This window comes from Pholcus phalangioides, unplaced genomic scaffold (genome assembly GCF_987345545.1).
Source record: "Pholcus phalangioides strain wild (caught in Gottingen) unplaced genomic scaffold, Ppha-v1.0 ptg000040l_1, whole genome shotgun sequence".
Taxonomy (NCBI): Eukaryota; Metazoa; Arthropoda; class Arachnida; order Araneae; family Pholcidae; genus Pholcus; species Pholcus phalangioides.
Genome location: NW_028301626.1, coordinates 4,287,115 through 4,348,062, shown reverse-complemented (window position 1 = coordinate 4,348,062; position 60,948 = coordinate 4,287,115). Strand labels below are relative to the sequence as shown.

Below are 60,948 nucleotides of genomic sequence, written 5' to 3'. Positions count from 1 at the left end.
ATAACTGTTTCTTATTAAAAATAGTTTTTGGCATTCAAAAAAAAATATATACACATATATATATATATATATATATATATATATAATAATATTCATCAATTCCGAAATTCTTTCATTAGTTCTGAACTTTCATCGATTCCGAAATTCTGAATTTTCATCAAACTCTGAAAATACTTATTTCATTAATAATTAAAATTTCCATAAATTTCATAATTTGTTCAGGGATTTCGAATTTTTATCAATTCTGAAATTCTTTTATTAATTCTAAAATTCCTTATAACACTGAATTATTTTCGATTTTGAAAATGTTTCATTTATTCTGAGAAAATGTTTCATTTATTCTGAGAAAATGTTTCATTAATTTTAAAACAGTTCTTTCATCAATCCTGAAATCGTTCTATTAATTCGGAATTTTCATCATCGTTGAAATAATTTTGTTTAAAAAAAAGTTGAAAACTATTTGGAACTACATCGAAATTATTTCCTCCATCGATTCTAAATTTTAAAAAAGTCTGAATTGTTATCAATTACTGATGACAATTCAGACTTTTTCAAGTTAAATTTCATTTTTTTTTTCCAGCGTCCTCACATTTCTCATCATTCTGTAAATTCTATAACTATATTTGTCTCTTCGGATGGTGACACCCCCCCCCCCACCCCACGACAACAATTTTTTATTAGGGCTGAAAAAAAAAGGGGTGCCGAAAAATGATGTGTTCGCTAAAATACATGTATTAATTAATACTTCTCAGTGAAGGAGACAAAAACGATTCTCAAATCCAAGAAAGTACAAATAAACGCTGAAAGCAGTGTTTAAGGCCACGTTTTATTTAGCTGTTCAGAACCTTTGCGACAGATGCCGCTCGGTGACAATTTCAACTTCACTGTAGCATGGGCAGGGAATCGAGCACGACTTTTTATGTTTGCTGACTTGGAACGACCAAAGTTTCACATGTGAGTTGAATGGCAAAATCATTTTTGAACGTAATTAGACTTAATGATTTAGTAATTATCGTTGATGAGCTGCTGAAATTCTTTGAGGTAGTCAAAAATGGCAACGATCATGTCGTTATATCCGAGTTTTAGTGTATTAAAGTGTCCGATTTCCACATAGATAAGTGAGGAAATTCACCCAGGGTCGCAATTCAAACGGCAAATACTCATCCGCTCGACATAATAATATATTTGAACCAGTCTTGAAAAAAACATTTTAGCGTACTTGGCATGGACCCCTCAAAGCGACGGCTGACAGGGTTCTCATCTGAAGAGGTCCGCGATGAAAACCATAATACTGTATTATATTTCATTTCTTACAATATAAATTTATCAGAAAATCAATGTATAAGAGAGGACGGACTGGAAGCCCGCCAGGAAATCCTGACCTTGTAGCCCAAGGATTGTGAGGGTTTGTGAAGCCTGACCTTGGGGATCGACTATGAGCGTGTCCTATTTAGCATTATTGAAGGTACGTGTTTATGGATTTTCGAGATTTTTCTCATTATAATTTCTTAAAGGCAATAGTTAGGCCCTCTAGCGAGAGAATCACCGAATCGAATAAATTTTTCAAATGATTTCACGGACCACAGTTATGAGGAACATTTTTCCTTAATGAAAAAGCATAATTTAAAAATTTCTTACCCACATTGTGCATTTAAATTTTTGTGAAGACCTATTCATAAAGCTGAACTTTGACTTGAGGGGACCACGGGTAAAGAGGCCATTAGGCATCACGGCTAAGTTTAAAAGATGCTTAGTTAGTCAAGCGAAGTAGGCTCCGTAGTTTATGGGGGGCCCCCTTCGCGAACGCTCCCCATGCCCATGCGAAAATCAACCCCATCCTATCCACTGGAATGAAATATTTACGTGTACGCAATTATTACTAAAATAGTAATAATTTTTTAGATATCGTAAAATTCGTCAGTAAAGAAAACAAAAACGAAACCAATGCCAGGGGGCAGTGGAACGAGAGCGAAAGCATTATTAGCATTATAACAACATAAAAGAGAGAGAGAGAGAGAGAGCGCTGTCCTGTTTGAAATGTCGCCAAAATAACTAGTTACAACCCTCCAGTTCAAAAAATGAGACAAAAAAAAATCTGCTCGATGCCCTATTGGGAACCCTGTTTCTCATAATAACAACTAACCAGGCGGATTTTCCGCCATCAACTTTACCGCATTTCACGAGAGGAAAGAAAAAAAAATGTAATGGGTCCCAAAAAAAAATTTATTCGACACGAATCCGCGCCAAAATCGGTCCATATAAAAGAAATGGTCTCTCCACGTGCGAAAGTTATTTCGACTATCACATCCAGAACCCTTTGTTGAACCAGGTAAGCTCCATCTTTATGTACAGTGTGAAAATAATTCCGACAAACATGCATAGATTAATTTACATTCAATCATGAATTCATGAATCAATTATATTCAGCATTTGCTGTATTAATCGGAAATTTTTGGGATTTTCGCGCACACCTTGTTTCATAAATTTTTTTGTGATTTTAGTGTGAAAAAGTTCCCCCCCTTTTTTCGATATAGGTCCGGTATCTACAATCTATTATTTCATTTGGGAGTGTAATGTTAATTAGTGCTATAATGCTGTGCCGTCTTAACGCATGGCCACCACCCAGGCTCGGCCCGGTAGCTTCACAAAAGTTATATCCGATTGAAATTTTCTAGATTAGGCATGTACATTTGTGGGCACACATTTTCAGCCTGATAGGGCATCAAAAACTGACTTGGCCCGGGGTTTCCATGATGCTCTTAAAGGGGTTGGTGCACGTAAATTTTCCAAAAAATACATTCTCGAATTTTTCAATTTTCAAATACTATGAAACTTTCTGCGTCTGTGTTCAAGTTTTTGTTCTGTCTGTACTGGAAATATTTTACAAATATTTTAATATAAACTGCTGGCAGGCATTATATATATATATGTGCTAATGTTTTCCATTAAAATGCTCTTTTCTCAAAACTGAGTTTTTGGTTGGTGAAGAACATTTTTTCGAACACCACTCCGCCAGATGTCTCGAAACTTTGTGTGTCTCAACACTATGGTGTTACATACTTTAAAGCTAGGATATCTTTTAAAAATTATTTAAAAAAAATTTATGGTACAAAATATATGGTGGGTAAATTTCGATTTTTTAGAAAAGTTGCATGTAGTTGAAGTCGAAATTCGAGAGAAAAAACCCAACAATTAAAATCCTAAATGCTCTTGTTCAATTGTATAAAAATACCCATAGTATTTGAAAAAAAAAAAAATTCAGTGCCTAAAGAAGGAGTTCGTGCTCCAACCCCCTTAAGACGGCTCTACTCAATGGGGAATTTTCTTATTGGATAGGCGTCACTGAATGGGCAAATGGAAGGAGAATGACTTTCGGCGTTGTGTATGGATTTTCAAGTGTCTGGTCACTCACATTTTGTCGAACAACCTACGTTTTAAGGAAACGTTTATTCTCTGGATATTTTGCTGAGGTGAACTCGGAAAGAGAAAAGTCATCTTGTCTCCGTCGGGACTCGAACCCAGGCCCTCTTACATACCGGGCAAGCATGCTACCAAGTACACCACTGGAGACACGACCCTACCTTCCTTATTTCACGCACTGTGGTGTGAGGCACTGAAGTAGAGACATTAGTAGCCTATCTTAACTTCAGGAAATGGCCCCCAGGTGGGACGGTTTAGAGAGAGATAGATGGCTTTTTCTCAGCCCAAGATATCAAGGAAACATTTATTTTGAACTCGTACCTACTCTAAAATTGTAGATTTGTATAGAGAACACACACAGAAAATCAGTTTTATATTATATATTATTATAACTAGTTACGAGTTCAATATCAATATTATTCCGTATGGACTAAGCTCACTGATTTGGGATTTCTCATTGGCAAGTGGTTGATATATTCCGAATAGTTTCTGAGGTGCTCAAAAAACAAGTACAATGCTCGGTTTCACGACAAAAAAGCCATCCTTTTGCTTTCCGTGACTTAATAATTAGTTTGTTTGTTCAACGATGTTCTTCAAGCAACGTTACATTGAGACCTCTGCTGCCATCTCTCAACTAAAAACAAAACTAACTGATATTCTTTCAATAAAATTGGTTTTTGCTTTTTTCAGTCGGCTTTCTCCACTAAAATGAATAATTCATGGTGTGATATAATATTTTATTTTCATTCTGCACACCAATGTAAATTTTATATGTACCATACTACCAGTTATTATGCTATCCATATGTTGCTCTATAATTGTAACATATGGTATGAAAGCAGATATTAGTTTTCATGCTGCACACGGGTATAAATTTTATACGCCATAATACCGGTAGATATGTCCAAGTTTTCTGTTTAATTTCAGCAAATTACTCTTTGGTATGTCGAATATGAATGTAATTGAACTTTCGGGCAATATGGATACACTGCGATAGGCAATTCGTTACGATGTGCATAAAATTGATTTTATATGTATAAAATTAATTTTCTGTGTATGTTCTCTATACAAATCTACAATTTTAGATCGATCGTCACCAAATTTTTCATAAATACCAAACAGGGGCGTAAAACTGTCGGGCAACAATGGTTTCTGGGCCTCAAAAATCTCTTTCGGAATGTTTACTTTGGTTACTGTGCTTCCCTAGCAATACGTTTCAGACAGGCATATGCCTTTACAATGGTTTGTCACTTCTTTAATGCTGCAAAGTATTATGTATAATAGTTTATTCCTTTATAATGATTTGTCGCTTTTTAATCCTCTCAGTAATTTAATCCCGGGTAGCGCCGGGTATTATAGCTAGTCTTATATATATAAATGTGAAAATATTTATGTTTGTACTTTATAAAAATCTACAATTTTAGACTACAATCGTAGCCAAATTTTGCATATATACCAAACAGGACCGGAATTGAACGATAGGCTACTTTAAAAGTTCGTCGGAGGTGGCAAATGCTCGAAATGGGCAAAAAAGTCGTTGGGCAACAATGATTTCTGGGTCCAACAATGACTTTCGGAATGTTTAGTTTGGTTACCATGGTTCCCTAACAATGCGTTTCAGCCATGTATATTCCTTTTCCCAATGGTTTGTCACTTTTTGAATTATTTCCCCAGTATATGGAGATAACCCGGAACACAAGCACCGGATATTTTTGCTATAGTTACTCTATAATTGTAAGTGCAAAAAACAACGTTGCACTGCCACATCTGCTGCCACCTATCAAATAAAAAAAACGAATCTCTTTACAAGTAAATTCTTTGAGTAAGTTTGGGTTTTTGGTTTTTAACTGGTTTTGAGCATGAATATGAACAACATATGGTATGATACCAGCATAAGTTTTATGCTCCATAATACCGGTTATCATGTTTTTGTTTGTGCCGCGGAATTTCAACGATTATTTTTCGTGTACTCGATATAAATATAGGTGAAACTAGTGGGCAATATATATATAGGAGGATATTTTGCGGCAGACCATTGACTATGGTGACTACTTTTTCTTAAATTTTTGTAGATTCAAAAATGTGTATCGATATGTGACACGATAATTATATAACCTGAAAATTCAGGCATCTGCCGTTTTTTTATTCGTTTATTTATTTGTATATTACTCATAGTTCTGGTTACCAGTACGTAGTTAGAAATGATTGACATCGATATTCGGCTCCTTTTTTATCCACCTCGATGGACAATTTCCCATTTGAATTTTTATTGACCCTTTAAGTTGTTTTTTTTAAATCCACTGTCCGCATTATATAATTGCCATAGTGGAAATCTCTAAATCCTCTATAAATGGTCACAGCTTTCTTCAAGAAGAATACTTTTTTCTGATTGTGTGCAGCAGATAGGGCTCACCCCACATACTCCGAGAATAATAAAAAAAATCCGAGGAAAAGAAATACTCTGGATTTTTCTATTATTTATATGTACGTATATATGCCTATACTACCCTGAAGGGAAAGAAACCGCCTCTCCCTTCTGTTATCAAAGTTTAAACAAAAACTTACTCCTCCCACTGGTAGACTGGTAGTTGATCTAGTAAGATGGGGGGGGGGGGAGATGGGAGGGTGTGGAAGACCTGTTTGGCTGCAAAAAAAAAACCCCACAACTCAGTATCTGGGCTCGTCATTGTCGAAATAAAAGGATTTAAGGAGCCAAGATATCTCATAACTGCTAAAAGAAAAGGCATCAATTTAGGTGAGAAATTTCGTCTATGTACCACTGTGAGGGTTTAAAAAAACTTATTATTCAGTATGTTAGGTTTAAGAATACACCTCTCTACTCACCGATAGTAGAACACTGATGCCTTTCTACAGTTTGACCATTCACCTGATTTTTTCTTTTTCCAAGAGTATATCACAAGCTTGTTTTCTCCTCCTTTTCCAGGCGAAATGATACCCTTAACGACATTACTCGTGCTGTCAGCGACATTACTAGTGGCTTTAGCAGCTCCAGAGAAAGTACTATTCGGTGAACCGTCGTCATCTGCCGAGGGCCGTGCTGTAACCCAGGAAACCAAGAGCCATAACAGCTCCAGGAAAGCCAGGGTCTTCGCTTTTCCCAGTTCCCACCAGGATTCCAGGACTCGGACTTCGTACGTCGTGGCGTCGCCGTCCAACTATGAGGTGACTGGGAACGAGTACGACACTTCGGGAAGCCAGTCGCTCTCTGACGAGAGCAGGTTGCTGTCCCTGTTGCCGACCTTCGGAGATAATGGCATGCAGGTAAGATTTTCGAGGTTAAATATCTAATAATCACTAATTACGATAGGCTCAAATGATTGATGGGAATATGAATCTTACTTTGCTTAAATAAATGACCTATCTTTGCAGGTCGGCCTCGACTTCAAGCTGCCGTTCTTCAGTATCCCTTACACGAAGATATTTTCGGGATTAGCTGCACCCATAGTCAGTGGTGGGGCTTCGAGTTTCTTTGGCGGTAGCCCATACGGAAGCGCTTCGTCGGCTTCGTCCAGCATCAGCAGTCTCTTCAGCGGTTCCGACAGCAACAGTCTGTTGTCATCCAGCATGGCCACGGTCGCCGCCATGGCAGTCACAGCTGCGTTGTTGTATCCAAAGATCACGGGGATATTCAGTCCAACCAGCGGGAAGAATATGTTCAGGGATGGTAAGTGACTTTGATTTCTGGTAATTACAAAATTCAGAGAAAAAGTGGAGGTGGGGGGGGGGGGGCAAAAGTCCGAGAAAGATAGGAAAGCAGGAATTCACTAATGACATAAAACACGTGTAAATCTCAAGACGGAACGAACTCATTGGATAGGTGTCAGTTGGTCAAAATCACAAGAGCAACTGAACCTTTGCCCCCCCCCCACGCCCTTTTAGGAAACGGGAGGGTGGCGATCGGCCCTATGGATAACGTCCCTGCAAAAGAAACTTAAAAAAATTGAATACCCCTCTCTCTCCTGAAATAACAATTTTCTTATTATTTGAATCAGACTCTTATTTAAGCTCGGAGATATGTCTTATTTTATATAATTAATAATATTCTATGCAAAGTACCCAGGGTCGCAACTAGATGCTTAGCCAGCACACATATTTTGACGTCTCTTCTATACATATAGAAATGTCCTCTCCACTTGTCAATACAAGATTCATTGAAAGACTGGTTATTTGTGGAGATGAAGATTACAAGGAAGAAAATTCAGCACTGCCCCCACGGGTACTCGAACCCCGGTCTCTCGCTTGCCGGACGAGTGCTCTACCATCTAAGCTATGGAAGCAGAGAGAATATTTCAACCTTGGAGCGTATATATATATGTTGAAAGTCACCGTACATCGTTCAATCAATGAAACTTGTATTGACAAGTGGAGAGGACATTTCTATATGCATGTGGTCATCTGGTGGCCTGTCATTCACGAGCTATTAGTTGATTGTTGCCGCCGTCCATGTACGGTGCCTTTCAACATATATATATATATACGCTCCAAGGTTGAAATTTTCTTTCTGCTTCTATAGCTTAGATGATAGAGAACTCGTCCGGCAGGCGTGAGACCGGGGTTCGAGTCCCCGTAGGGACAGTGATGAATTTTCTTCCTTGTAATCTTCATCTCCACAAATAACCAGTCTTTCAATGAATCTTCTAGTCCGGGGCGCACAATTCCATTATGTACATAGGTTTTAACCTGGGATACGCTCATTTAAGATCGAGGGAAATTCTAACTGCGAAACTTTCTCGTGACGTACTAGCCGAAGAGCCGAACATTACCGATTCGGAGCTATGGCTGTTACGTTTGGCAACTTATCGCCAAACACCAGTATTCATTAAAGATCACGAAATATTACAAAGATGTAAAATTTTATAGCAACATAATATGATTATCATAATAATGATATACAATATAATATCACAACTCAAAAAAAACATGCTTCCGACTACTTTATTAATAAATGTAGCGGCCCGCAAACGGCTTCGCCACCCGCTATTAGGTTTATTCCTCGCTGCGCTCGGACGTCGCTTCGCTCCTCTCCTTCGGCCGTTACAGGAGGGCCCTGCCCTCGGACTGAAACAATCAACTATGTTGTCACCACAACCGGAAATATGGCAAAACTTGTAAGTTGAAACAAGATATTCCAAAAACAGACCGCGGGTAACACTATTAAAAAAAGAATTCGAGGGGGTTTATCTTGTAATTCGAACCCACAACCTTTGATACACAAACCCTGTACTCTAACCATAAAACGACTGGCACACGCCGATTGCAGCTAACATTAGGTATATGTATTATTAAACGTTGCCAGGAAGTATATTGGCGCCAACCAACAGTCGCCAGTCGGAACCAACAGTCGGAAAAACGCGCGCCAATAACTATGTCGTGCATGCGCATTACATCGAGTTCCGAAGTCACGATCGGGTGTGACGATTTAGTGACGTAATAGTGGTCTTAGCCAATGAGGCACATCCCATGTTAAAAATCCTATGTACGGTATGGAATCACGCGTCCGGGGCACCAAACCCGCCTGTAACCCCCTAGTTGCGGCAATCAAAGTACCCGTCATTCCCTGTGAATTTGCCCCCCACGGACTTCATATTTTCATCGTAGTCCGCGCGATGCCCGAAAGGTTGAAGACACCTGTTTCGGTGTAGACGCTGCGAACGAGATCTTTGCTTCCTTGAACGCACCGCCGAGAATAATAACATGGTTTCACGTACATTTCAGGAAGTGGTGCCGACGACTTCTTCCAGAACGTAAACAGCGTCTTGAACCAGTTCAACATCGACGGCGAATCGTGCATGAAGGTAGCTCTGTGTTCGGTGGCCAGCGCCAAGAGGAAATACCACACGGAGGGTCGAGGCGCCAAATCTGGTACCACTTCTGCGGCTGATTTGGTTGAAGACATCCTCAAGTAAGTTCGCATATTGATCATGTTATTTTATCAAATCGAGATTTGCTACATCAAAAAGAAAGAACTTTGTTTTAAGATTCAAGCATCGACTGTTTTATGCTTACAAGTTTTGCATGTAGATGCAGCACATGAAACACATTGCTGCTCGTCTGCAAATACATTTCTGGTTAATGTATTGAATTTTGTTGGCGGGGGGGGGGGGTTTAAATCTCGAGATGAATCAAATCTGATTTAAAATTTATTTAAATCCAGTCCAGATTTAAATTTTTTTAAATCTGGTTTCTTGAGAAAACAAATTCTGAAATACAAGTTATTTAAACTTCATAAACTGCCAATTAGAAAAATAGAATCTCCCCGTGAGATGAATCACCCGATCACCCCCCCCCCCCCATTGACCCGCCCCTCGTTTAGAAGTAGTAGTATCAAATAGATGGGTAGCATATTCAGAACTTATATATGCGACGATGGAATAGGGTGACCATGTGACCCGTATTTTCAGCTGTTTCATATTTTCAACGAAGATTATTTGAAATTGCTATCTTTACTGAAATCATGGATAAAGATGATTCTAATTTTTTTTCATGATAATAATTTATGACTATAAAATTTATACAAATTTTCATTTCTCTTATTCTTTACGCGTTCAATTTTTTTTTTTTTCGTGAAATACATTACTCACTGCCATGGTCCCCCACATGTTCGTGCTGGGCCCCTAGGTTTTAGTGGTCGTCTATGGTATATCCCGGAAGGGATAGAGCCTGGGTCGTGTCTGGTCTGTCGGGGCCCCACAGGTTGGATCTTTTGCGGGTGGGCTCCCGGTCAGCTTTTTCACGGGCCCTTTCTATAGTTGATTTAGAGCGTAAAAGAGCAAAAAAATGATGAGATTTGCCCCGGGCCTCACGGCTAGAGGCCTGTCAGTCCGCCCTTGTGGGGGGCCATGCTCACTGCACTTTATTTTCCTGCCATTGGCAATATTTCAGTGATTTTATTACAGCACTCGGATCAACTTAATCGGAGTTCTTGGGTACATAAGGACTCTTGATAATGAGATGTATGCTTTTCGCTAGTGTAAGAGCGTATATTGGGGTACTAGTATTTAGCTATATGATTGAAGACATCAAAAAACATCATTTTGCATGGAGCCCAATGGTGCTATTGAGACGGCTCGACTTGAGGCCCATTTATGATAAATATTTGTATTCTACAAACTTATTGGAAAGAGACCCGCTAAAGATCCTGGACAAGGGTACCCGTTGCAGGGAAGAGGAGCTGACATTCCTCTTAAACTGTTTCCGACGTCAACATGACCACAGAAAAAGATTGCTACCGCAGGGAGTCCTACATCGAGGGGTTAGCGCACAAACCCTTCGATGAGTATAAAAACAATCCTGCCGTTCGGAATCAGCAATAGATTGTAGGTCCCGGTCAAATTAGTCCTCTTGTGTGCAGGAAATGACCGTGGTGCGACAAAAATGATCAAATGCGAATGAAATTCCAGGTATAGGTGTTTCTGAGTATATGCGCTCGAGAATAAAAAGAAAAGCCAAGCTCTAGCTCTCGCGGTTACGGTTATAGCAACATACGGAATTTCATTTGCATTACGGTAGTTTATTTTTGCGGCCGCTAGAGGCTCGCGTATCGGCAAAGTTCTTTTTTTGATCATCCTGTACTTGCCTTTACTTGACGATTTAGAACTACTATATCACCTGACGCGTGTAAACGGGCCTGAAGATTAAGAAGGGCGAGTAAAAATTGTGTAACATTCCTGAATCGAAAGTTTTCTTCCTGTTTCGGAGCGAAACAATGTTGTTGTATATGCATGCCCGTGGTTTATACCAGCACCTCCAAGAGATAGAAGGCCTATGCAGTGTTTGCCATAAACGCCCTTCAGACTACCTAGGAAGTTTGCCACATTTTGAAACACAGCATCCTATTTCGTTTCTTCTTATTTTGGCGTATAATCTTCCTGATTGGCTCACAAGTACCGCATAGTGATTGGATGGGCATAGAATGTCCATTCTGGGCATAGAAATCGCCAATTCTGAGCCCGATCAATTCTTTTCCTCACAACGATGATACTGGCACGGGCAGGGCTTTCTATCTCTTAGAGGTGCTGTTTATACCCAGAAAATCTCAGTAAAGCCTATCCGGTATTTTCTAAATTCCGAAACAAGAAAAAAAATTGTGCTCATTCCTTCAATTTTGAGCACCAGTATGCATTTGCTCATGCTAATACGGTGTATGTTTTGTGTTCTTACCAGTCTTCCAGTGGTCAAGAAGAGCTTGAATGGCGTCACGATGGTCCAAGCCAGAGATTTCGGAGGCAGTGGCGGCGACTGCGATTACTTCAATAACGAGAAGAAATGCCCGTTTTCGGCGAATTCACTGCAGAAAATGTTGATGAGTTTTGGTTGAAAATATCATAGGAAAAAAAAATTACAACGCACTGTAAATAATTATGTTGAATATGTTTTGTGCCCTTTTACGGGAGAGTTGAAATCATCTTCTACCCAAATTGTGTAAAATTTGGATAACACTTTGAAACAAAACAGAAAATAGTTCAATAGTTAGTTTCACACACATTTAAAGCCGTTAATTTCTTTTCCAACACAAAAAAAAAAGATCCATTCTCACTAGCATTTTTGCAGCTGGTCTGATAACTGAAAAATCTAGTACCTACACACTTTTTCCTGTTGTATATAAATAACAATGAATTCTGTTGTATTTTATATGTTATTTGTTTGTCTGCAAATGTGATCGATATTTGTTTGAAAAAAAGATTGGAAAAATAAAAATATTTGTTTACATCTTGCTGTTTTTTTTGTTTCATACTGTATTAGTTGTGTCTGTGGTTAAAAGATATATCGTCTTCTATTTTGTGTGTGATACGTGCAAAAGCGCTATAATGGGGGTAAAAAAAAATTAGTAAACATAAGGGTGATTCTCTGTTAAACTGCTTGCTCTGGGGAGCCACGGGTAAGCAATGATTTGGGTGAGGGACGTCGCGAGTAGAAAAAATTTGAGAACCAATAGCATGTGTAAACGTGTAAATGATCAAAAGAGTGATCTATAAAGCAAGGAACCAAGTCACTGAGCGACCAAAAGTGACCTAGGCTAGCATGTGCAAGTATGTAAGCGACCAAAACAGTGTGCAAGCATGCGAATAACTAAAAGGGAGTCGTAGAGAGTTAAGAGACACAGGTGGACTTGCAGGAGTTTGAGAGGGCCAAGCGAGTTATAGCACAGGGTGGTGAATTTGAGGAAAGTGTTCTCAATAAAATCAGACTAGACTGGGAGAAGAGCGACAAAATTTGTGTAGCGCCCACAAGCGGCAAAACCATAAATGCACGTCTGCATTTGAATGCTGAGCTCAATGTCATTAGAGCGATATTATTGAATAGGGGATTTAATGACCTTGCGACAATATTTTTTGAAAAGTTAAAAGACAAAAAAACTTGTTCGCGAGTGTATATTATACATCATTCCTGTGATAAAGAATTTTTACTTTCTTCTTTCGGTTACGACGTTTCTTTCATACCTAGCGAGAATTTTTCATCGGCATTCCCCCCCCCCCAAAGATCTCGTACCAGTGGGCAAACAATGGGCATTTGTTTTATTCCGTGTGTTGAATGCTCCTACGTATACCTGTACGTAGTTCCAGGGCCGCAATTAAGGGGGAGGGATCCTTGTGTTACGGACACTGAACTAGAGGGTGAGGGAGGTTGGCCTCGAATTCATCCTTTAACTGATTCTTCTACATTACACGGGGAAGCCAAAATGAGTGCTTACCTCAGGTAATAAAGTATCTAGTTGCAGCCCTGCGTAGAGCAGACAAAAAGGTCATTGAAAATATGATTAAAGAGTAGTAGGTCGGCAATATCGCCCCCCCTGGTGGGCGATGGAATGATCCAGGGGGACGGCAGAAGCTACACGGATTAACATAGGATCCTATGGATTCACTTGAGTTGGGGGGCGATGGAATGAAAAGTTTGGGAAACTATGAATTATAAAGGAACGTGTTCCTCAAGGAAGTGTCCTTGGCCCCCATACTTTTTTCACTTTTTATCGACAAACTCGATCAGGGTATCGATGGGATTGCTAGCAAATTCGCCGATGACGTGAAGCTAATGGGGGATAATCGGGAATCAAAGCGATAGGGAGTTGCTGCAGACCAACTTAAACAGGATTGCAGCATGGGCAAATGAATGGAGCATGACGTTTAGCGTTGGCAAGTGCATGGTCGCTCATTTTGGTTCGAACAACCCACGTTTCTCTTACGAGTGGAATGGTGTCACTACCCCGGATGCAACAACGGTGACCGATTTGGGAATTCTCATTGTTGAGCGGCTTAGGTTTTTTGAACATAGTTCAGCGGGGGTAAAAAAAAGCGAATAGAATGCTTTGTCTCATTTTCAAAAAGGTGTCTCCGCGTTCTCCTAAAGTCATTCGTCCACTTTTCGGACGCTTGGCTCGTCCTGGACTGGAGTATGCTGTAAGGTTTTGGAGACCATACCTACAGAGGGACATAGACTTCGTTGAAGGGGTGCAGAGAAGAGCTACGTGTGTCCTTATTGACACACGGGGCTTGAGTTATGAAGGGGGACTACATTTATTGAATTTTATCACATTGGATAAACGCTGATGTTGGGAGATATTATCAGTGTTCAAATTTTCTACGGTATGGATAGGATGGACCATGATTTATTAATTCGCCGTCAATCAACTGCTTTTACAAGGAGGACACCAGTATCAATTCGTAAGGGACAATTCTAGGTTATGATGTTGCGCGGAATTTTTTCTCTAATAGGTTAGGTTGTTAATAAATGGAATAGCTTACTCCCGGAGGTAGTAAATTGTAACACAATTGACACGTTTAAAAAGAGATACGATAAACATGTTGAGGTAAATCCATACTTAGAATAAGACAACCATAAGTATTCTTTATGGGCGTTGTATAATATTTTATCATTATTAATTTGTTTATAATTTTTGTAATTGCATTTTTTATTGGGTTCCTGCATTTTAGAAATATATGACATCCATACTTGTTACGGGAATTTTCTTTTCAGCCTCCTCGTTGGGCATTTTACCTGTTGTGGCCTTGTATTTATATCTATTTATATAGGCTAATCAAAACAAAAATTAGGAAAAAGAAATCCACAAATAAATCATTTTAAGAAAATCCTATGATGTGTGTGTATGCATCTGATGCACGGTTTTGAACTTGCCGCGTTAGCAGAAATGCAACTCGTATTGCCATCTATCCGCATCAGGGGTTCTTAAACTTTTTCAGACACGACCCAAAATCAACAACAAGATCAACTTCGCGACTCGGGGGGACTTTGTTTTTCGAAATTAGTACTATATAAGTGAATTTTTAGCAGAACTGTCAATGAATTTGTACAACTCATTTAGGAAATTCCTGCGAATCAAGTTTGGGTCGTGACCCATAGCTCAAGAACTCCTGGTGGTTAGTAGATTTGAACGACCCATCTCGGAAGCCTCTGCGACCCAAGTTTGGGACGCGACCCTTGATCTACATGTCCTTCAATCGACTGACGGTTTTCAAAATGGGGTAGCAAGAAAACAACGACAGATATTAAAGTGATTCTTGCGGAATGTAAATGTGCGAAGTCATTAATTTCAGACAACGTCATTCATGTTGCAAGGGGTTGCATAGTTATCAAAATAAAAAAAAAATCAACTTTTTAATTAACTTTGCCCTTAGAAACATGTAATTTTTTTTGTTTTCATCAAAAAGGGACTGGGCAACAACTTTCTAATTAGGTTTTTGACATGGAGGAATATAGGAAAAGTTAATTTTTTATTTTATTTTAATAACTATACAACCCCTTGCAGCATGAATGATATTATTCTGAAATGCCTGACTTCGCACATTTATGATCCGCAAGAATGAGTTTAATATTTGTCATAGTTTTCTTGGTATTCCATTTTGGTAACCGTCAGTTTATTGTGGGACACTATGTATCTACTTATTAAAAGGTGAAGAAGCTCTAACGCTCTAATACGTTACTAGAGGGCAGCACGAGTTTAATGTTTCGATCTTGATACTGTGTTTAGAGTAGGGTTACTAGTTCACATCTTTAGTAACGTCACTTATCCAAATTTTCACTATAGATGGCGCCACTACTGCAACCAACAAAACTAGCCACAACAATAATTTCTCCCAACTCTAAAACAGAACCGCTGAAAAGAAGCAAAAACAGAAAAAAATTCTGGGAATTTCGACGGCTATTCGTGAATGCGTGTGGGAAAAAAAAACCACAAAAACGCTCGTATCAGTGAAGAAATATATGTTTCAAAATGGAGAAAAAAAATTAAAATGATTCCGGAAACCTGAAAAGGAGGACAAAAAGGCGAGTTTTCCGAAACGTAAGAGGACGCTTGAAATGACATGGAAAAGGAGGACATGTCCTCATAAAGGAGGACAATTGTAGTAACCCTTTACTGGATTCGAAAACTGAGAAAGGAGGACATGGCCCCCACATCCTGAAGCAGGGCCTCTAGGCTGGGATCTTTTACGGGCCCCCGGACCAGACTTTTATGAGCCCCCCCCCTCTTTATGATGAATTTATAGCGTGAAAAAACAAAAATATGATTAAAATCCTCCCGGGCCCCAGGGCTGGAGCCTTGTCAGCCCACCCCTTGTGGGGGCCATGAAGGAGGACGCCTCCGCGTGCCCCCTTAATGATGCCACTTATCCGAATTTTCACAATAGATGGTGCCACTATTCCGACCGCCAACACCGGTCACAACAATAATTTTCCCCAACTCTAAAACAGAACCGCTAAAAAAAGCAGAAACACAAAAAAATGCTGGGAATTTCGACGGCTATTGGTGAATGCGTGTGGTGGGGGGGGGGGGGACACAAAGAACATCAATAAAGAAATATATGTTTCAAAGAGAGAGAAAAATTTCACAGAAAAAAAATAGTTTCGGAAATCTGAAAGGAGGACAAAAGGACGAATTTTCCGAAATGTAGGAGGACACTTGAAATGACATCAAAAAGGTTGGTAACCCTGTGTTATATTGTATGACTGTTTTCATCAACAGATGGCAGTAAATGTATCGCGATTCGTTTGAATTTATGAAGCTTTTTTTTGGATCACGTGATATTTTTCCTTCTTTCTTTGCGGGACATACAAACCGTATCCAAGGCAACCAACATGTCGACTTCCTCGGCAGCTCATGAAAGATTGACAGTCCCATTGGCGTACGCAAAGGGGCGTTTTGGTGTTCTAACTCTCCCCCCCCCCTCCCCGAGCCAAGATTATAGTGTTATTTTACAGGAAAAAAACGTAAAACCCCCTCAGAAGGAAAAAAAAATCTGAAAACCCCCTCGAGAAAATTCTGCGTACGCCTATGGAAAGACCAAATATAAATTAAAGAAATGCAGAGATAAAATTGATTTTTTTTTCGATTGATGGATGCTAAATATTCTGACTTTTGTTTCTTCATGGAGTTTAAGTTCTCTTTCTGCCTGTCCAATTATCTCACTTGCTGCGCCATTATTTCAATGTAATCTATGATCCATTATAAATTGAAAAAAAAAACTTAAATATAAAATAATTAGCCGGATCTACTTTTGAGTTGGATATCCATGCAATAACATTGATTTTAACTTTTTATTTATATCTTCTTGAGTATGAAAATTGAAGTTTATGTCCCCTTATTGCCTTTTAATATTCAACTGCATCAATTAATATAGGTTAACTTTCTAGGCTTCGTATCTCTAAGCGTAATCAATATTTCGAAAATACAGAACTGAATTCAATTTTTTTAATTATTGATGTTGCGGTAATCCCCACTAGATTTCCGCATTTCTACAGTAAATAAGCAATTTTAACATTGATTTCTATGGGGATCACCCTGTGCCTGTCCCTCAAAATGATGCTGATGATGGTTATGACATCTATTAAAAAAGACTCATTTCTGATGTAGTATTCCTTCATTGATTCTGAAATTGTTTCCTTCGTTGGTTGTAAATTCTCCTAAATTCTGAAATTGCGGCATGTACTACTAATGAATTTTCATTAATTTTGAAAGCATCTAACTAATTCCAAAATTAGCTCATTCATTAATTCTGGATTTTAAATTATTCTGGATATTTCTAAACCTGAAATGATTTTTCTCATGGATTTTGAAGATATTTTCTTCATTAAATATAAAATTATCTCTTTCATTAATTATAAAATTAGTCTTTTTTCATATTCTTTATTTTCAATAATTTTGAATTTTTATCATTCTAAAATTTCTTTCATTTATCATTATTATTATTATCATTCTGACATTCTTTCATTTATAGTGAAAAATAATTTCATTCATTCTGAAATCGCTTCTTTCATTTATACTGAAATAAGTTCTTTCATTTATACTGAAATAAGTTCTTTCATTTATACTGAAATAAGTTCTTTCATTTATACTGAAATAAGTTCTTTCATTTATACTGAAATAAGTTCTTTCATTTATACTGAAATAAGTTCTTTCATTTATACTGAAATAAGTTCTTTCATTTATACTGAAATAAGTTCTTTCATTTATACTGAAATAAGTTCTTTCATTAATACTGAAATCTTCCTTCTTAAACTTCTTCCACTTATTCTGGATTTTAAATAATTCCAAATTTTTTCTAACATTGATTCAGTGAGAGAAATATCTTCTCTCAAAGCGATAGGGAGTTGCTGCAGACCAACTTAAACAGGATTGCAGCATGGGCAAATGAATGGAGCATGACGTTCAGCGTTGATAAGTGCATAGTCACTCATTTTGGTTCGAACAACCCACGGTTCTCTTACGAGTTGAATGGTGTTACTATCCCGGATGCAACTAGGGTTACCGATTTGGGAATTCTCATTGACGAGCGGCTTAGGTTTTCTTTCATTTTCAAAAAGGTGTCTCCGCGTCCTCCTAAAGTCATTCGTCCACTTTTCGGAGGCTTGGCTCGTCCTGGACTGGAATATGCTGTAAGGTTTTGGAGACCATACTCACGGAGGGACATAGACTTGATTGAAGGGGTGCAGAGAAGAGCTACGTGTGTCCTTATTGGCACACGGGGCTTGAGTTATGAAGGGGGACTACATTTATTGAATTTTATCACAGCACGAATCCCAACGTAACGCTTTTTTGTCTCGTGTTTTATAATGGAGAATATGATTGTTACACTGGAATCAATGTCGCCATCTACAAGAAATAAGAAATGGTCGCTCATTTTGGTCCGAATAACTCACGTTTCTCTTACGAGTTGAATGATGTCACTATCCCCTATGCAACTGGGGTCACCGATTTGAGAATTTTCATTGACGAGCGGCTTAGGTTTTCTGAATATTGTTCAGCTGTGGTGAAAAAAGCGAATAGAATGCTTGGTCTCATTTTCAAAAAGGTCTCTTCGCGTTGTCCTAAAGTCATTTTTCCGCTTTTTCGAGGCTTAGTTCGTCCTGGACTGGAGTATGCTGTAAGGTTTTGGAGACCATACCTACAGAGGGACATAGACTTGGTTGAAGGGGTGCAGAGAAGAGGTACGTGTGTCCTTATTGACACACGGGGCTTGAGTTATGAAGGGGGACTACATTTATTGAATTTTATCACATTGGATAAATGCTGATGTCGGGGAGATATTATCAATATTCAAATTTTCTACGGTATGGATAGGATGGACCATGATTTATTAATTCACCGCCAATCAACTGCTTTTACAAGGAGGACACCAGTATCAATTCGTAAGGGACAATTCTAGGTTATGATGTTGCGCGGAATTTTTTCTCTAATAGGTTAGGTTGTTAATAAATGGAATAGCTTATCCCCGGAGGTAGTAAATTGTAACACAATTGACACGTTTAAAAAGAAATACGATAAATATGTTGGGGTTAAACCGAGAAGCTCGATCCATACTTAGAATAAGACAACCATAAATACATTATGGGCATTGTATAATATTTCATCATGTAAATATATTGTTTGTAATTGCATTTTTAATAGCGATGCATATATTTTTGAAATATATGACATCCATATTTATTAAGGGCATCTTTTTTTCAGTCACCTCGTTGGGCATTTTGCCTGTTGTGGCGTTGTATTTGTATTAGAGCCGTTTTAAGAGCAGAACCGCTACTGGGGGGAGGGGGGTTCGGTGCCCTGGGCAATGGATCGGGATAAGTGCTGAATTAACTTTTTTTCCGTTCAAAATTATGAGGAAAGGGGTATCAAAAAATGGACACAGGTCCCGGGTGACAAAATAAATTTTCGTTCCTAGTTGCGGCCCTGCTTATAAATCATCATGGAGATCCCAGAAGGAACTTTTCTGAAACCTTTACCTATATAGTCAAAAATTTCATGCCTACAAATTTACATGCTTTTGCTCTTGAAAATTTCAATCAGATTTCATAATTATGAGACCCCTCGCTCCGGACAGGGACCCGTGCGTTAAGACGGCACTGTCTTATTAATTCTGATGATTATTACCTCTACGGGAGCGGTAGCTCAGGTCGATAAGATACTCGCCTAAAGTACCAAAGAATGTTTAGAGGTTGCGCGAGTTCGATACCCGATTCTTCCTTGTCAGAAACTTTCCTGACACAGGGGTAAAACAGAAACGGCGACATGACCACAGAAAAAGATTGCTACCGCAGCGAGTCCCACATTGATGGGTTAGCGCACCAACCTCTCGGTGAGTATTAAAAAAAAAGAGACTGCTGTTCGGAATCGGCAATAAATTGTAGGTCCCGGTCTAATTAGCCCTCGCGTGCAGAAAATGACCGTGTGGCTGGCGACAAAAACGATAAAACTATTATTCGGGGATGATGTCACTCCCTGCTATCCATACGAAGGTTTTTAACAGCTGGCTGATGTGAAGATATATTTAGGAAATAGAGAAAAAATTCAACTGCCTTTGCAGGGAATCGAACTAACGTCCTTTCACTTTCCGGGTGAATGACGTAGACCAGTGGTCGGCAAACCGCGGCTCGCGAGCCACATGCGGCTCTTTGGCCCCTTTAGTGTGGCTCTTCCACAAATTACCACGTGCGGGCGCACAAAAATTCCAGATTTTTGCAAAATCATGGTTAGACACGCATTTTGGCCATTTTGTTCTCGCTCCCCTCCCCTCCCCTCCCAAGTGAGTCATCTTTTCCACGGGTTTTTGCCGAAAAACTAGAGTGAAAGCCGCTTCTGTCACGTGACACTTCCGCAGCCAATCAAAACTGGATTTTGGGTCGAAACTGGGAAGTTCGGGAAAAAGTCGAAAACAGGGCTTTTTTTACTCGGGGTAGATAGACGCAAAAGACGAATTTCCTCTCAGAACATAGGGGGAAGGGGGACATGCAATGTTTTCCATACTGAGGAACGTCAACCTCTACCCTGCCAGATCATAGAAAACGATGCTCCTGGACCACCACCTCTCATGACGGCTCTCCCGAAGCCTCCTCTCTCCATCCAACATCGGTCAACACTGCTAGAAGCGATCCACCAGGGGTCACACATCTGCAGACGATGCTCTTGGGCTACCACCTCTCATGACGGCTCTCCCGTGGCGACATCTCTCCATCTGCACTGCATCCAACATCGGTCATCGCTGCTGAAGCAATATCCACCAGGGGCGACCATCCGAAGACGATGCTCCTGGGGTCTCTGCCCCACAAGACGGCCCGCCTTGGGCTTTTATCGACGACGTCCTCCGGCTAACATCTCGTCGGACGAGCTTACTGTGAACCCGTCTTCCGCACATTTCCCAGAGAATGGAGCCAGATATCCGTAAGACAACAAGTAAAATAATAACTTAATAAACTTTAAGTAAAGTTTATTAAGTTAATTTTGTGTGGAGCGAAAGAAGATGCAAGTGTCGAAGATTTAAAACGGTATGTTGTGATGGTTTGGATATATATATAGAAAGGATGAACGGAAGGAGATGAACAAAACAAATATACAAGACGAGTGTGGACGGGAGAGTTGGAAGGGGTCGACCTCAGCGAACATACCTCAATCAGATCGAGGATATTTTTAGCAAAGGCCCCAGCTGAGGAGTACCTTAATTAAGTTAATAACAATGTACCTACCTATATAGTTTAAGTTTGAAAAATTTGGCTGTCAAAAGAAATTTCAATCGTTGTACTGTTGATATTTGGCTCTGTTGACTAATGAGTTTGCTAACCACTGACCTAGACCGTCCGTTGAATTTTATCCGCAAAGGCGCGGCTGAATTGTCTCTCTTTCACTACACATCTCTCTTTAATAGATGCTTCTAGCCGGGCAGAATTCATTTCAATTGTCTGGTCACCAGGTCACAAGAACATCTCCTACAATGAAATTGCAGATAAACTGGCTCGAACTGTTGCTAATAATGCAAACCCTACTTTTCCAGATTTTTCATATGTTGAAGATGTGCTGAATTTGCTTGAGAAGTCATGGAACATCCACATTGAACGATATTTCAGATATCAGCTTCTTTATCCACTTGCATCACGTTTTTTTAATACTATTAATAAATATTCACCTTACTTTACGAAGAGAAAATATGAAACATTATTTTACAGATTATTGTCAAACAGAGCCCCAACTAATGGTTATCTGTGCAGAATTAATCAGAAAGAGACTGCGAAATGTGACTATTGTGATGATCAAGAATCAAATGATCACTTCTTTTTTATATGCAAACATTGGAATAAATATCGCAATACCTTTTTCCAAAGTATTGGTATAAGAAATAATCAGAATTGTAATTGGAAAGCTATGTTTATTGCTCCTCCAAAATTATTTGTCAAAGGATTGGAAGTGTATTTATCTAAATGTAATAGATTCTGATTTTTTTTTTTTTTTTCTCTGAAAATTTGATAATTTGATATACATCCTGTTTTGAATAATCAAATTTTTTTTTAATTTTTTTTTTTTTTTTTTTCTCTCTCTCTATCTCTCTCTCTCTTTCTTCCCCTCAAGTCCCTGATTAATCTGATGTAAATATCACTGATTTGTTTTTCCATCTACTCATGTCTTGCAAACATCGTTATAATTCTTGTATATATATATTTTTTTTTTATAATACATTTGTCTATTTTATGGAATTTATTTTATTTATTTTTATTTTTTGCTTAATGTATTGTGATTTTTGTTATGAATAATTATGTTGGATCATACAAGTATGATTGTTTTTCTTGTATGTAGCTATTTGGTTTGATGCGAGAAAATTTCTTGTGCTGTATATATTGTGAATTTGATTTAATATTTGTACAATTTGTGATAAAGCTGTGTACTGGTATGGGTTTTGTATAGGTGGTATATACAAAGTGAATGGGTATAGTTATATATATGTTTCAGTTATTTTATAATTTTCTAAATGTATGGTATTTTCCATATATGTTGATGTATCAAAAATTTTTTTCCTACCCTAAAAAACTAACAAACTAACACATTAACCTTGTATATTTCTTTTTTTTTACCCGTCCTAAAACCCTAGGTTGGTACAAAAGGACGTAAAACAAGTCAAGTCAAGTCAAGTCTCTCTTTCCTAAACATATCTTCGCATCAGCCAGTTGTCAAAAATCTTCGAGGGATTATTACCTCCATTGATTCTAAAATTAGTTCGTCGATGATCCATGGGTGATTTTTTTTTCTTTTGGCGAGAAATGGTGACGTTCCGTATTTGCGATCTAAATCTATAATGTAAACTTGGAAAACTAACTGGGTTTAATTTCCGATGCTCTATAAATGAATCATTGTTTTGGTTTTATCATAAATTATATATATAAATAGAAAACGGTTCGAAAATTTTTGGGGTTTTTCTTATGGGAAAATATAGGAGACATTTTAAATTTGGTACTCACATCAGATGCAACATGTTAAGCCATAAATGCTTAACCCATGTCCTGTGCTCCAAATGCGGCCCTCGGAAGCATTTGATGTGGTCCGTGAAAACAAAAAACAAAACAAGGCTCTCGAGTGGTCTCAAGCACATTTCAAAATCACTTGAGCGACTAACGGCACACCTCCAGTTCACTTAAGTGGATCGTGATACATTTGCAGATTATCCTATTTGAGTGGTTAGTGGCACATTTCCAGATCTCTCGAGTGGCCCGCGGCAGGCTTGCAGATCACTTAAGCGACACGTGCCACTTCTTTTCAGATAATTTTGGAGGATCGAGACTCATTTCTGGATAACTTAAGAAGCCCGCGAAATATTTCAAAACAATGAAGTGGCCCACACCTTCCAAAAAGTCGAGCACCTTTGTGCTAAATATCTGACAAAGGTGTTTCAGCGACTGGGACTTTGGCAATGAGTGCTTTAAATTACTATCGAATACTGGCGAGGCTTTATCATTGAATCAAGCCCCGGCAAACTAATCCATTTATCCAAAATATCCATTTGCCATCTGCAGAGGAGCCAATTTTCAGTTTAGAAGATTCCGCGAACACTCACACACACACACACAGAGTAAAAGATATGCTCGCTCTTTCGTACAATATGCTCCTACTGAGCTGAGATACACTTCTCCGAGGTGTTATCGGAATTTGACACCACCTGCCCCTACAGATGATTATATTTATGATGGCCGTTGACTCTGAATAAAAAAAAAAACGAGTGTAGGTCTGGACCACAGAGTAATAATACTATAGAGTGCGCGCGAGGGGTTACAACGTGAAGCAAAGATCCGGAGTCACGTGACTCCAGTCGAAAGGCTGGTCAGGGAATCTCGCTGGCAATGCTTTCCTTATGGCTACTCGTATGACGATCTACACGCGCTGTCTTATTTTTGATTAGAATGGCCAACACTTGCGCAGCTTTCGGATGTTCTGAGCGGTTTAGGAAAGGGGGACCAGTGTCCTTTCACAAGGGAATACTTTTTTGCTTATTCCCCTTCTTATAAATTAAAAATTGGAATATTAAATTGACGATGCAATGGATTTCTGACGTAATCTCAGTTTTTAACGACTCCATTTTGGATTTAATTCAATTAAAGTTCCAAGTTTTGGTAAAATTCAAATGTCATGAATCATTATTAAATGTTTTAATAGAATTTTTGGCAATAAATGATTGAAATTGTGAGTTTTATGAAGTTTTAACTGAAATATACGTCTCCGCAAGATTTGGCGAGCTAGTGAGTTCATTCGAGTTTTGCTCAACTTGGAAGAAAATATGCTTTTCAGAAGGAGAAATTTATGAAAAATATTCTATTTAAATAGAATGTGAGTAAAACTCCCCCCCCCCCCCTAGACAATTGCAGTTTTGCATAAAAGTGCATAACAACCTCTAAAAATAATAGTATTTTTACCCCTCTTCACACCTGAGATAAAACTATTACAGAAAAGAAATTTTTTTATTCATTAATTTATGTTTGTTGTATGTGAAATTGCCTCTTCAAACAAGAAAATTAATTATTCAATTGATTTTTTGAGTCAATATCTGTACTAAGACCTGAAGTCATATATTGTGTACCTCAGATGTTATCTTGAAAAAGAATCATTCTAAAAACGATTTAATACCTTAAATTAAGATTAACATATGCATACTTTTGGAGCGAAGAGATTACATATGTCATATATATATATATGTGACGTGTAAATATTATATTATATATATGAAATATTATATTATATATATGAAATATTATATCCTAAAATATTATATATATATACACACACTTTAAATTATTACATATATACACACACTTTAAATTATTACATATATACTCTACATGGAATTTTAATTCTTATAATTTAGAGAAATTGATGATGAGATTCTATAATTTTCTTGAGTAAAATCTATTTTAATCCTGAAATATTATGTAAGTGTTTACAGTTTTGTGTGATGAGGTTATAAAAGGTTTTTCAGGAATGTTAGAAATGAAACTTTTTCTTATCGTTTGAATATTGTTTCATGACTGAATATGGTATGAGTGTGAATGTGTTACATTACATAACATAATATGATGCATTATAATTAATTATACATTAATTATGAGTATATAGAGTAATTGTAATGTTCTGGAAAGATATATTTTTGTTTTAATAACCCCTAGTATAAATAAATTTTCGAAATTAAAAGCGACAAAGTGAATGAAGAGAATATTTAAAAATATAAATGAATTAGGCTTTACAACATATACGTTGTTCCGTTTTCCAATATTGGTTTATTTTATAGAATTTATTTTTTCAAATCTGATACTCCCTAAATATTTCACATAAAAATGAGTGAAATTCATTGAAAAAATGAAGGAAAGTTTTCATCAACTTGATCGAATTGAGTCAAATTTCGTTACAGCAACATCCTAGCTTCTGCGAAAACGCGCCAAATGTAATAGCGCAGAACCTGTTCTCTCCCCGACAATACTGCTCATCTTTTCTTCACGTTCGACAAGTTTTATGAATAGCGTGCGCGGTCTATTTATATCTTAAGTCTATGGTCTGGACACACATATCCGCACCGTGCCCGACACGTGCGTCGGCCGAGTGTAGGTCATCACACGGTCAAAGAATAATTCTTTGCTAAGCAATGCAGCCGTTCACACATATCCGCACCGTAGCCGAGCACCGTCACCGCACCGCGTCCGCACCGTCACCAACTAGTTTATTTTATATTTTTACGGTGACGGTGCGGTCTCGGGAGAGAGAGAGAGCGCAGATTTTTTTTATAAAAGAGGAGAGAGCGCTCATTTATTTTATGTCGCTTCTCAATTTTCATCAATTGCTGAATTATTAGTTCCATTTATTTCTTGATTTTAATCAATTTCTGCATTATTACTTTTATTAATTCTGAATTTTCAATAGTTCTGGAATTATTTCTTCCCTTAATTCGGAATTTTAATCTATTCCGAAATTATTTCTTTTATTAATACTGAATTTTCATTGGTACTGAAATAATTTCTTTCAATTATTTTTAATCCATCGATTCTAAAGTTTTTCTTAATTTCGGAAACGGTTTCTCACATTAGTTTTAAAATTACCTCCATTAATTAATATGTTAATGTGTTATATTAATGTGTTAATTCACATTTGTGTAGTTATTATTATTTTTTTGTATACGGGTATTTCTTAGCGTTCGTGTATATTCAGTATGCCGATTCCCTCTTCCCAAAAAATATATGAAATCTTGTTAAAGGGAGGGGATGTCCTAAACATTTTTCGTGCCCCGAAATTGTTTAGACGCACCTGGCCCCGCGTCTGTGGTACTAGCGTAATATGTAGAAAACATATGGATAAACATTTTCACAACTTTGATGGGAAAACAAAGTTTAAAATTATGTTTCACATAGCATATAACGAAATTTTGCCGGGGAGATTTTTGTTAAAATAATAATGTAAACTTGGAAAACTAACTAGGTTTAATTTCCGATGCTCTATAAATGAATCATTGTTTTGGTTTTAACATAAATTATATATATAAACAGAAAACGGTTCGAAAATTTTTGGGGTTTTTCTTATGGGAAAATATAGGAGACATTTTAAATTTGGTACTCACATCAGATGCAACATGTTAAGCCATAAATGTCCTGTGCTTCAAATGCGGCCCTCGGAAGCATTTGATGTGGCCCGTGACAACAAAAAACAAAACAAGGCTCTCGAGTGGTCTCAAGCACATTTCAAAATCACTTGAGCGACTAACGGCACACCTCCAGTTCACTTAAGTGGATCGTGATACATTTGCAGATTATCCTATTTGAGTGGTTAGTGGCACATATCTCTCGAGTGGCCCGCGGCACGCTTGCAGATCACTTAAGCGACACGTGCCACTTCTTTTCAGATAATTTTGGAGGATCGAGACTCATTTCTGGATAACTTAAGAAGCCCGCGAAATATTTCAAAACAATGAAGTGGCCCACACCTTCCAAAAAGTCGAGCACCTTTGTGCTAAATATCTGACAAAGGTGTTTCAGCGACTGGGACTTTGGCAATGAGTGCCTTAAATTACTATCGAATACTGGCGAGGCTTTATCATTGAATCAAGCCCCGGCAGACTAAACACCCCAATTGTTATTAATTTTAATAAATCATTTGCCATCTGCAAAGGAGCCAATTTTTAGTTTAGAAGATTCCGCGTAGACACACACAGAGTAAAGATATGCTCGCTCTTTCGTACAATATGCTCCTACTGAGCTGAGATACACTTCTCCGAGGTGTTATCGGAATTTGACACCACCTGCCCCTACAGATGATTATATTTATGATGGCCGTTGACTCTGAATAAAAAAAAAACGAGTGTGTAGGTGAGGAAGAGAGAGTACCCCACTCCCCCACAGATTGTTTTAATTTCTATATGACTTTTTTTTTCTCTCTCCCCTTTTATCACTCCGTAAATAATCTCCTCTCTCCAAACTATAAACAAGAATGCATATAGTCAAACTAAGCAGACTAAGTCTTTTTATTTTCAGCTGCATTAAATAGATCCTATCCTTTTTTGCGGGTTTGTCACATACAAAAAATCTGTCGGAGATCAATACAAAATAAAAAATTTAAATACATGTAGATTATTTACAGAAATGTTTAGAACAATTAATTATTGTTAATTTACGCTAGGGTTATTATATCCAAATCACTCTTGTTAATTAATTTACTGAACATTTTGATTACACCGAACCGGCTGCGTTAAAGACTTGAAGCAATCGACACAGCTTCGTAGTCAGCATACGGCAGCGACACGGGCAACACACGGAAAGGTGTGGTATGAAGAGGAACGAGCCGAGCCACGGCCAACTGACGCCCGAGCTGCGGTCCTGGCACGGTGCGGATATGTGTGTCCAGACCTTTAAGGGGCCATCTAGATGTTGAAACAAGACCCAACTTTTGAAAGTTCAAGGGTAACCCCATTTTTTTCTTCCATATTTGAATTTAGAATCTCAAGAAATGCCGAAATACCAAATTTCATCAATTTCGAATGAACAGTTAGTGAAATATAAATTATTTAAAAACTGATGTCGTAATGTTAAACAGAAACATCTTTTTTTTTTAACATAATTGCTGAAATAATATTGGTCTCGCATTAATTTTTATATTAAATGATAGATTCTAACGGGCCAAACATAATTTTGTTACTCATTTTGAATTTGGCTTTTTTTAAAAATATGAGTTATGAATTATTGAAACATATTTTAAAAATTTGTGAATAGAAGCATACATTAATTTTTACTTGATTCAAATCGGCATAGTCGAAAACACAACAGAAGCAATTTTCATTCCAATCTGACCTCTATTTCGCGAGATATGAGCGATTATATGAAAATGACCACTTTTAGGGACCATATACTAAATATAAATTTGAAACTCATTGAAAAATTTCTCATGACAAATTATGCGAAAATGTTTAAATATGAAACTCATAACTTTACTGAAATGGGCAATGTTTTAAGTATACGGTGATACGATAAATAAGTCATCCATCCAATTTTTTTTTTTTCAAACATTTTTTTTTTCAAGTATTCGAGTAAACAAACAAACAACGAAATTTTGAAATTTTTCACTATTTCAGAAATTCGTTTCATTCCATAGACAATATTCATGAGCTGAAATGGTAAATATAATAACGTGCAAAGAATTCACAAATTAATACCATATAATTATATCGATGTTAATATTTATGGAGATGATAATCAAATAAATAACGGTTCTCCCAGTAGCGCAAATCATCTTAGTGTGCGCCAAGTTTAGGGTTGTGGCTATTGGTGGAGTTGATTCTGCTAAAACCACAGCATTTCGTTTCATCCGTATTTTTTTAGCATTAAAAATTGAGGAATTACAAAATGAAACAAAATTATAATATAAAATAGTGCAATGTTCAACGGAAAATTCTTATATATTTTTTTCTGAGTTGATGAAATTATCGTCACAAACAATTGCTTTGTGACACATCGTTTGAAAAAATTATGGTATAAATATTCGTTCGATCTCGGATATAAAGTCACTAATATGAATAGTAATAAAAAAAAATTTGTTTTTCACCTCCATAAAATAGAAACCATTTATTTTTTAGCAGCACTAAATCCAAGCACTCGCGTAGCATATACAGTATTTATCGTTCGAAACTTGTTTGGTGTATGTTTTTCCCCCCCTGCAATCAACCTTGAGAAATTCAGTTTCTCAATGTTGAGAGCGTCCCCAAACACATTTTAACTCATATCTCTCTCATTTTTATACTTACGGCGATGAAATTTTATTTTTAGGATAAGTGTGTGCAATGCGATAAATCAGATAAGATGGAAAAAAATAAGGGTTTATACATTGAAAATTTTGAAGTTTGAACAATAAATATATAGATGACCCCTCATCAACACGAATTACACATAATCGGGTAGAAAATCACGAACCATAATTGGTGGAAACCACTTCATTCTACAACTTTTAGAACGCAAGATATCGCCATCGTTCGGTTAAAAGTTGTGGGTACTGTACCTGTTGTTGAACGTCACCAGCAAAATCACGATGCTCTAAATATCTATAATGTAGCTAGAAATGTAGAGATTGTTTATAAGCGCCCAGCAGGCCTATAAAGACGAAGATCGTGACACGCCGATCAAAGGTCTTATGCAGATGACGTTGCCAATTCACCTGTCCAAACGCATCAAGGAAAACCATGAAACCGCACTGCATTACTACTGCAATAGATTGTCTCAGAACGGTGTAACATAAAACCCTGAAAAAAAAGTATATATTTAAATAGGTCAAGACGAACAAACCAAAATAATGGAAAGAAGGCTTAGCCACTTTAAATATGTGTATTTTTTAATTAAAAAAAATTGCTCTTGTTTGTGTAGTCTATGTATGTGCGAGTTTCATTTTCCCCCCATATATTTTGCATTCAATGTTTTGTTTATTTTACATTTTTCGTCATGCGTTAAGAATTTTGTCTTATTTGTGTTTGTGTGTGTATGTTTTTTCGTTGTTTATTTCATTACGTTTTTTATTTGACATTCATAATTTTGTTTCGTACATACATAGTTTTGTGTATACATAGATGTACGCAGTATTTTCTCAAGGGAGGGGTTTTCTATAATTTTGCTTCCGAAAATGGAGGGGGTCATGTTTTTCTAATGTAAAGTAACACCAAACAAAATCTCAGCTGAAGGGGGGGGGAGAGAGAGAGAGAGAGAGAGAGAGAGAGGGGGGGAGAGAGAGAGAGGGAGAGAGAGAGAGAGAGTGAGAGAGAGTGTGTGTGTGTGTGTGTGTGTGTGAATGAATGAATGAATGAATGAATTGTTCATGTCGCATTTTTTTTTATTCTATTTCTTAATTATCATGTAAGTTTACGATCATCCGTACAGGAATCAAAGCCTCTCGATCATAAATACGTTTTACAAAAATTAATGTTGACTCTTTTTCTGCATGAGTGAAAATGAATAAATTTGATTTGAAATGTTCATTACGAACCAGTGAACTGATTCGAATTAAATCAAATTAATGAAATAAGGTTGTTATTATTCTAAGAATATACATGACTAGCTATAATACCCGGCGTTGCCCGGGTTTTCTTCAATGAGGTTTTTTGGATTATGCGATATCTGCGATATCTCCCTCTTCTTTGACGGACATGCAAACCGTGTCTAAGTTAACCGATATGGTGACTTCCAGCGCGACTCATGAAAGAAACAAAGCTAGATTTAAAGAAACATATTTATACTTTTTACAAAATTTGTAAGTTTAAAAATGTTTTATAAAAGAAGAAACCATCTCAATCTGAAATTACATAAATCTGGAATACGATTTAGACGTCATACTATACATGTACTAAGGCCAAAAATAAAACTCGTTTCCAAAAAATTTTTCCTTTATTTAGCTCCCAAAATATTTTTAATTTACCTCCTCAGTTAATATGTGAACAATCTTCATGTACATATTTTATCAATTTTTAAATCTTGGTTGTTAACTCAAGAAGATTTAAATTACCTATTTGATATTGTAATGTAATCTTCTAAATGCTAATCTTTTTTGTCTATCAACTCCATTCCTGTTGCCACTTATTTCTTTGTGTAATATTATATATGTGGATTTTTTTTTCTTTCATTATTATTTATGTAGACAGATATATATCGGTTATTGTTTTGCGTTCTCACAAGCCTGCTAGCCCTAAATGTTTTGTAACTGTGTTTAAAAATTTTAAATAAAGGAAATATCTATCTATCTAATATCTAGTACACTTATATATATTTATATATACTTTTCTTTCCTTTTTTAAGGGGCGCTATGTATTTCGATTTCCTCTTTTGAACTTCAAGTTATCCGTCTGCCTATTTCAGCTTCCAAAAATGCTTAATTTAAGCTGTGGAATTTCTTCGATGTGTCTTATGGGCACCATAATTAATTTTAAAAAACATCCTAAACTATATGAATTTATGCAGTTGAATATTCTATAAAGACAATGCAGACACATTTTCATTTTCGAGCTTGAGAAGATGTGAATAAAACGTTGAAATCAATGTTATTGCATGAATGTCCAACCCAAAAGAAGGGGTCAGGCTAATTACTTCATATTTAATTTTCTGGGCTTCGTATCTCTAAGCAAACTCAATATTTCAAAAATCGAGAATTCAATACAATTTTTAAAATTATTGATGTGACAGGAAACCCCACTAAATTTCCGCATTTCTACCCTAAAATCGGCAATTTTAACACTGATTTCTATGAGGATCACCTTTTACCTGACCCTCAAAGCGATGATGATTATGACGTCCATTCAAAAAGCCTCATTAACTGAGAGTATTGAAAATGTGGCAAACCATTATAAAGGCATAACCTATTATTCATATTCTGGCAGTGTTGAAGTGACAAACCGTTGTAAAGGCATATACACTAGGGTGGAACGAAAAAAAAAATTTTCGAAATTGCCATTGTAATAGAATTTAAAATATGCCTTTATGTGAAGAAATGCCATTCCTAATTTTTTCCCCCAAAATTCAAACTTCTTGAGGTTCCTCATCGCCCTTAAAGTTTTACGCACGTGTGGAATTCTGTAACATGACACCGCGGAGGAGGCTTTCCTATTCCCCTGAACACGTGATTCATTCAGTGATCTCGATGTTTTTCCCTTGTTTTCAGTATTCATTTGCAATCGTACCCCTTAACTGAGAAGATGTATAGCAGTCAAAATGACGACCAGAAGCTTTTATTGTTGTGACATTTTAGGAAATCCTAAAGAGTTGGATTCTCGGGTCTTGCCCACCTATGGCGACGCTATTCTTTGTTATTTGGTGACTCAACGCAATATGAAGGCACAACAGTAAAGAAAAGATCCAGCTATTGCAGACATTCTTGACATTCTTCAAAGATAGAAAATATTTGGAAAACTGCTTCAATTCCTACGGTTTCTCACCAACGGATATGCAAATTTTTCAGACTTACTGTAAATACAAGAATCTTCAGAAAAATATGAAAGCAACGAAAGATTCTCAAACTTTCAAGTTGCACTTGAAATCTTTTCAGTACTAAGCACGAAAATTGTTCGACATTGCAGCAAGCAAATGTGATTTTGAAGACTAAGTGTGATAAGTTGAGAAAGGTCCCAAATTTAGAGCGAGATTTCTTGCAAGATCAAAGAAGTACACGCAAGATGGCGATTGGTCGAGTAGATGTCCTAACAACGAAGAAATTTAAAAACAATGAACAAAGGAAAATGAAAATGGTATCCCGTTTGAAGTCATCTCAAGAAGAAACGACGGAAACTAGTTCATCAACCACTGAAAACTCATCTATATCCAACGATTCTGAGGAAAGTGATCTATATGAGCCAAAACACAGTTTGCCGTTGAAGTTAGCATTTCCATCTACCAGTACCTGAAGCTAGTCCATCAATCAGTGCCGACGCAAGTACTTCATTTGCTTTTCAAGTTCTGCCATCATCCTCACAGATGACAACTAAATTATCAAATGTTGCTCTTGCTTGTGATAGAACTGGTGTGTCTGATCGATCAGCCACAATTATTGCGAATGCAGTGCTGGAAGATGTTGGGTTATTGACGAAAAAGAAGCCAAATACGACAATAGACCGGATGAAAATAAGGAGTGAAAGAGCACCACAGAGAGTTTTTTGCAAGATAAAATTCCTAGAACAAAATGTGCAAGGAATATATTTTGATGGTCGAAAAGACAAAACCTTAGTTAATGTCAAAGAAGGTGATTATTTCCATAGAAGAACCATATCTGAAGAACATATAACTATATTGCAGGAACCCGGGTCAATTTATCTCGGTCACACAACTCCAAGAAGCAGTAGAGCAAGGGATATAAAGTCATCAATCCTAGACTTTTTTGAAGTAGGATTTTGATACGAAAGAATTGATGGCGATCGGATGCGACGGAACTGTTGCCAATACTGGTTGTAAAAATGATGTTATCAGATTAATAGAGAAAGAAATAGGCTATCCCTTGCAATGGCTTATTTGTCTTTTTCACTTTAATGAGTTACCTCTAAGGGATCTTGTGAAGCATCTAGATGGATGTTCCATCAGTCCACACGGGCTTCAAGGTGATATCGCAAAAAGTTTGGAAAATTGTGAAAGATTACCTATATTGTGAAATTTAAACCAATCTCTAATAACCTTCCGATAATGGACAGTGACAACAGTGATATAAGTGCAGATCAGAGATATCTTGTGGAAGTGATAAGGGTAAAGAAATGGGAATCAAGAGAATTCTGAAAATTAGAAATGAAGGATTATCAGAAGCAGAAATTCGTACATTCCATGTTCCGAAAATAAACTTTTCTGCTAAGCACTATTCGGAATTAATTGCATGGGATCAAGTGCGAGTGACTGAACCACCCATTATAAAAAATCAGGAAATGGACCCACAAAAAATTATCTGAACCTGCTTTTCCATCTACAGCGAATTTTCCGTGTCACACATAAGCAGTTGAACAATGCGTACGAGTCGTAACTGAAGCATCTCTTGCTGTATCAACAACCGAGAGTCGTGAAGGCTTCATTCAAGCCGGAATAAAATCAATATCATTTGAAAAAAAAAAGCGGACTATTTTGCAAAAAAGTGAAATGTAATAACAGTGTGATAACAGAGGAAGCAATAGAGGCATTCTCCTGACATCTATATCGTGAAACTGTGTTTTTTTTTTGTTTTTTTTTTATAATTTAGAATATGGTTATAGTTTTGTCCCAAACCCCACAAAAACGGTTTACTTATATAAACCCTTTATATAAATAATGTTTATAATGTATATAAATATATATATAATGTTTAAAAAGATTTTTATAATGTGCACTTAGAAAAGTGTTTTTGTGCTCGACCTTTAGGGTCCGTGAGGAACCTCAAGATATCAAAATATTTTCCTAGATTTTGGTATAACGTCTTAAAACCTTGAAAGGCATCTTTTGAATACTAAGGCAACATCAATTTCCAAAAAAAGTGAAAAAACACCCTTTTTCGTTCCACCCTAATATACACGTCTGAAACGCATTGCTAAGGAACCACGGTAACCAAAGCAAACGTTCGGAAAGTGATTGTTGAGGCTCAAAAACCATTGTTGCCCGACAGTATTTCTGCCCGTTTGGGACATTTGCCCTGCTCTGACAAATTTTTAAAGTAGCCTATTCGTATAGAGAACACACACACACACACAGAAAATCAATTTTATTTATATATATAGATAGATAAAAATTTGACAATTATAGCTTCAGTTGATTTTTAAACAATGTTTTATCCTCTAGTGGTCTAGTGGGCAGTGTCGTCGGTGCAGTGGGTGCTCGATCACCCACAGTATTTTGTGACACTGGTCTAAGCACCCCCCCCCCCCCCAGATCCAATTCAGAAATCAAAATTTTCCCACATAGAGCGCCCGATACGAGCAGCCACACGTCTAAAACACTTTGAAAACCCCCCTGCCTATGGATAGGCCGTTTATTGATTCTCGAAACTCAGGATTTGTTCCTCAATTTTTCCAAGTTTCCCCGAAACGACACAAGAACACACGAACTAGATCTTCTCAGCGTTACACGTGGCACGTGTTGTATCATGTTCGCATATTGTGTAAGGGGTTCAACTCCTGGCCCTCGAAGCCTTTGGGAGTGGCCTGCGGACGAGAAGGCCTGCATAGTTTGTTACGAAATTCATAGAAATGATGGAAAATGAACCCCTCAATTAAAAAATGTATTGAAGAATCGGTGAAACCAGAAATTTTTCAAACTTACTTTCAGAAAAAAAAAATTTCAAAACCAATGAGAGAAATAATTTCATAATTAATTTATTGAAATAATTTTAGAATTAATGACTGAAATTTCGTGATTATTGAAAGAAAAATTTTCACAATTAATTCGTCGAAATTATTGTGGAATCAATGAGATATGATAATTGATGAGAGATAATTATTGAAAGAAATAGTTTCACAGAATCAGTGGAATGAAAGCATTTCGTAATTCATGAAAATTTAGAATTAATGTAAAATATTTCCAGAATTGAAAGAAATATTTCCAGAATCAATGAAAAATATTTCCAGAATTAATGTAAAATATTTCCAGAATTGAAAGAAATATTTCCAGAATTGAAAGAAATATTTCCAAAATTGAAAGAAATATTTCCAGAATTAATGAAAAATATTTCCAGAATTAATGAAAAATATTTCCAGAATTAATGTAAAATATTTCCAGAATTGACAGAAATATTTCCAGAATTAATGAAAAATATTTACAGAATTGAAAGAAATATCTCCAGAATTAATGAAAAATATTTTCAGAATTAATGAAAAATATTCCCAGAATTAATGAAAAATATTCCCAGAATTAACAGAAAATATTTCCAGAAATATTGAAAGAAATATTCTCGGAATTAATGAAAAATTCCTCCAGAATTAATGAAAGAAATGTTTCCAAATTAATGAAAGAAATGTTTCCAAATTAATGAAAGAAATGTTTCCAAATTAATGAAAGAAATGTTTCCAAATTAATGAAAGAAATGTTTCCAAATTAATGAAAGAAATGTTTCCAAATTAATGAAAGAAATGTTTCCAAATTAATGAAAGAAATGTTTCCAAATTAATGAAAGAAATGTTTCCAGAATTAATGAAAGAAATGTTTCCTGAATTAATGAAAGAAATGTTTCCTGAATTAATGAAAAATATTTCTAGAATTATTAAATGAAATATTTTCGGAATTTAATTTTGCTACATGCAGCATGATCAAGATCATTTCTTACGCACCTTTTCTTCTGACATTCCCCAAATTGTCTTGTCATTTAGTTTCCATTTCCAAAGTTTTTCTTTGCTTCCATCGACATTGAAAGTGAAAAATTACCATGCCGTAAAAAAAAAGCAAAAGAAAGCGACGATTTCCTTGAAATTTCAAATGTGGCCAAACATGTAATGATGCTTAACATTCCTAATCTTCTATCGTTACATGGAGGATAAAATAATAAAGATAATAGAATTTCTGTATTTTTGAAAAATTAAGAAGTTTTTATAAAAATGGGAATAGACTTTTTTTTATCGAAGTCATTAAGGCACGAAAAACCAAGGTTGTTACCAGTTTTCGGTTCGAGGTTTCTAGTGTTTCCTTTTAGCCATTAACCTTGACCATCACCACCATTCGACGAAACCTTGAGCTCTATATTCATGAGTTTTTGTTTCAAAAATTAGATAATCAAACAACAACAACAAACAGGTAAAGTAGTTTTCTTTACCGGTTTCACTTTCGTTTTTTTCATGAACAGAACCTTCACAATTTATAATTTTCATTGTAACGCTTCGCAGAGCAGATCATGTTACATTGATTAGCAGGTGCCATTAATGGTAAACGAGTTTTCATGCTTCTCTTTTCCGAGAAATTTCGATTCCGAAACTGGATTTTGAAATCAGAAACCTGCTCGAAATTCCGCGTGCGTTTCTTCTCGAACCTTCTTCTCCGGAAACGGCCACGTGAAACGAACCCTGCCGGATTCTGATTGGTCAGTAACGGACGCGAAAGAATATCTTTACATGGTAATGGACCTTTTTTCTACGAATTTAATGACATCTATTCAAATTAGAAAGACCGCAAGTTCATCCTTGGAAATCTAACCTGTGGTAATGAATTAACCGCTATTGGGGAAGTGTATAAATCATGATAATGAAACCACGGAAAGAAACAAATACTTTATCGTTTATCTTTGTATGGATACAAATGCACCGTAACACGGTGCTACTTTGCATCATTTTTGAAAGTTTATTAAGAAAAACTGATGAAGATATAGCAAATATGTAAAATAATTTTTGAAAATGATGTCGATATATTCTAAGATGACGTGAGATCAGGTCTATTGTCATAAAAAGCCATCACAAATTTTTTTTAAATTTCTGATTTTTTTTAAAATTGGTGCAAAGTAGCCCATAGCAACAAAGTCACTTTGCACCTTATAACTGATTATTTCTTAGTAAGATAATGTTTCGAAGCACTGTAGACCCATGTGAAATTTATTGTTACCACATAGCACTGCTTGAAACTGACTGGTGCAACTCATCTCATTCCAACATGTAAAAAAAAGTAACTAATATGAATGAAATTTGTCTTATTTTATCAAAAAGCAACAGACAAGTGATATTCATTTTAAACGTAATGAGATTGATACTGAGCTGAATTAGAACGAAGTAAAAAGAACAACTTTAGGGTTGCTTTATACAACTTTTTTGGGTGGTGCAAAGTAGTCCCAGTTTTGCTCTGAACATTGCCATCAAATTACTATAGAGCATACAATGGTAAATAATCAGAGAATTACAACTTTATAGGTATGATTTAAAAGAAAACTAGTTTCCACATGGAAATAAATAGCATTTACTTTCTAATTAAATAGTTTTTAACAGCAAAACGCAACTTTTTCTTAACAAAAATTCCAGGTGAAATCAACTAGCATAAATGTGTTTAGCGAACGATATCCAAAATAGCGGATGCATCACTATAACTCGAATAAAGGAGCTGACCGATAATGTCTCTTGCCAGGGAAAAATCAAAACCGTTAGGAAGTTTTCAGTAGAATAGCCACTAGGCAACGATTAATCTTTTTTGAGGATTGCTGTAAAGTCACCTCCCTCTAGGTGCAAAGTAGCACCGGATTAAGGTACCGAAATTCCCTATAATAAATCCACGGTAGTTCTAAAAGTTGATTTTTGGCTCCTTTGGTTAATTCAAAGCCATGACCTATTTTCAATAACTTTCTATTTCTCTATATCGTTTTTCTAAATGTTTTTTCTTTCTTGGTGAATATTGATGAATTTTCCCTAACAAGGAAAGGGTCCAAAGGTGTCACCCTCAAAAAGTTTCGAAAAATTACCACTAATTCTACTCATTTAAATATGCACATAAATATAACATATCCGGCGGGGCATTATTATGCGTCACTTAAAGAAAAAAAATGCAAATATTAATATTTTGAACGCCAATAGAGGCCAAGAATGAATTTCAAAATCCCGCAACCCTACAGTCTTAGAGTGACGTCATTCAAACAATACAAAATTAGATTAGTAGACAGAGAAAAATAGAAAAAAAAAGAGAAACTAGAGTTTCTAGGGGGGTAAAAAGGTGGAGAATGGAGGGAAAAGTTTATATATATATATATATATATATATACAAATACAACGCCACAACAGGCAAATTGCCCAACGAGGTGGCTGACTTAAGAACATCATGGATCCCCGAGCCCCTACCTACTACTGCTACACCCCACATGCACCCCCCCCCCCGCGGAACCCCCCAACGAATCGGTAAATGCGGGAATGTGCGTGTACGTGTAGTGCAACCTGACGTACAGTTTGTTTCTGTGTAATGCTTGTTATGTGTAGTGCTGTCATCTGTCCCCAGTTTTACTAACTATGAGTGAAGTGTTATGGTTGAATGATTTACCGTTGTAGGACTGTTGCTCTCTGTGGCGAGACTTTTTAACGGGGAGATCGGCTCGCATTTGCGCCTTGAAGTTGGGAACCACAGAAAACCAACTTCAGCCGACCACCACTGTGGGGTTCGAACCCGGATCCTCGCATCACGAGTCCGGCACTATATATATATATATATCAAGAAGCACGAGAGATGATAAGTAGCCAACTGTTGCCATTTTTAATAATTTTTTGTAGCTTTAATAATTGCATTCCCAGCTAATTTCTTGTTTTTGTGTGTTTCTGGGTGAGATAAAAATGTACTTTAATTTTTTTCATAATTTTTTGAGGATGTCATCTTTGGAACCTTCCCTTGTAAGTTAGTAACAAGGACGAAACAAAACGGACCGAGCACAACCAACACCATCTATAGGAGGCCTCCACACGAAGCTTGTGACGTCACTGAAGAAAACCATTTCACCTATAGCAATCGGATATACTGCAAAAAAAAATGGTGGAGGGGGTGAGGATATCGCATGCGTCGGCCTGCTATATCCAATGGCAATAGGTGAAACGGCCTTCTTCAGTAGCGTCACGGGCTTCGTGAGGAGGCCTTCTCCTATAGGTGCTGGTGGAACGACCAGGCTCGGTCGTTTACGCCATGCAAGCACATTGCCAAGGAGGGCGTGGTTGTACCGGAGAAAATTCTGAGTTATGGGGGGGGGGGTGGTGGGAATTTGTTTCTTTATCGTGAGACCTGCTGGACCCCTAGTTATGTATGTGCATTCAGATACAATGTCAAAAAACATGTGCAAGGGCAGGCATATACGAAAATAATCAGGTTATGCTAGGACTTAGGGAAGGCCTCCTATTTTAGGGCACCACGAGGCAACACCAGCGCTTTGGTAGAAAATCTACTAATGCTGGTGTTGCTAGAAGACCCTTCGACAATACGCATTCAAATATGAGATTCAAAGTAAAGCGACAAGGACATAGAAATGTTATCAGTCCAAAAAACATACTGTATAGCTTCCTCAAATGATCACTTTCCCAATTGCTTTCCGAAATGGAAACATTTTTTGACATTTCATCTGCATCTGAGATGGATATTGCTACTTCCAGTACAAAAACCGCACATGAACCTCATAAGCATCTCTCTGAGGAATTTCGAATGAATTGGTAAATGCCGGAACAGGTGACCTGACTATGTGTGGCCCTAACGTCTAATCGTCAGATTTATTCGTGTTTGGTGTTCTCGTGGTGCTGCCAACTCTCTTCCATATTTTGAAGTAAAAATGGCAGCTACCTGAATTAATTATCTTGTTATGTAAATATCGTGTTGACGGTCTGCCCGCTCTCTGGGGTGAAATTTTTTCGAATTGTAGACCGCCTCGTATTTCGGCGGCGGATATTACAAGTTGGAAATCAAACAGTTGAATGGAATAGCTCGATGGGAAAATGAAAATTTGTCTTCTTGTGCTTGATATGATTTAACGACAGGCTCATGGCTAGAAATTTCGTTCGGGGTGGGGGGAGGGGACCAAAGTGATAGAACAATAGATTTGGCCATCTTTTTCCCTTTTTCCGGTCATTTTCTCACATTCATTGGTGCTGGAAGCATTTCTTTCAATTATTTTAATTCACCAATTCAGAAACTTTCATTAGCTTCGGGATTGTGTGGTGAAAATATTTTGTACAGATTTTCAGTATTCCTGTGTTTTCTAATATGGGGTTATTCAAGTATTACGTCAGCATCGGGGGGGGGGGGCGGGTTCGGATTTGCTGACTTTTGATGGCAAGGGGAGGAGGGGGGTTTGAAGGTTGCTTATGTCATCAACCACCCCTTTTTGAAGATATGAAATATTCTAAGCTGCTGACGAAATTTTGCTGAAGGAGGGGGGGGGGGGAAGGGGGGTCAGTGATTTGCTGACTTTTGCTGACAAGGGGGGGGGGGAGGGGGTCAAAAATGGCTGAAAATATGCTTACGTAATACTTGAATGGCCCCTATTCTGAAATACGCCGATTCCCCTAACCCATGAAATATATAAAATTAGTGCGGGGTAAGGTCCTCCTAAACATTTTTTGGTACCTCGAAATTGTTGAGACGCACCTGGCCCCACAATAATTTTCGCATCTTGCTCCGCATCTGTTAAGAGAGGCCTGAGTATGTGTGGTGGGAGATATTTTTCATTCTTCTCAGAGAGAGTTTGTCTGATGGCTTGTTTATGACACTTTCGGAAGCTTTTAAAAGACTCAATGCTCGGCGCTGCGCTCAAAATATGTTGTGCTTTCCTTCTTTCTGAACAGCGCCACCGTTTATCACTTTTCTCCGTACTTGGCTGGAGCGTGGCCGTCACTGTATACATATAATGGAAACCACTGTTCCAGGCTACCCAAGACAACTTCTACAGTATACAGAACAAGATTAGTTACAGCGATAAATTTCATTAAAAACGATTTCGAAGATTAGTTACAGCGTATAAATTCGTACACGGAACGTACACTCGGACATTGATGGGAAAAACGGATATGAGTGCAATATGATAGAAAAATTGTGAAGCGGCGAGATGAAAAAGCGAAGTCGGAAGCTACAAAATCAAATTGTGCAATTTTTTGTCGTCTTTCACAAAATTATGCGTGTCGGCGCATGTAAAGCTTGTCTTCATAGAGCATCACGAAAAAAAAAAAAAAATGGATAAAATAAACATTTTGGAACGGCAATGATGTTATGTCTAAGTTATTGTCGTTTTGCCTATTGATTGAATTCATGCGACCAATCACGAAGAGATGAGCACAACACTTTGTTTGCTTTCAGCATGTATGAATACACTCGCGTATCATCCAGATGCGAAATTTCCAATCACGATAAGTAGGAATTCGTGTATCATCGGGATGCTTTTCTCTTTTTTCTCTTATATTTTTGGATTTTTTATGTTGTTCCGTTGTTTGTTTTAGATGAATTTATATTGTAAACATTCGTGGTCCATATCCAGACATTCCTTCAACGCCATTGCTAGGCAACAGTAACTTTAATTTTTTAATTTGGTGTTTTATGTTCTATACCTAATATAAAGTTGCATGCAAAAAAGGGAGCTTCTCGGTATACGATGATCACCCGAGGGATTATCTTGCATAACCACGTAATCACAGTATAACACCTTAATCACGGTATAACATTCTTACACTGCTCTTACACTCGTAATTTTGTCATTTACTTTCAAAACAGAACACAATTCCGATCTGTCGCTCTGTGGGCAATTTACTGCCGATTGAGTTGTGCCGGTTTCCGTCGTTTACTAGGTACAAAAACTTCTAAATGTTATGCTTGTACTATATAATGAGATTTTCGTTTCTTTTAAATGCAAATCAATGTGTTTTATACGAACGATGAATAAAATTGAAAAAAGATGATTACGGAGTATAAAGTTGCAGCAATCAATGTAAGTACAATTTTTATTGCTTTTCGTTGAATCTCAGAAGAAATTGAGTTTCATGAAATTCCAAGTTTAAATATCAAGATATCTCTCTTGTTTCACATTTGATTTCAAAAAGTTGAAGTTTAAAGGAAGAATGTGATTGTGATGCACAAAATTAATTTTATTGTTTTTAATTTTTCAAAAACAGGTAAGAATTCAGGATTCCTGAATGAAAAATGACCAAAAAAAAACCAAATATGAAAATTTCTGGTTTTTTTTTAAAAGAAAAAAAATTATAATTAAAATGTCGTTATATTCGTAATCATTATAATATTAATGATGAAATTGATTTGGAGGTAAAATGTTTGCCACAGAATTTCAGTAATCATTTCTCGTGTAGCGAGTATAAATATCGTTGAAAATAACAGAAAGTAGGATATTTTGCAATGTATATTTTTTTACACATGCAAATACAAGGCCACAATAGGCAAAAAGATGTCCATAACAGATAAGTGTCATATATTTCCAAAATACAACAACCCAATTAAAAATGCAATTACAAAAACTAAAAACTATATATTCATGATATGATAGAAAAAGAAAACCATAGATATTTTTCATGGCCATTGTACAGTATTTTATCATTGTATAAATAGTTTTTAGTTTTTATAATTGCATTTTTCATTGGGCTGCTGCACTTTGGAAATATATGACATCCATATTTGTTATGGGCATCTTTTTCTCAGCCATCCTGTTTTTCATTTTGCCTGTTGTGGCTTTGTATTTTTATTTATTTGCATTTGATATTATATACAATGCCCATAAAAAAAATTATGGTTACCTTATTCTAAGTATGGGTAGCTTCACGGTTTCCTCCAACATGTTTATCGTATTTCTTTTTAAACGTCTCAATTGTGTTACAATTTACTACCTCCAGGGGTAAGCTATTCCATTTATTAACAACCCTATTAGAGAAAAATTCCCAGCGACACCATAACCTCGCATTGTCCTTCATCAATCGATACTGGTGTCCCCTTGTAAAAGCAGTCGATTGGCGGTGTACTAAAAGTTCATGGTTCATCCTATCCATCCCATTGAAAATTTTGAACACTTCGATCATATCTCCCAGACACCTGCCGTTCATCCAATGTAAACATATTCAAAAATTGAAGTCTCTCTTCATAACTCAAGCCCCGTGCGCCAATAAGGACACGTGTAGCTCTTCTCTGCACCCCTTCAACCAAGTCTATGTCCCTCTGTAGGCATGGTCTCCAAAACCTTACAGCATACTCCAGTCCAGGACGAACTAAGCCTCGAAAAAGCGGAAGAATTACTTTAGGAGAACGCGAAGAGACCTTTTTGAAAATGAGACCAAGCATTCTATTCGCTTTTTTCACCACAGCTGAACAATATTCAGAAAACCTAAGCCGCTCGTCAATGAAAATTCTCAAATCGGTGACCCCAGTTGCATAGGGGATAGTGACATCATTCAACTCGTAAGAGAAACGTGAGTTATTCGGACCAAAATGAGCGACCATTTCTTATTTCTTGTAGATGGCAACATTGATTCCAGTGTAACAATCATATTCTCCATTATAAAACACGAGACAAAAAAGCGATACGTTGGGATTCGTGCTGCCATATATCAAATGAAAACAAAACTACCTGTTGAATTACTTCGAATAAATGGTATGACTCCAAACATTGTTCATTTTCATGCTGCATAGCAATGTAAATTTTTTTGCGCTATATAATAACTGTTACTATACTTTTAAGTTTGCTGCAGCATTTCATCAATTACTTTTTTGGTGTGCCGACTTACAAGTTTTTAGCTCTTGAACATCCGCTGCTTCTTTGTAAAAGTAATTTGATATAACCATGGATTCAGCGTTGTTTCTTAAATGTAAAGCGTTGTATTAACTCTCATTGAATTCTTCCGTTCGGTTATTACTGATATAGCTGAGCAATTCTTTTTTCACAAAATTTCAAAAACACCCAGCAAAAATGCAGTTGTCCAAACTTGTAGTGGCTTTAAGAATTTGGCAAAATGTATCGTGGACCGGCGCAAGTCCGCGGACCAGCGGTTGAAGAACAATGATCTACTTCGTATAGTCCATCTAATACACCCATATATTACGTTGCATTATATAGTCTTCCAGTAAACAACCAAAATCCCAAACGTTAATGAATTTCAATTGAGACAATGAATGATTTTCAAAAGTTCAAGATTAATCCGAAAACTAAATATCATATGCATACATTTTTTTACAGCATACTCCAATGTTCCAAATCAACTCCCACGGAATCCCATATAAAGGACTAGAATTCAACGTTTTGGAATTGATAGCTCAAAAGCTGGAATTCAAGTAAGAATACGGCACAAAATTTCTCTTTAAAACAAATTCGTGCTAATCATATTTGAATAAGAGAAGAAATTATGATAGACTTGCAATTTATTTCATAGGTACAAGGTACTCATACCACCTGAGCCAGTTTGGGGCTCCAAAAAAGATGATGGAAATTGGACTGGCATGATTGGGATGCTGAATCGGAAGGTTACAGCCTAGATATACATACACATCATTTTTAAAAGAAACTTTTTTTTTGAATGTTTTTTAACCCTTACAGCGGCAATCCCGAGATATATCGTCGAACTGTTTTATTTCGGTCACCTTGAAATATCTCGGGTTCTCAAAACGATTTTATTGCCAAAGTGAAAGTTATAATGCGGATCAGGAAAAATTTAAACACCGCTTAAAGGGTTAAGGTACATTTATATTCTTGTTTAAAATAACAATAGTTTTACCTTTTCTTTTAATGGAAAGTTTTATTTTATTTTTCAATCAGTATACTGAAGAAGCAAAAAAACAACAGCTAAGGATGCTCTGTGGTGGTCGAGTGGTCATAGTGACGGACTCACAGTGGTGATCGGTTGAAGTTGTTTTCTGTGGTTCCCAACTTGGAGGTGCGAATGAGAGCCGATCTCTCCGTTTACTTGTCGCAGAGAGCAACAGGCCTGCAATGGTACAAATATTCAACAACACTTCACTCACTTCACTTCTGAAATGTAGATGGCAGTACTGAAAAATCAGACACGACACCATGTACGCACTCAGACTGTTAGGTACACACACTCAAACTTATGGCACAGCTCACTCGGTAGTAAATTGTCCATGGCGATAGACCAGAGTTGTGCTCGGTTCGAAAGGAAGGTAGTAAGGGCTGTGCTCTTGGATATATTGCGGGCCCTGGTTGAGACAGGCAGTTGGCAGAAGAAAAATATATGGTTAAAAAATGGCCACAGGTTGAGAAACACTGTTGTAAACACTTTATATACTCTAGGTGAAATAATAATAATAATGTACCAAGAGGGAAAACCGTGGATTTAATTGAACTTGGCAATTGTCATATTGAAATGTATATAAATGATACAATATCAAGAACGATACAATCAGTTATTGCGGGGAACTGCGCAACGGCACGAAAACCACTAGTACCTTGTTGGAATGCCTCTAGCGTGGATACATAAAAAGATACGGTCTGGCAGTGGTGAATATAAGCTCAGTATGGTTGGTTGAGGCAGATTTGTCCCTGCTTGTTGCAACCACGGCCGACTCAACACCTTGATTCGGCTGTGGTTGCAACACACTGGTCCTCTAGTTTCCCCCCCCCCCCCATCAACTACCAGTTTTTCTTTCTATTGGTTGATGCTGCTGAGACTGTTTCTATATTGTACTTCTTTGTACTACACAGTTCTGTCCTACTTGATCAACAAACCACGGTTTAAACCGTCAAAAACTACCATGCGTCAAAAATCTGCCTACCCTGCCACAGACTGATGAAGTCTTCACCCCAGCGGGTCACTTATGGGCTCAATCGGTGCTACGTCGGGTGAGTAAGCAGGCCGTAAGTAAGTCTAAGGAAAAAAAGTATAACATAGAATTCCATGGGTTAGATTGCGTTGGGAGGCGATTGGAGAAAAAAAGATGTGAAGAAGCGGGCGAGAAAAAGGTTGGGAAACTGATTTAGATGATGTATGACTTGTTTTCTACTTATTATCTACTTATTAATCCGCACTCATTTGCCACCATCCCGTATCTCCTGCAATAGGAAGCAGATATGGCTATGTTGTACATCACAGCGACCTACGACCGATCGAACGCCGTCGATTTTTCTCATCCTTACGTCGTCGACCGAACGACTTTCGCGGTCGCCAAGCCAGGGTTACTGTCCAAAGACACTGTTTTCGTTCTACCTTTCCAGTTTTATGTGAGTTGAAAACGAAATTGTATTGTCTACCCGCATTTCACATTTTCGAAAATCCATTTCAAAGTGCATTTAGTTTTGTAGTGATCAGTGGTTTTTGATGCTAACTTGTTCCCTTTATTCAGGTGTGGTTGGCGTTGGTCTTATCGTGGATTATAACGGCCACAGTCTTGAAAGTACAGAGAAATTTCAATCAGGAGAACGCCAACTGGAGTTTCAAATCTTGGGTTTCAGAACTGAGTAATCTCACATTTTTGACTATCGGCCAAGGTAAATTAACTTATAAATCTTGATTGTACCCGAAATGGATGGTTATTGGGTAAATGAGAAGTAAAGATTTATACCAGTGTCTGTGAATTAACTTATCCATTCTTTTCAGGAACTTACCGTTGGTACCGGAATCCGAAAAATGGCTTGTTGCTGTTCCTGTCAATATGGACGATGTCGAGATGCGTCATTGTCTTCAGCTATCTGGCGGTACTACTATCTTATTTAACGATACCACTGACAGAGCCACCCATCCGAACTATAAAGCAACTGCAACGAGCCGTCCTTGCTAAAACTCATCACATAATTGTGCCTGCTGGAACATCGCATGTCGGGCTTGTGATGGTGAGAGTGTTGAGTCTCTACGGCTGTCTGTCTCGCGTTTCATATTAAGTTTGCAATGTCTGATGCCCTTTCTTTATTCAGGATGCCAAATCAGGTTACATGAAAGATTTCGGCGATGATCTCAGACAGAACCCGCAGAATTTCATATCGCAACTGGCTGGCACTAAACGTCTTCTCGAAGGACATTTCGCGATGGTCACAGTCGCTGTGATGTTCCGTTTGACGACTACGACCCTGGAAAGAGAACGTCTGCTGGTTTCCGAGGATTCCTTTATGCACAATAGCATCTGCGTCGCCTTCCGCAAGGGTTTCAAGGGCATTAAGCGTTTTGACAAAGTGTAAGTTACTGTTCAAAGGAATCATTGCCTACTCGACAGATAAATAATCGCGGTTATATGCATAGGTCAGATACAAGGTCAGGCTCTTCATAGGACGCAAAAGCTAAGATATAAAATTGCTATATAGGCCTTGCATAAATAAATAAATAAATCATATATATACGTAGGATATTAAACATTTTCTGTGTTTTAAGACATCGTTACTACGAGCATTGTTTAGAGATAATAACAATTGAAAAGAATCTCAGAAAAATATCATTTTCTCTAGCTACGCCGGGGGGGGGGGGGCAGTTGTCTCCCCCTCACTTCCCTCGTCCTTCAGTAATAGCCCGACGTAGAGGTGAACAAGGCACCATTTTCAGTTTCGCACCCCTGTCCTGTTAGAGAGTCATGGTCTCCCACAACCTGGAGCAGGACCACTAGGTTGGAATGTTTGGTGAGGCTTCTCATGCAATTAATTTAAAGCGTTAAAAAAATGATGAGAATCGTTCTGGGCCCCCTGGCTGGATCCCTGTCAGCCCCACCCTTGTGTGGGCCATGTAGAGTGTCGCAGATGTGTGGTAGATGTTAGTAGCCCATCTTAACTATTTTTTTATAACCCTTGTCCTTTTCGGCATCCGGTGTCCTAGCTTTTCTCATGAAGAAAGAAAAAAGAAACTCAAATTGCCGTATTACACTCATGGCTCCCACTAGGGCTCTAGACCTGGGGCCCGGGGCAATTCTAATCATTTTTTTGGTTTTAAATGCTATAAGTTATTAACTGTAGAAGGACCTGTGAACAGTGCCGTCTTAACACATGGGCCCGCTCGAGGACCTCACCTCAAGAGAAGAAGAGCCTCACTAAAATGGGAACTGATTGAAATTTTCAGGAATTTTCCACGTAGGGCCTCAGAAAAATCACTTGGCCCGTGGGCCCATGATGCTCTTAAGGCGGCCTTGCCCGTGAAAAGTGTGACCAGGTGGCCCGCAAAAGATCCCATCCTAGGGGCCCCGCTCTAAGATGTGGGGGCCATGATTACACTGTCCAAGACCTTACAAAGAGTTCATTTGAGAAAAATAGGGGTCCAGAAACTCTACTGTATTTTAAGTTGATAATATGTTGAATTAGATTTGTTTTCCTTTGTTGAAACGAAAGAAAAGGAACGTAAAATAACAACGAACGTAAAATAACAACGAGGTTTGCCTTTCTTAACTGTCTTTTCTTGAAGTTGAAGGTGTTTAAAAAAGTGCGTCTTCCGACTATTTCAATGTTTCATTGGGGGTTGAGCTATTTTTCTCCGAATTTTTGAAATAGAGAAAGTTTTTTATTAAATTACGTAAAATTTTTCAGGATCCATCGCATGAACGCAGCAGGCCTGTACGGAAAGTGGCTGAATGATTTCATATTTGATTCGCACCTTCAATCACAGAGAGCTAAGAAACCAATACAAATGACGAACGGCTCTTCCTCATCGACAGCCGTTGATGAAGTTGACGACGTCGACGTTTCGTTCCGAGCGCTAAAGATGGCTGACTTCTCGGGACTGTTTAAAGTCGTTGTAGTCGGTTACATGATCGGAGTGTCAGTTCTAGTTATTGAGAAAATATATTTTCGATACATGCTGAGAAAAAACTAGAAAAAAAGTTTACACAGTGCGAGTTGAAAAATGCCGACGATTAGGCATTTTTTTGGATTATGTTTTCTGATTAAAAGAACACCAATAAAATTCAGAAAAAAAAAAAACTCTGAGATCTTTTACTTTCTGAAAAGAAACTGATAGTGTTATTGTGCTCCAAAATCGGCTCGTGCAATTTTCATTCAATCGATTTTCCACCTGCAACGTAAACAAAAATATTGTCAAGAGGGGACAACTAGGACTCGGATTGCTATGTCTTTGCATATTTCTTTTGAATACTTCGCTATTTTTACGTGATAGAGCATATTTCAAAAATTTTAAGGCATATTTGGCATATTTCATAATTTTCGATAAAAAGTAAATTTTTCCTCGTGATTCCAATTCCGCTTTAGACTGGTTTTTTCGTTTCCGCCTTTGACGAAAGCTCTTTCTTCTTCTTTCCCGTTAATCACTAAAGCCTTCAAAGTGTACCCCACCCCCCAACCTGGGCCATCTATGAGTCTATGACCATTTAGTAAAGGGTCAAACTCCCGCAAAACATCATAAATATGCGGGCCAACAGATAATCTTAGCCGGGGCCGGACTTGGAGGGGGGGGGGTGCGAAAGGTGCAGTCGCATAGGACCGCAAAATTTCAGGGGCAGCAATTCTTCCAAAAGAAACACTTTTCTTTCTCAGCAGATATTTTGGAAATTTTTGATTAAAAATTAGTTTATTTTCCCATTAAACTATTATTCATTGTGAAAGGAGGCTTTCAGTTTAAAGCCCCTATGATATCATTTTTAGTGTTATTAGGTATGGCATCAGCTTATTTCAAAGAGGAAAAGAGTGTATACAGGTGAGAGGTCACATTCTTCACCACTAAAAGAAAATCTGGCCTTTCTTTCTGCCATTAAAGAATAACGGGGCTATATACATCACAAAAAAAAATCTAGTAATTTTTCCCCTTGAAAACCTCTCCTCTCGTTCAAGTTACCATCTGGTCTGGAGGGAGATACCAATAGTGCGCACAAGGTGATCCTGCGGTGCTGATACTATTGATAGTAGCCTGTAGCATGGACATCTCTAGATGACGACTGCACCGAAGCGAGGCAACTTCCACTGCCCTTCGGAGTGTTAATTGCATGCCTTCCTGGGAAACTCTAAACTGTCATGATGTTTCTCTAGGGAGGCTTGAGAACTTCGAAATTTTCAAACACCACCATCTGAATCATTCTGTCATATTTTCCGGAAGATAGATATACAATGTATAATTGTGAAAATTCTAAATTTTGACAATTTTTACCACTGAGCTTCCGGAAAAAGGGTAAGACATCTCTGATTCCCCCCCCCCCTCAATCTAATTACTCATTTAGTAGAGTACCGACATTAGAGATATTTTGTTTCATGAACAGGGAGTTCATGCATAAAAAGATTTAGGAGCCCTAAGGTCCGAAAGTTTAGGATGTAGGCTACGTTGTTTGGTAGCTCATTCTCTGATAAGACAATGTGTTTGCCTACTACCAAATAAATTATAGCTAAGGTTTAGGCTGATTGCAGCTAGTGTTGTTAATATTCGACAACCTGTACAAAGGCGTCTTTTTGAATTTCGAATTTGAATATTCAAATATTGAGATTGCAATCTCGGATTTTATTTGTGGCAAGAAACTATTGGTTTTAAACAAGTAATAAGATTGAAGGGCTCACATACAACGAGTCCTACTTATAGCGTTTTCTAAAAAGCTCGTCATGAAAAACGTTGTAGGCGGGAAAACACTTTAAACGGGAAATTTCGATAAGTATTAGCAAAGGTTAGGATAACGAAAATAAGTCGTGCTAAAACTAAACGAGAAAACTTTCTAAATAGGAACGTTGAGTGCAATATACTCTGTAGTAATTTTGAATTAATCTACATTTTCAAATACAGTTCTAAGTGTTTCAGAATGTTTCTCTTTATTTTTGGGAATCCCAGTATTTGATTTTGGAGCGACTGCACAAAATCTTTTTTGAGGGACCGCAGAACGGTTTTTTTTCACCTTCCGCGAAATTCCTAAGCTTAAATTCCTGATCTTAGCACCTTTTTTGAAAATCATGCGCAATCATGCAGTGAATGTTTAGAGTGTATAATTTAGGATTAATGAAATGTCGTTGCTGATTAGTAAAAAATTTGAAATTCAGGTTTTTCAATCAATCAGCAACGACACTGAATCTTTAGAACATGGAAATACTAACCTCTTTCAACGACACTGGTGTGTGGCTGTAAATAGATTTATTATCTGAATCGGTGATTGCAACTCGTGGGAAAAATTGGATAAAGTTGGTTCATAGAGAAAATTTATTAGCGTTTGCGAGAAAGTTTGGGAGTTTTTATCAAATAAAAAGAATTACTTAATTTTTTTTGTGCAATTTTTTTTTTTAAAGTTAAATACTAGGCTAGATGTTTTAACTATAGATGGTAGTACAATAATTCTGAATTTGTTGAGAAAAACTTATTCAAAAGGGAAATTGCTGGGGTAAATATTGGCTCGATGTGATAATACCATACGTACAATCACTGCATCTGATCAAGTTCGAGCAGGTCCAGAGAGGGGCCTCAATATTTTCAAATTCTTCGAAATCGACTGCGAATGATTCGTGTATTATTGTGAAATCGAATTCTCTCTGTCAACATGCCAAATGTGATGCAAAGGACTTCACAGAAACTGAAGAAATTCGTTTCTGAATATGGTGAGAAAGTGTTGTGTGCGGAATTGTTCCGCAAACGGTGCGATGCACTAAAGTTGCACATCAACACCGAAAAACATAAACGAGGTCTTCAATCACTAGAACACAAGAAAAATCGGGTTTTTTTTTCTCTTCTGTTTTTACATAGAAGAATTTCTGTGTGTGTTTGGTGCATTAACTGTAAAAAAAAAAAATTGCTATTAATTCTCTGATACTCGTAGTGGTTAGTAAATCGAAGAATTTTTGTTCATACAATTAGTAATGGTTCGAAATAGTTAAGACTGCATCGACACTTCACATTATCATGGTACAGTAATATAGTCCTCCGACCACGAGATGAATTTTTCGCTGCGTCATGTCACGTCACGTCGGATGATTTTATTCAATTTTTTTTGGTAAAACGATTGCACATCGAGAAAAGTTCATCAGTGACTGCGCTTTCACGATTGGCATGTCCTTCTAGGATGAAATAGAATAGTTTGACGTGACATGACGTACCGTAGTCAAATCTCATCTCGTGGTAGGAGGATTATACCTGTCTTCAACGGAATCGCAAGGGACCGAGATATTTTTCCGTCGAACACAGGTTTCCGCTTAATAGAGGTTCAATTGCCATAATGTGTGAAAAAAATTATGTAACGATCTCGGAAAAGTTGAAATAAAATAAAAATAAATTAATTGAAATGAAGTAAATAATTTAAAAATAAGTAAAATAATCATTTATTACTAAGTAATAATTAATTATTAAGTAATTATTAGTTATTAAATATTCATCACTTGATATGATACATTATACATTATGCATTTACACTACATACATTAACTATTCGTATCGCCAAATGGTGAGAAAAAAATTTAGAACACTATTGTAAATATTTTTTTTCCAGTGGTCAATAACGAAGTATTTTCTGCATGCAGTTCACGCCCTTTGCTGCCTGACATTCAGTAAATAGTTTTGTTTCAGAAATAATGCAAAAAATGGCCGAGTCATTATGCTATAAATCAAAATTTCTGCAGCTCTTTGAATGTTTTGACAGCATCTGTATTACTTCACCCTACATTGTTTTTTCTTCTGAAAATGACGACATTCACCTCATCTTCATCCTCTTCTTTTTGGATTTCTCTAAACTTTTCAGCGAGGGTGTGTATATTAGTCGTTTCAGGTTAAGTTTGTACGTTGTCGGTCTAGGTTTATGTAATCCTCAGCGCTGCGCTCACGGAAAGCAGCTTGCAACCAATTCTGTACGGCTTGCATATGATTTGGAAATTCACCTTTTGCACTGGCTTCTCCTGTAGAAAAGCCTGCTTTTCCGAAAGATTTGTAACGATTTCAGGAATCAACTGCCTTACTACATATGGTTATTAAAATCACAGCATCAAGTACGGAAACAGTTTGTGCTAATGTGTAGGGGTGGATGATGCAGAGCTCATATTGGCAAGCAAAGATTGCATAGAAAAATTTCGGTAGAGCACTTCAACATTTTGTGTGATTCCCTTGGCCTATTGGTTTGGAAACATCCGTACTGTTTGTATGAAATTTTCCGTTAAGAGCATACAATTTTCCTTTCCGTTTCCGAGTTAGATAGGTTCCGTTGAATCCAGTTTTTAATGTGCATTTTAGCATTAAAATCACGGGATCAAGATTTCTTCCGTTGGAGATAGGTTTCAGCTTAATACAGGTTCCGTTAAAGACAGGTTTTACTGTATTTTGCTAAACTAATGTTATCTGAGATAGGAATGAAATGTTTTTTAAGGACATATTTTTCTTTTTACAGGGCATACTTACAGTTTTTTAAGGACATAAATGCATTTTTTAGAAGTTTTTAGGGCATAAAAATCCTAGCTCTAGTAATAACATACAGTACTAATTAGTCACGGTCACATGATTCTTATCATGCTAGGGCTTGAAGAACGTGAAAATATTTCCAAAATGTTTAAATCAAATCTGAGCATTGTGAGAAGAATTAGGCACCAGGGCCGTCTCAAGAGCGTCGTGGGGCCCCCGGGCCAATTGACTTTTCTGAAGACCAACCTGGAAAATTCTCAAAAATTTCAATTAGTTATCATTTTTGTGAGGTCCCTCTTCTCTTGAGCCTCTGGGCCGTGCCCAGGTGGGCCCAAGCTTTAAGATGGCACTGTTGTTAGCCATTGCGTAAGGATGCCGGAAGCCTGAAAGGACGGGGGGGGGGGGAAGAATTCACGAAAAATGACCAAAAAAGGAGAAGAAATTTATATTCTATCCAATGTTTTAATTTTTGATTATAATATTTGGAAATATTTTTGATCGCCTTGGGGAGGCGGACCTCCCCCCAATGTTCTGTCCTGCGTATGCCTCTGGTCAGAAACGTATGAACTCGAGGATGTCACTTCGCTAGAAAATTTCGCAGCAGCGTATAAATAAAAAGGTAGGAAAAAAATTATCTTTATTCTATTCAACATATAAGAAACATTATGCAGAGAATCACAATTTTAAAAAGTAAGAAATGAGAAGAGCGATTCTTGGATGTTCAATACGTAAATTTTGTCTTTGGATTCAGAATGAATATTAATTTATTAATTTTCATGTTTTCTCACGTGAAAGTGCGCAAAAGCACATTTGTGATACTTGATCGAATGAGATTTTTGTTCGAATTATACTTTCAGTAAATTTTATGTAGAATCTTAATGCGTTATATGATATACAGGGTGTTCCGTTAATGGACCGACAAACTCAGAAGGTTGTTAGTAGGCATCAAGAGGAACAAAAACCGCAATGGAACATGGTGTCGCTAACCACGTTGAGAGGGTGAAAATCGCTAAAAACGCATGCAGGCTCTGAGTCCAGAGAAGAGAAAAGGTGGATGTCAGTTGATCGCTGCATGCGTTCGTGGGTTCGCCTCACCATATCTGACGTAAGCAGCGTCGCGAAACGCATGCGCTGGGGTAGGATCACGCGCTGCGCGGACAACGTAAATTAGCGCTATTGCGGTAGTGAGCACGTTAGTTTCCTGTTTGAGTATCGTGAGTATGGCTGACTACACAAACAAGGAATACGCTGATATGCATCTGATTTACGGTCGAGCAGATGGCAATGGGCGCTTAGCACAGCGGATGTACCAACAACAATATCCGATGAGGCGTTGCCCGCACCATACTACCTTCTACCGGGTCACCTTAAATCACTCGTTTATGCGACGCCTGCGGACACACCGGAGGATCTCATAGCGCGGCAGACATCAAAAGCATACCTGGTATCTTCGTGCACGTCCGGGAATCATTTTTACATCGATGTAGATTGTGCAATGGCGTCAGCGGCCGCCACTTCCATCAACTCTTGTAATAATTAATCAAATAAATCTTTCTGTAGTTATATTATTGCACATTTTGTCGTTCCAGCCTGACGTCGAAACCTGCATGCATTTTTCACCCTCTAAACGTGGTTTGCGACACCATGTTCCAATTCAAATTTTGTTCCTCTTGATGTCTACTAGCAACCCTCTGAGTTTGTCGGTTCCATTAACAGAATACAAATACAAATACAAATACAACGCCACAACAGGCAAAATGCCCAATGAGGTGGCTGCGAAAAAGATGTCCACAATAAATATGGATGTCATATATTTCAAAATACAGCTACCCAATTGAAAATGCAATTACAAACAATATATGTTTTTTTTTTTTAAATTACGTCACAATATTACAGAAAACCCTGTATACGTGCTAAATTGCTCAATCAATCTTTTGAAGGGCAGACATTTTTCCAAAACCCATAGGAAAAAGGGTACACAGGTGCGCCCATTATGTGACCCCCCATCCCCACACACACACTCTCAGAAGAGTAGTTATGTTGATTAAATAAATTCACTCATCAGGACGTTTTTATTTAGGAAATTCTCACTCGACATCTTAACTCATCAGCCTCATAACTATTATTATGGCATCTTATTCGGTGCGCCAAAAACAGGAAAAATCTTTCGATAGTTTGTGAGCACTTGAAGTAACATTCCCCCCCCCCCATTGATAAGTGCCCTACAGAGCCACTTTAGTGATCTCTAAATGTTTCGCGGATCCAAGTGATCTGGAAATGTGTCCGGGCTGCTTAAGTGCTCTGGAACTGTGCCACGCATCACTCAAGTGAGCCGTAATTATATACCACGGATCACTTAGATAATTTGGGAATGTGCCGCGAGTAACTTGAGTGATGTAGAACCGCACTGGGGGCCACTTAAGTGATTCAAAACTACGTAACATGTCACTCAAAGGATCGGCACATTTACTGATCACTTAAGTGACCCGTGGCACAATTCTAGAACATTTAAGCGGCCCTGGCGCATTTTCAGATCACTTAAATGACCTGGGACACAGTTCCATAACACTTTAACGCTAAATGTTTCACGGATCGCTTAAGTGTTTTGGAACTGTGTCCCGGGTCATTTAAGTGATCTGAAAATATGCCACTGGCCTCTTAAATGTTCCGGAATTGTACCACGGGTCACTTAAGCGATCTGTACATGTGCCGCTTAGTTCATTTTTACAAAATTAGGTTTGAGGAGGGCAGGCCGCATCAGATAACCCCCCAGGGGCATATTTGGTCTGCGGGCCAAGGGCCTTTATGTGATTTATCATTATATGGTTCAGAGGGTGGTAATGAATTTATTAAAGATAAATTTTGAGTTCATAGCCTTCAAATAACATGGAAATTAACAGAAATCGACTATAATTACATATAAAAGTATTTTCTTCCGAAATTTCAATTAATAAAATATTTTCTTTTGCATTAAAAAAATGAACTTTTGATCGAGCCCCCCTATATATATATATATATATATATATATATGCTCCACCCCTTCCCCCCCCCCCCCTTGTACGTCTCTGATCCCACCAATATGTGTCAGGATTCAGAGGGCGGTGCTAATGACGAAATTTTGCTGACTAGGGGGGGGGGTCAAAAATGGATAAAAATTTGCTTACGTTATAAAGAACGGCCCCTTTACCCTAAAATAAATAAATAAATACTGGACATTTTAGGGTTTTTTTTAGGATAAATTCTCTTTTACGCCTATCTTGATTGGAGGGAAACATAAAATCATGTACACTGTCCGGTATGAACACATGCCGTACGCTTTTAAAACGAACAAGACAGTAACATAAAACTGAAGAGTTTAATTCTTACAAAAATTACTATAAAACTTATATAACTCTCTCCGATGATAAATGATAACACGAATGTCAAAAAGTAGGCCGCCTAAGATGAAAGCAGTCAAAACTCACAGTTTTTAGTTTTACGTAATACTTGAACGGCCCCTGTGAAAGTGAAGATGAACCTATTTTGGGACTGGGAAAAGATCTTTTAAAGTAAACTTTTTTTAATGGTGCGCTTGACAAAACGATCACATCGCTGAAAGAAAGGTTCCAGCTTATGGAAAACCATAGCAACAGCTTCGAATCCTATATCGAATAGACAACTTGAGAACATGGGATAAAGAGGATTTGAAGAAAGTATATTTGAATATGGAAATTTTGTTGAGTGATGAAGAGGAACGTGGCACTGATGGACATGATTCCCTTCAACAAACTCCAAATATTTGCAACTGTGTTGGCCACCGGTACTTCTCCCGCCAAAGCACTGTTGGTGAAGTTATTTTACCTCAGCCACGAAGCTTCATGAACGTTTCGGACGCAGAAGAGATTGAAAAAAGGTTCGGGTTCAGAATTCTGTGATTTGCTTTCGTCCCGATTTGCAGCGCCTTCTATCGACAAAAATTAAACTTTTTTTTCGGTACCTAAAAAACTGAGAATAACTTTTTCTCAAACTGCGTTCGAATATACCGATTCCATCAATTTTTTTAAATGAATTTTCAAACAATTTACGAATTTATGGGACACCCTGTCATCCATTTCTTATTAATATATTCGAATCCAGTTCCTACGAATAGTCTGCGTGAGAAACGTGCATCAACAGATATATTCATCCATATATCAGTTTCAGTCATACACGTTTTATAGGATGAAGTATTGCCAAAGATCAATGCGCATCGTATCATATGATTTAATTATTCAGCTGTCCGTCCAATGGCGTAGGAAGTTGTTGAGTTGAAATGTTGTCAGACGTCTGACAACATGTGAACACTGTCTTCAAGGATTTAAAAAAAGTCTACTCCTCTTTTTATTCATTTTCCAACAGATGCGACCTGATCGAGCCGTAAGCGGAAGAACAGTTCTCAAAAAATGCGTTCCATGTATAGCAATAAAAAAAAAAGAGGGGCGGGGCGAACCCTCGAATGCGCATCAATAACAAAAATGTCCGTCAACGAAAAATCACAGAAATGTGGATGCAGAGGATTGCGATCAAGTCAGCGAGTGTCGTATATCCGAATTCGTGGACAGAGCATTATATAATACGCTTAAGCGTGGATAGACCACGTGGCAAATGTGCACCTGAGAACATTCAATTGTCACGTTGCGTGATGTTGGTGTCTATTGAAAAAGATTACGCGCGCCTTTTTTTTTTTTTTTTTTTACGGCAGGGATAGGGTTTCCCCTCCAACGGATTCATATTTAATGGAAGCCCGAAACGCCGAATTCAGTACAGTTCGAATTAAAATATGTTGGTGGAGATGCCTAGTCGAGTTTCAAGTGGATGCAAGGATGGGGGGAAGGGGGGGGGGGATGTTTGACCTTGAGGAACGAACATATTTTCAGGGTGTTGGGTTCAGTGCGGCCCAGTGTGCCCATGGCGGCAAATTCCAAGAATGAATGGTTAAGAAAATTAGAGAAGAATGGAAAAAGAGGCATAAATATCCACCTCAGCATTGGGAGCGAGGATTAGGTTAGCGAGCGACCAAGAGAGTCCGCACGCATGTGAGCGATCGCCAGACCACAAGCGTTATCTACAAAGTGTGGAAGCATGTGAGCGACCACAAGAGTGGACTACAGAGTACCCAAGCATGTGAGCAACCAAAAGAGCAATCTAGAGAGTGTGTAAAGCATGCGGAGTGACTGCAAGAGTAACCTTGAGAGAGTGCTCCCAAGTGAGCGACCACAAAAGTAATCTAGGAAGCGTGAAAGCATATGAGTAACCAAAAAAGTGAAATAGGGAGTGTGCAAGCTAATAATATGAGTGACCGAAACAGTGCGCAAGCCTGTGAGTGACGGAAACAGTGCGCAAGCCTGTGAGTGACGAAAACAGTATGCAAGGCAAGCATGTGAGTGACGAAAAGAGTGAAATAGAGAGGTGCCAGAGAAAGAAAGAGAAAGTAACCAAAAGTTAGGCACCGAGGGTGTAAGCACGGTAGTGACAAAAAGAGTGGTCTGAGAGTACGTGAGTATGCGAATGACCAAAAGAGTGACCTGAGAATGCGTGAGTATGGGAATGGCCGAAAGAGCGAACGTAAGCAAGGGATGAAAAGAGCGACCTAGATAGTGTGAAAACATATGAGTGACCAAAAGAGTGATTTAGAGCCAGGAGCATATTTACGGGTAGGGGCCGAGGGGAGAGGCTCAGAATGGGTAGAGGGCAAAATGCCCAGTGAGGTGGCTGAGAAAAAGATGCCCATAACAAATATGGATGCCATATATTTCAAAAATAAAGCAACCCAATCAAAAATGTAATTAGAAACATTGTAAACAATACACATGATAAAATATTATACAATGCCCATAAAGAATACTTATGGTTGTCTTATTCTATAGTCTGTTTCAGGTTAACTTTGCAGTGAAGAGAAAGGTAGAGCGTGTATTCCTTCGCCGCAAAATATAGTTCTCATATATCGGAAGTTTAAGATGAACCTTTATACAGAATATTTCAATTTTTTATATGATTTTGAAAAAATACTGAAAAAACATCGTTTTGAACCGATGTTTACTTGTTTAAAATTTTTAAATAATAAAAAATATTGGTTACCATTATCAAAAATCCATAGCAACGGCAACGACACTCTGGCGCGATATCCTAGAAATTTTCCCCGCCAATATCACACTTGTTTTTTCCATTACACAATTGTATACTGTATATATACATTTTTTTCGTTATTTGGTAGAATTTTCCATAACGATACAATTTGTCATTGTTTTACATGCAGTTATAGGCTTACATAAAAACGAATATTCAATCAGTTTATTTTCTCCCAAAAATAGGCTCAGTGAGTTCAGATATTCATTCATAGATTACAAGAAGTGTTTTTCTTTCACGAGAGCACCGATATTGTTATGAGAGGCCCTCTATGGGTACAGAAGTTTTGGTTTTATGTCCTCCTTTTTTTTTAATTATTTATTTTTTGCCATGTTTATGGGATAGTTTTAGTTTCCGATCACGGAGAGTGTTGACAGAGTCGCGACTTCCACTCACACGAACGGACGCCATCTTCCACCCACCTGTTTCTCTCGATGCCCCTTGCCTTTAGTGTCTCTTCAGATAAAATAAATGAGAGAGAGTGGGGGGGGGGGGTCCACAGTGGTTTGGGCTTTCATCTTTTATGTGACAGTTGCGTCTTTATTTTCACCAGAGATAGCCACGCACTACATCAACCGTAACAAAAGACTAAAGCTGTCGTGAAAACAAGTGGCATCGACGTATACCGTTCGGGGAAGGGGGGAGGTCGAGCGACGAAAATTTCGGCAAGAAAAGTGAGTAGAAAAATTCTAAACTTTTCCGTATCATTATTATTATTTGGGGCTATTCCTGCATTTACACGTGAAAACAGAGTTAATCTGCTTATTATTATTATTATTTTTTTATTGGCTTCAAAAACTTAATTTAACATTAATTTTTTCCATATAAATTGAAGAAAAAATTAAAAATCCCCAAGTTTTTGAGAGCCATGGTTAATATACAGTATTTTAACTATAGTCGTTGCTTTCATAATATTGTTTGGATTTTTTTTTGTAAATAAATTTCAGCTGAGGTA

The 60,948-nt window shown here is 37.5% G+C and overlaps 3 protein-coding genes across 3 annotated transcripts; all 3 read left to right on the top strand.

The window, feature by feature from the left end:
* Window positions 1-2,240: 2,240 nt before the first annotated feature.
* Window positions 2,241-12,148, top strand: LOC149065296 (uncharacterized). The gene is made up of 5 exons (XM_089254213.1): window positions 2,241-2,329; window positions 6,365-6,702; window positions 6,811-7,105; window positions 9,157-9,343; window positions 11,605-12,148. Exons 2-5 carry the CDS (start codon window positions 6,370-6,372, stop codon window positions 11,756-11,758), a joined length of 969 nt encoding a protein of 322 aa, XP_089110339.1. The 5' UTR covers window positions 2,241-2,329; window positions 6,365-6,369; the 3' UTR covers window positions 11,759-12,148.
* A 30,329-nt stretch (window positions 12,149-42,477) lies between these two features.
* LOC149065295 (putative glutamate receptor) lies at window positions 42,478-45,096 on the top strand. Its single transcript, XM_089254135.1, has 3 exons — window positions 42,478-42,553; window positions 44,801-44,895; window positions 44,994-45,096. Exons 1-3 carry the CDS (start codon window positions 42,521-42,523, stop codon window positions 45,094-45,096), a joined length of 231 nt encoding a protein of 76 aa, XP_089110261.1. The 5' UTR covers window positions 42,478-42,520.
* Window positions 45,097-46,649: 1,553 nt separating this feature from the next.
* Window positions 46,650-49,378, top strand: LOC149065294 (ionotropic receptor 21a-like). The gene is made up of 5 exons (XM_089254236.1): window positions 46,650-46,798; window positions 46,921-47,065; window positions 47,175-47,407; window positions 47,489-47,745; window positions 49,076-49,378. Exons 1-5 carry the CDS (start codon window positions 46,655-46,657, stop codon window positions 49,359-49,361), a joined length of 1,065 nt encoding a protein of 354 aa, XP_089110362.1. The 5' UTR covers window positions 46,650-46,654; the 3' UTR covers window positions 49,362-49,378.
* The last annotated feature ends 11,570 nt before the right edge of the window (window positions 49,379-60,948 follow it).

Coding starts and splice junctions, on each gene's coding strand:
- LOC149065296 (XM_089254213.1), top strand. CDS start 6,370: ATGATACCCTTAACGACATTACTCGTGCTGTCAGCGACATTACTAGTG. Junction 7,106..9,156: donor GAAGAATATGTTCAGGGATG/GTAAGTGACTTT, acceptor CGTACATTTCAG/GAAGTGGTGCCGACGACTTC. Junction 9,344..11,604: donor TTGGTTGAAGACATCCTCAA/GTAAGTTCGCAT, acceptor TGTTCTTACCAG/TCTTCCAGTGGTCAAGAAGA.
- LOC149065295 (XM_089254135.1), top strand. CDS start 42,521: ATGATTACGGAGTATAAAGTTGCAGCAATCAAT. Junction 42,554..44,800: donor ATAAAGTTGCAGCAATCAAT/GTAAGTACAATT, acceptor ATTTTTTTACAG/CATACTCCAATGTTCCAAAT. Junction 44,896..44,993: donor GCTCAAAAGCTGGAATTCAA/GTAAGAATACGG, acceptor TTTATTTCATAG/GTACAAGGTACTCATACCAC.
- LOC149065294 (XM_089254236.1), top strand. CDS start 46,655: ATGTTGTACATCACAGCGACCTACGACCGATCGAACGCCGTCGATTTT. Junction 47,066..47,174: donor ATTTTTGACTATCGGCCAAG/GTAAATTAACTT, acceptor CATTCTTTTCAG/GAACTTACCGTTGGTACCGG. Junction 47,408..47,488: donor CGCATGTCGGGCTTGTGATG/GTGAGAGTGTTG, acceptor TTCTTTATTCAG/GATGCCAAATCAGGTTACAT.